At 34.2% G+C, this 72,089-nt stretch overlaps 2 protein-coding genes across 11 annotated transcripts; both read left to right on the plus strand.

The window, feature by feature from the left end:
- The first annotated feature begins 23,664 nt into the window (after positions 1-23,664).
- Positions 23,665-37,899, plus strand: LOC143231732 (uncharacterized). Of its 10 annotated transcripts, XR_013017153.1 has the most exons (4): positions 23,665-24,346; positions 30,661-30,865; positions 36,349-36,400; positions 37,730-37,899. XR_013017153.1 is itself a non-coding variant. In XM_076466356.1 (3 exons), exons 1-3 carry the CDS (start codon positions 24,977-24,979, stop codon positions 37,737-37,739), a joined length of 312 nt encoding a protein of 103 aa, XP_076322471.1. In that variant the 5' UTR covers positions 24,355-24,976; the 3' UTR covers positions 37,740-37,899. The 10 variants fall into 10 exon arrangements, 1 of the variants encoding a protein (XP_076322471.1); XR_013017157.1 differs by lacking the exon at positions 30,661-30,865; XR_013017158.1 differs by lacking the exon at positions 30,661-30,865 and having other exon boundaries at positions 23,665-24,220.
- A 20,587-nt stretch (positions 37,900-58,486) lies between these two features.
- On the plus strand, positions 58,487-66,714 carry LOC143257470 (uncharacterized). The gene is made up of 2 exons (XM_076516210.1): positions 58,487-60,242; positions 66,579-66,714. Exon 1 carries the CDS (start codon positions 58,552-58,554, stop codon positions 59,764-59,766), a length of 1,215 nt encoding a protein of 404 aa, XP_076372325.1. The 5' UTR covers positions 58,487-58,551; the 3' UTR covers positions 59,767-60,242; positions 66,579-66,714.
- Positions 66,715-72,089: the final 5,375 nt, after the last annotated feature.

Here is a 72,089-nt window from a genome sequence, read left to right on the forward strand (position 1 = left end):
ATAAAGAGGAACACTGAGTAGAACATGTTGTCTTCATTTGTTTGATAAACATGTTACCTGCAAAGTAAAACTTACTTTGTATGTAATGCTATTAAGTAACATAACAAATTAACAATGACAGAATGAACAGACAAATATTACGACTGTGGTTTTGAAGCGTGTGTCGCGGACACCTGTGAATATCGATCAAGCAAGCTCCTTGATCTGCTGCTCTGTCCAGCAGTGTCTTGTAAGCACAAGCAATACATTCCCGATGCTTAGTCACAGGGTTGAGTGCCCCAAGTAAAAATTTCAGGCTGCCCGCAAGGACAGTTCAGGGTGTAAATTAGGCTTTTCTGCCAGCTATAGGTTAACTAAAACTGGGGGAAGACCTTATCGTGGTTTATGTTGTTTCTATACACGACACTGCAGATAGCAGTTTGCCCTTGTGTTGACAGTAAAATAACAATGTTTTATTTCATCAATGGTTGAAAAACTTTCCGTATCTGTTTATACACTCGTCACTAAGAGATGTGTCCGGCAACGGCCACTTGGAAACTCTCTCTTCCTTAACCTGAAGATGACCTAGGAAGGTCGAAACGTTTTTCTCTCCTTCTCAATACAAGTGTTCGTACCAATACCAGGCATTCTAATATACAATAAAAGTGTTACTACCAATACCAGTTATTCTGATATACAATACAAGTGTTAGTACTCATACCAGCCATTCTGATATACAATACAAATATTAGTATCCATACCAGCCATTCTGATATACAATACAAGTGTTAGTACCCGTACCAGCCATTCTGATAAACAATAGAAATGTTAGTACCCATACCAGCTATTCTGATATACAATACAACTGTTAGTACCCATACCAACCATTCTGATATACAATACAAGTGTTAGTAACTATACTAGACATTCTGATAAACAATACAAGTGTTAGTACCCATACCAGCCATTCTGATATACAATACAAGTGTTAGTACCCATACCAGCTATTCTGATATACAATACAACTGTTAGTACCCATACCAACCATTCTGATACACAATACAAGTGTTAATACCCATACCAGCCATTCTGATACACAATACAAGTGTTAATACCCATACGAGCCATTCTGACACACAACACAAGTGTTAGTACCCATACCAGTTATTCTGATATACAATTAAAGTGTTAGTGCCCATACCAGCCATTCTGATATACAATACAAGTGTTGGTACCCATACCAGCTATTCTGATGTACAATACAAGTTTTAGTACCCATTCCAGCCATTCTGATATACAATACAACTGTTAGGACCCATACTAACCATTCTGATATACAATATAAGTGTTAGTACTCATACCAGACATTCTGATATACAATAGAAGTGTTAGTACCCATACCAGCTATTCTGATACACAATACAAGTGTTAGTACCCATACCAGCTATTCTGATACACAATATAAGTGTTAGTACCCATACCAGACATTCTGATACACAATACAAGTGTTAGTACCCATACCAGCTATTCTAATACACAATAGAAGTGTTGGTACCCATACCAGCTATTCTGATATACAATGTAAGTGTCAGTAACCATACCAGCCATTCTGATATACAATAAATGTGTTACAACCCATACCAGACATTCTGATATACATTTTTATCTGAAGTGGGTTTCTCGTCATCAAGATTTTTTTACTTTAAATACTGAATATGTAAAATATTGAAAACTTTATCTCTGTTCCCTTCTCTTGTATGAATCTATTTCTTCATCTTCAATATAGTTGTACTATTAATCATCAACCTTGAAATTTGCTTTCTTTCAGAAACATTCTTCAAAACGTGAATCCAAAGTTTCTACACTTTAAAGAACCAAACCAAAATGTTCAAAAGTTGTTAGATTATCAGATTTGTCTGAAGATACTATTGCTTTGATTTACATTGGGCTGAAGCTACACGAGGGCTATCAACGCTAGTCGTATGTAATTTAGCAGTGAAAGAATAGAGGTACCTAGTCATCACCATCCACTAACCACTCTTTCACAAACGAATAGTGAGACTGACCCTAACAATGTTCTCCCTCCCCCACACACACATCATAAACGGTGAGCATGTTTGTTGGAGTTGGATCAAGAATTTCGTACAAAACATCAACAGAACATAAATTTTACTGGAAAAGTTCAAAGTGTATTGTACTAACCTCAGAATGATTGTTGACAGTGTTGATTACACCGATGAACTAAACAAGTGGAACCAATGGAACGAAGACAAATTGTGCAGTGTGAACATGTCCAAAATTTGAGGCTTAATTGATTGATTAACAGCATTCATTCCTAGTTTCATCCTGGCGACCAGATTGTTAACCTATGTAATCATAACATAAATAATCAGTGTAAATCAGTGCTAGCTAAAGGTCTTCAGTTCTCTCTTTCACCACGTAAACTCTATGTACCTAACATAGTTTACACTTTCAAATCACAATACAGAAACCTAAAAAACCTTCTTACGAAAAGTAAAATAACTCTTTATTATCTCAGTAACTTTTTCATGACAAAAATAAAGAAATCTGCGTTTTCTACTAATGATTTTATCCCTAATGTTCGTCCTCAGCGTTTAAGCCTTGAAGAAATATTTTAAAAGAACTATCGTTAAATAAAAATATTTATGTTTTTTGGTCCGACAATAAGATTGTTATTCTTAACTAAAATAATTACTTGATCAAAATGGTGGTTATTCTTTTCAACAAAAGAACATTAAAATCCTTATTAATACCAATTAATTCATTATCGTCGAACGTGAAGAAACATTCCAAAGATACCTGAGAGAACTTAGAAAGAAAAATATTGTAGACATTTGATTGATAATGATACGACACCAAGTAAAACATCACGGTATATTGAGTCGCTATTGTGGATTACATAGATATAATTATCCTAAATTTACTAAAATCACGAACTAAAAGCACAGTTAATTAATAATACAGCAACATGGTATAGGCTATCTATTAACCATTGCAGCATTATCTTATACTGAAAAAATATATTTTAGTAAATCCAATACAAAGTATTAATTACGTTATATTTTCTAATCTAACTTATCTGAAGGTCATGGCCTGGCATGGCCAAGCGCATAAGGCGTGCGACTCGTAATTCGAGGGTCGCGGGTTCGCGCCCGCGTCGCGCTAAACATGCTCGCCCGTGGGGTGTATAATGTTACGGTCAATCCCACTATTCGTTGGTAAAGAGTAGCCCAAGAGTTGGCGGTGGGTGGTGATGACTAGCTGCCTTCCCTCTAGTCTTACACTGCTAAATTAGGGACGGCTAGCACAGATAGCCCTCGAGTAGCTTTGTGCGAAATTCCAAAAAAAAAAAAAAAACAAACAAACTGAAGGACATGGCGTGCATATTTGTATCTATGTAACCGAAATAACAAATACATTGTGTCACTATCTATAAAATGGCAACACACAAAAAAATCTATAAAAATTCCCACTTTGGTATTCTAAATTTAGACAATTATAAAATAACTACTTTACGTACGACAAACCTATATTTATCAAAGAACAGAATTTTAAAGTACTGTCCTTGTAACAAGAACCCGACTTTCACTAGGACTAAATCTGAAGGTTTGGTTATATCTTTATTGATGTAATTTATTTTGTTTTAAGGAAAGGAGTTAAAACTGTTAATTTTTAAATAAAAGATAACACACTTAACAGACCAAAAATAACGTTTGCTTAGCTCAATGAGAACAGTTTTCCACTGTATTAATTACTGCAAAAAATATTATTTTTTGTCTTGGAAAATTGTCTCATTTTCGAAATTTTCAGTGCGACGCTATGTAAAACAGCCCAGTATTTGCTAACCGTAATTGCTATGCCTCTCACAGGTTGCAGAGTAAAGTGAATGTTAGTAGTTGTCCGAATTTTGTTTCTCATTTCAAGAATTTAATTCAGATTTATTGAATGATCTTATGTAAATATACAATAAAAATATTCATACAAAACTTTAACCCTACAAATTCCACTGGTCCAAATACCCGTGAAATGTAAGGTGGGTAATATTTTGCAATAAAATTTTTCTTTCTTCTCAAAGTTCGGCTTTTATTTTAATATCTGGTCTCCATAGTTACTATATGCAAATATTTAGTAATATTGTGGTTCCATTTTATTGTTGTCTTTCTTCACAGTTTGTATTGGTTTCAAAGGTAACTATACTCTTGAATCAATTGTTGTAATGAAATGACGTAAGCCAAAGAGAAGGAAAATGACAGAAAAATAAAACTGATAAGTGAGGAGGTAGCAATGGGAAAATTTAGATATTGAAAGCTGAGTTATGAAAACGAAATTGTATCATTTAAATGTAATAAAGAAATTGTACCTATATTATAAATAAAGGGTTGTTTTCGCGATCACGTGTATGACGATTTGTCTGTGTAGATCTCAGAACAACAAGATTTAAATGTGACAAGTTTTATTTGTCGTCTGTAGATTTATTCTGTACATACGACTTTAACCTTATATATATATATTTATATACACTATATGTATGTATTATATAAAATATAAAAATAGGAGAACCACAAATATTTTAAGATTATATTAAAGTAAACAAATAGATGCTACTAAGAAACAAATATTTAAATTTGAAAGGTATATACAGTTTACTAACAGTGATAAAACAAACTGTAAGATTGTGTGATACTCGTGGTTTCTTAAACTATACTTCATGAAGTCCTTGAAATCAATGTATTTCTCATTTACTTTTTATGTTTTAAGAAATACAACTAAAATGTAAACATTAATAAATAAATAGTAATATGCATGTGTATATGATACAGTAACGTACGGTAGCCGAAATAGCATAGTTTTGTAGGCCAATAACGTAGTTAGGCCTACTGCATTTGTGTTATTGTCTCAACAAAGGTAAATTTAACACCACATTATACCACATTCAACACTTGACAACTTTAAAACAAGAGAACAGTAAATTTTATGACCAAGTGCACATATAACACCTTCATACACATATGCTGCGAAATTCGACATACATAAAATGGATGAGCAGTAGCACTGAAACCTGCGACATCAGATCCTGCACCAGTGGTTCCCAACCTTTTTTATAACCCGCACCTCTAAAAAAAATTTTAATGTTCTCGCACACCTCACAGTAATTATTTATTTAAGAATAAAGGTGAAGATGGCCAAAACAAATTTTTATAATTAGTTTTTAATAGTATGTAAACAAAAACGAAACATTTGGAAAAGAAAAAATATTACAATAAACTAAAAGTTGCATGAACCCTACATGGCCGACAAAAAAATATGTTATCTGGTTGGGAAGCACTGTCCTACAGTGTTTACTGAACCGGCGAAACTTTGAACCATATAATAAATATTTTTACACATTTTAATTACAATTTTATTACCCTTGGAAATTTCGTTTGTAAGTGTTGTGGGAAACATGAGCCGCTTAGTCCAATATTCGACCTTTCACTGGGACTGAACCTGAAAATGTGATTATATCTATAATGGTGTAATTTATATAGTTTTAAGGAATGGAGTTCTTCTTTAAAAAAATATTTTTCAACAAATAATACCACATTTAATTGATAAAAAATACATTGTATATCAGTACAATCCGAACACTTTTCGCCCGTAGCACTTGCTGTAAAATAGAATCTTTTTTCTTATAAAATATTCACTTTCACTGTACTATTCACTATGACGCTTTCTAAATCAGCCCAAAGTTTGCAAACTCTAATTACTTAGCTTCACATAGGTTATATAGTGACGTAAATGTTACTTACGAGTTGTCTAACTTTCGTCTCTTACTACAAGAATTTAATTCAGATTTATACAAAGAACTTATCAGAAAAACAATCAAAATACTTATACAAACTTTATACCGACAAATTATACTGATCGAAGTACCCATTATATACACTATAAAATTTAGTTCTTTCTTCGCACAGTTCGATTCTTACTTTAAGATTTCGTCTCCTTAGTTACTATACGCAAATATTCAATAATATTATGGTTCCATTTTATTGTTGTCTTTCTCAGTTTGTATTAGTTAGAAATCAAGCAATATATCATGCTTGAAGTATCTGACTGCCAGGTGTTCACAATGAAGAAAAACAGGAAAAACTCTGCAAAGCAGGGATCACTTTTGATAAGTACAACTAATTCTGCATTTTTCCCTACCATTGCACCTAATCTAACCTAACCTTAACCTCACCTAACTAACCTAACCTAACCAACCTAACCTAACTCTAACCTACCCTAAACCTAACTAACTAACCTAACCTAACCTAACCTGGCCTAACCTAACCTACCTAAACTAACCCCTATCCTGCCCTAAACCTAACATTGCTAACCTAACCTGGCCTAAACCTGGCACAGAGCCCTGACCTAATCCTGGCCTAACTGACCTGGCCTGGCCTAACTGGCCCATTTTAGCCTGACCTAAGGCTGGCATTGCTGGCCTGGCCTGGCCTGACTGACTGAGCCTGGCCTGGCTAACTGGCCTGCCTGTTCTGGCCTAAGCCTGGCCTGCCCTGTTCTGGCCTGGAGTCTAGGCCTGGCGTTGCTGGCCTGGCCTGGCCTGACCTAAACAGACCTGGCCTGGCCTGGCATGACCCTGGAATCTGGCCTGGCCTGGAAGCTTGGCCTGGCTTGGCGTGGAGCCTGGCATGACGGAGAGGGGCCTGGCATGGCCTGGGCCTCGGCCTGGGCCTGGCCTGGCCTGAGCCTGCCTGGAGGCCTGGCCTGCCTGCCTGGCCTGGCCTGGGCCTGGCCTGGCCCTGACTGGCCTGAGCCTGGCCTGACTGACTGGCCTGGCCTGGCCTGGCCTGGCCTGGCCAGCCTGGCCTGTGCCTGGCGTGACCGGCCTGGCCTGATCTGGCCTGGCCTGGCCTGGCCTGGCCCTGGCCTGGCCTGTGCCTCGCTCTCCTGGCCTGGGCCTGGGCCTGTCCTGGCCTGGCCTGCAGCCCAGGCCTGGCCTGGCCTGGCCTGGCCTGGCCTGGCCACTGGCCTGGCATGGCCTGATCTGGCCTGGCCTGGCTGGCCTGGGCCTAAGGCCCTGGCCTGGTTGGGGAGCCTGGCATGGCCTGGGCCTCGGCCTGGGCCTGGCCTGGCCTGCCTGTTCTGGCCTGGGCCTGGCATGACTGGCCTGGCCTGGCCCTGCCTGGGCCTAGGCCTGGCCTGGCCTGACTGACTGAGCTGGCCTGGCCTGATTGACTGGCTGGCCTGGCCTGAGGCCTGGCCTGACTGACTGACTGACTGACTGACTGCCTGGCCTGGCCTGGCCTGGCCTGGCTGGCCTGTGCCTGAGCCTGGCCTGGCCTGGCTCTGGCCTGGCCTGATCTGGCCTGGCCTGGCCCTGGCCTGGCCTGCCTGTGCCTGGCCTGGCCTGGCCTGGCCTGGCTAGGCTGGCCTGTCCTGGCTCTGAGGCTGACCTGGCGTGATGTGACCTGGCCTGGCCCTGCCTGACCAGGCTGGCCTGGCCTGGCCTAGGCCTGGCCTGACCTGATCTTGCGTGGAGCCTGGCATGACCTGGGCCTCGGCCTAGGCCTGGCCTGGCCTGCCTGTTCTGGCCTGGGCCTGGCCTGACTGGCCTGGCCTGGCCCTGGCCTGGGCCTGGCCTGGCCTGAGCCTGGCCTGGCCCTGGCTGGCCTGAGCCTGACCTGGCCCTGGGCCTGGCCTGGCCTGAGCCTGGCCTGGCCTGGCCTGGCCTGGCCTGGCCTGGCCTGGCCTGGCCTGGCCTGGCCTGAGCCTGGCCTGAGCCTGGCCTGGCTCTGGGCCTGGCCTGGCCCTGGCCTGGCCCTGGCCCTGGCCTGGAGCCTGGCATGGCCTGAGCCTGGCCTGGCCTGGCCTGGCCTGCCTGGCCTGGCCTGGCCAGCCTGCCTGGCCTGGACCTGGCCTGGCCTGGTTGAGCCTGGCATGGCCTGGGCCTGGCCTGAGCCTGGCCTGGCCTGCCTGTTCTGGCCTGGGCCTGGCATGGCTGGCCTGGCCTGGCCTGGCCTGGCCCTGGCCTGGCCTGGCCTGGCCTGATTGCCTGGCCTGCCCTGGCCTGGCCTGGCCTGGCCTGGCCTGGCCTGGCCTGGCCTGGCCTGGCCTGGCCTGGCCTGGCCTGGCCTGGCCTGGCCTGGCCTGGCTGCCTGCTGCCCTGGCCTGGCCTGGCCTGGCCTGGCCTGGCCTGGCCTGGCCTGGCCTGAGTCTGCCTGGCCTGCCTGGCCTGGCCTGGCCTGACCAGCCTGGCCTGGCCTGGCCTGGCCTAGCCTGGCCTGGCCTGGCCTGGCCTGGCCTGGCCTGGCCTGACCTGGCCTGGCCTGGCCCTGGCCTGGCCTGGCCTGCCCTGAGCCTGGCCTGGCCTGGCCTGGCCTGGCCTGGCCTGGCCATGGCCTGGGCTATCCTGGCCTGGCCTGATTGACTGACTGGCTGGACCTGGCCTGGCCTGGGCCTCGGCCTGGCCTCGCTGGCCTGCCTGCTGTGCGGCCTGGCCTGGCCTGGCCTGGCATGACCTGGCCTGGCCTGGCCCTGGCCTGGCCTGGCCCTGCCTGACTGACTGGCCGGACCTGATTGACTGGCCTGGCCTGGCAGCAATCCTGGGCCTGGCCTGGCCTGGCATGGGGCCTGGCCTGGCCTGGCCTGCCTGGCCTGGCATGGCCTGGCCTGGCCTGGCCTGGCCTGGCCTGGCCTGGGCCTGGCCTGGCCTGGCCTGTAATCGGCCCTGGCCCTGGCCTGGGTTTGGCCTGCCCTGTCCTGGCCTGGGCCTGATCTGCCCTGTCCTGGCCTGGCCCTGGCCTGCCTGTCCTGGCCTGGGCCTGGCATGGCAAGCCTGGCCTGGCCTGGCTGAGCTGACTGGCTGGCCTTGCCTGATTAGCTGGCCTGGCCTGGCCTGGCCTGACCAGGCCCTAACCAGCCAGAGTCTGGCCTGGCCTGACCTGATCTAGGCTGGCAGCCAGCCTGGCCTGGAGCCTGGCATGACCCTGGCCTGGCCTAGGCCTGGCATGGCGTGAGAGCCTGGCATGAACCAAGGCATCAGCCTAGGCCTGCCTGGCCTGGCCTTAACCTGACCCTAGCCTGACCCTAGCCTGACCCTAAGGCCCTGGCTCTTACCTAACCCAAGGCCTGGCCTAACCAAACCTAACTCTAAACCTAAACCAACCCTAACCTTACCTGCTGAAATATAAGCAAACCTGGCTACAGTGGAATCTGAATCCACTGAGCAATTTCCAGAATTGGAGACGTAATAAAATGTTTTTTATCTATTTAGCGTAATCTAAAACTTATATTTTATTTACCTTTATAATAATAAATAATACACATGAAAACCAGAAATATAGTACTTAAATGGGTATCTTTTATCAACTCTCAATTAAAACTAACTATTATTATAATGGTATTACTTCACGAAATGATTGTTCGTTAATCAAAATATAACAAAGAATACAAAATAACATGCTAAAAGCACACATTGCCCTAGGACTATACAAATTTTCAGGCTTTCTTACTATTTAATAAACCTAATAAAAATTTAGGTAAACTTGCCAATGTGTTTCCTGTTGGAATAAAATTTACACTGGAAGCAAAATAGACAAACTGCTATACAGAAAACAATGTAACATAATATGCAGTGTGTTAGATTAAATATTTGGATTTCTATTGGTTATAAGTAATATAGTTTTAAAAATCAATAAGAATAAATATTGGAAGCTTGTGAAAGAGAAAATGTAATGTGTGGGTGTGGCTAAAGGGACTTGATTTTCTAGTTTATCACTCTGTAATCAAATAAGATTGTAGGCTATGAAAATTATACTTTGTCTGAGTAATAACAATATTATAATGAGCAACTTATGTTAAATTTTGTACTTCTTGTAGATGTGGTAAATAAATAACAAAAGGGAAATACTAAAAGGTAAAACATCACAATTCTGAAACAATGGAAAATTGAAGACATTTTTAAATCTTGTCTCATAAAACTAGCAAATTAAAACTATATAGTTTCCAAATTTGTATTACAAGCTAAGTTTTGTTACCAAGTTTATATTCCATGATAATAAAAGTAATTTAATTAAATTTTGAATATAACTCAGTAAACTCTCATGACATGCCTCTATCAATATAATTAATGTAAATATGAAAGAACGAAAGCCCAAACACTGACTCTCAGGAACTCCACAAATAACAAGGATGCAGTTTAAATAAGGCACTCAAGTGATCAATGTTTCTCTGAAAGTTTAAATAGTCTGAAACCAGGTACTATACATGTAAACAATAAATATGTAAAAGCCACTTATCACATAAGTATTTAATCTATATACTGAACTTTCAGAAAAACATGCCATTCATATACTGGTTGACTTGCCAACCCTTTATCTTTATTTATTATTACTTTCACTTTCATTTCTTTTGTATATTATCTAATATTTCCAGCTGTTATTTCATTCAGTTGATCAAAAATAACAGTTCTTTTCAATGTATGATACAACTGATATAATATGGATGTTCACATAATGTAGGAATTACCTTTTTTTCCCCAACATTTTAGTTGTTTTTTTTTTCATTCTAAATTTTAAGTTTCTTTCAGTTTGATCTATGTATACAACAAACTAAGCTAAAACTATGGCTTGTCAAAATTCCATCAGTTTTTATTTACTAGTATGCTACAGCTTTCCTCACTACCAAAGTTAGAATAAGTTGACTAAATTTCATTAAACAATGCTTATATGTCATCTTTTTTTTTAACTATACATGTTCAGACATTTTGTATTAGCCAAGAAAGATTACATACAGATATCTTGTTCCTAAAGCAAATAAAGGATCAGCATGATTGGTAGCAGGGATTCAAACCTGCAACCTGTATATTACAAATTGAGTTCCCATGCCTGAACCACTAGTTAACATGTTAATTCTACTATTATGTGACAAATACACTGTTAGTATGTAAAATTATCCAAGGGATTAGTAGGATAAAAGCTTGTAATATCTTTGCTATATTGTGAACACAAGAAGGCATAATGTTAGAAATTTAAAAGAAAAATGTCAAGATACCAGCAAAACTTGTTTTTATAATTGTGATTGGTTTATGAAATGAGTTATTGTTATCACTAGTAGAGGGCAGCACTTTCTCAGATAAGGATATTTAACTACAGCCTTCTAGGAACAAATGGCACCTTGTTGGGATTTTATGTTTTTAATAAACTATTTTGATAAATTACTTTTTAACCTATTTCATAGCTTTAAGCCACCCTAAATGTTACTTTAAACTATATAACTATTCAATGTATTATATTTATTTCTAAATTCCATCTCTTTTCTCTGTATTAAGTCATCTGCATCTATTCTTCACAAATGTTAAACTGAAGATAAAAAAGTGAAAAACAACATTCACTTATTAATAAGACAGGAATATGAAATGTACTACAAATTAAAATATACATATGGAAAGAAATCTCATTTCCTATTCAGCCTTATTCAAAACTTAGATAATTTAAACTGAAGCAAATTACTTTCACCTGCTTTACTTAATTATTAATAAAGACAACTTAAACTTCCAAGACTCAATAAATCCAACAAATGTTGGATTAAACCAACCAACCAATGATAAATTACTCAATATTCAGCTTCTAAATGTCATAATGATATTTCTGAGTTATTTTTTAATCCTAGGATTAACCGTATTATCATTCTTAGCTATTTTTTAACTCTGTACATTTATTAATGTAATGTTTTACTAGTTAGGTTACGTTGACGAAATTAATTACTTTCAATTATAACTAGCTGAGCAGTTTGTTGTTCTGGTCAACTGAGTAGGAATGAGGTCAAAGCAGCTGTCCGATTATAAATACTTGACACTGATGCTCGGACAAATAAATCAGGGTAGTTCTATGACACTTTTGTTAATTTAGAAGGTGGAACAGTGAATAGAGAAAAAATATCTTTTTTTTTTATTTTATATACATAAAATGTAAAGCGACATGACATTTCGGTGAGAATACGAGTTATCATTTCCATATTAAATGATAGACATTTAGAAAGGTAGTTACTGTTTGACAGACTTGTAATAATCATCTCTGACAGAAATATGACCTTCAATGTTGTTCAATAGTTTGTGTATTTCAATCCATCTCATTCAGAAATGTCACTTACCGCTGTCCCAACTGGACACAGCAGATAGCCCGAGGTGGTTTTGCTATAAGAACACACACAGAGAAATGTTATTTACATTTAATAAGGTTAAAATACTGTTATACAATCTTTTTATCCATCAAACCCCCCCAAAGACCGAATAAGAATGTAGTGTTACAAAATACAATAGATCTAATACTAACGTCTTATAACAAGTGTAATTAATTATAATTGTGCTTTGCCAGCTTAAAAACAAAGTTAATGTAAAGAATTTTGTTCTTAGCAAGTTAAAACAAGATAAAGTAAACACTAAATGAAGTTTTAAGTTTCAACAGGCTTCTTGGTTTATCACATGTTTTTCAACTTGTATAAAAACTAACTTGCACTTAAATAATATATATATATATATACACATATATATTAAGTTATAATATTGCTACTTCATAATCAAATTTTTGTTAATTGTACATTATTAAAATTGTCCATTTTTACTAACCTTTTTTTTCTCAAAAAACAATTTTTATTTACAAAGTCTATATTCATTGTTAAAAAATAAGTTAACTTTGTTCATTAATACAATAATTTATTTTTTTTGTCACTTTCGGTTTGTGTTTACAACGCATCTTTTAAGAAAGCCGAAATTTTATAGAAGTGAGTCGGACTTAGACGCTTCTGTTCGCGTCGAGAAAGAGACAATAAAGTTGAATCATGGAACACAGAAGGTATAAAATAATTATAATAACCTAATTTTATAAGGTTACTATTAAAAGTTTCTGTATTAACTTTGTTTAAAAATACGTTTCAAAATATACATGTGACTTTGTTTTCTTCCGCTGAATTATGTTTTCAAAACAGCATGTGTACTGTGTGATGTTAAACCTAAAGTATTTCATATTATCAGTAGTTTGTTCATCTATATGCATATGATATTTCATTTTTTGTTTTATATTATAAGTTGCATATCAAATGAAACTATGATCACATCGAAACAGACACACGTAAAATAATTCTCTGATTTTTGTTTATAAATTGATGAATTGTCTCACCAGATAAAACTTATAATAAAATGTTCAGATCGAAATTACAGATACTTTTAGACCACTATTAATCTTTTAGCTCTAAATATCTGAATATTCACATGTTACTCGTACAGTCGTACTTAGTCCTGCATAAGATCGAGCCGGGTGCGACCTAGAGATTAGCTTGTGCATTGGAAGATCCAAGATTCATGTTGCGATATACTACTGATTACTGAAAACTCCAATTGTGATACGTTTTGATAGAAACATACAATCCCAATATTCGGTTAAGAGTAACTGAATAGACAGCGGTTACTACTGTCTGGCTGTCCTTCATCTAGTAATCATTTACAAGCCAGTGATAGCTATGGCTAAAGTTTTGGGGATCTGTCCCAGTTCTTTCGCCCATGTATTACAAAAGATGTCATCAAAATTAAAAATATCAAATACTTACATAAGTACTTTTATTACCACTTCTTAACTTAACCATAAATTGATGTTTAACCCTACAAAAGTACACATGTATTTACTTATTAACTACATACTAAGACATAATCTTACAACAAAAGTACTTTAATACTTTTCTTTCAAACTTCATATGTGGACTTGATTTTTATATAAACATGATAACATTCTTTGTAACATATCACATTGAATCATCGTTCCATTTAAATTCTGAAAATTGATTAACCAACTTAATAAGATATGGTTTAATCACACAGTTTGTTTGTTGTTGAACAGTTGATGGTTGTCTTCTTTACTCCGAATGACAACATCTACATATATGTACACAGCTTGTTTCAATATTCTGATCAAGTACGGCGCTACAGTCCTTCAGATCAACCTTTACTTTATCAATTTCTTGTTGAACAGTTGATGGTTGTCTTCTTTACTCCGAATGACAACATCTACATGTATGTACACAGCTTGTTTCAATATTCTGATCAAGTATGGCGCTACAGTCCTTCAGATCAACCTTTACTTTACTGCCTCACGTGTTACCATTTAATTACACCTATTATTTAGCTGCGTTACAGCAGCCAATAAGGGTTTGTAAATGTGACAATATCTGAAATACATTTGATCTAATTCGATGTAAAATCCAGAGAACTTGCTTCTTTGTTCTATTTACTTGGTTATGTGGTTGAATTCTGTTTTCCGAGGACAGGGGCATTACCAGGATCAGTTAAAACCTGGTAGATTGAGATATGTAGTACAGGATGAACAACAAGTAAGGATCAGTTAGAACCTGGTAGATTGAGATATGTAGTACAGGATGAACAACAACTAAGGATCAGTTAGAACCTGGTAGATTGAGATATGTAGTACAAGATGAACAACAACTAAGGATTAGTTAGAACATTGAGATATGTAGTACAGGATGAACAACAAGTAAGGATCAGTTAGGACCTGGTAGATTGAGATATGTAGTACAGGATGAACAACAACTAAGGATCAGTTAGAACCTGGTAGATTGAGATATGTAGTACAAGATGAACAACAACTAAGGATTAGTTAGAACATTGAGATATGTAGTACAGGATGAACAACAAGTAAGGATCAGTTAGGACCTGGTAGATTGAGATATGTAGTACAGGATGAACAAAAAGTAAGGATCAGTTAGAACCTGGTAGATTGTGATGTGTAATATAGGATGAACAACAAGTAAGGATCAGTTAGAACCTGGTAGATTGAGATATGTAGTACAGGATGAACAACAACTAAGGATTAGTTAGAACATTGAGATATGTAGTACAGGATGAACAACAAGTAAGGATCAGTTAGGACCTGGTAGATTGAGATATGTAGTACAGGATGAACAAAAAGTAAGGATCAGTTAGAACCTGGTAGATTGTGATGTGTAATATAGGATGAACAACAAGTAAGGATCAGTTAGAATCTGGTAGATTGAGATATGTAGTACAGGATGAACAACAACTAAGGATCAGTTAGAACCTGGTAGATTGAGATATGTAGTACAGGATGAACAACAAGTAAGGATCAGTTAGAACCTGACACATTGAGATATGACCTTCAGAATGAACAACAACTGATCTATCGTACATTATTTGCGTAGTCATTATTACGTGCGATGGTAACCAGAAAACATTACTAAAATGTTCAAACTATTGAATCCACATTATATATAAAGTACAGGATGAGCAACAACTGAAGTATTACGAGTGCCTTAACCATTTGGCCATGCTGAGCTGTCATAGAAGGAAACTGCTTAACCTGAAGAATATTGTTATATTCTATTTATCAGACAGTGAAGATGGAATAAACATTTTTTACAAATAATAAAATAATTTTCCATACCTTCAACCAAGCCTCCTAAAATTATTCGTTTTCTATTCTGACTGTTTTGACACCAATACCATAACAGCACATCTTCAGTGACAATGGTCAATATACAGTTTCTTTTTTACCATTTTCTACTCCCTTACTTCGCTCTCAATTCTTCTTTTACTTCTCAGTATTTTCCCTTTTTCATTTTTTCTGTCTCACAAGTTTCCCAAATTTCTAAAGTACAAAATTATTTCCATATACTTTAGAAATTATTTCCATACCTTTGCACACTTATTAGGAAGAATACTGCTCACTGATTGTGAACCTAAAGAATTTTGTTACATATTGTAAATTGTATTTATTTTCTGTGCCTTTATGGTGTTAAAAATGTCTAGTTCAGCATGTAATTTACCTATTTTGTATTCATGTGAATTAAAACGTTTCAAGTCAACCATTGACACAGCAGTATGCCTGCAGTATTAATACTCAAGAAACGTGGTTTCGAAACGTATAGTGGGCATTTACAGCTAGATGGGTAGTTATGTGCTTAACAACAAACAAACAAAAGTTTGAGTTTTGTTGGCATCTTGTTCGTGCGTAAGCCAAGAATAGTGTTAACCTATCTTTTCTTACTTCTAATCCATCTATACTTACTCTATTTTTTAACGCTTTGAGAAGCCCTTAATGGATTAAACAGTGCCACTTTTTCCTTCCCCAAAGCATTCCATGGCTTACTTTCAACGTTCAATGCTTTCTTCTAGGTGTAAATTATGGTATTATTTTAAACACTCACTACACTTTCCTTTCACCTTTGATTGATTAAGGTTGTTTTGGTAATGATAAAGACTGACACTTTTTAATGTCTTTTGTTGTTCTTGTTTCCTTCAAATTTTGAACTTTTTTCTATTGAAAATTGGTAAAATAATACTGTGGTTTAACACGCCCAGACACTTTTTCAATATTTGTTAGGCCTTTTAAAATTTTAAGGAATTATATAGTTTACACATTTATTTAGGGTGATAGTATGAGGTTCACAAGGAGGCAAACAAAGAAGGTTCAGGAAAAGACAGGGTAATTGTGTACTGGGTAGTTGAACTGAATAAATGGGTCAGCTTTCCAAAAATTCAAAATTTATACCACAGTTTGTGAATCTAGATAGTGCATGTAAAATTAACTATAATTCTTAATCAGTAAATCAGCAAGACTACGAGGACCAAACATATAGTCCTGGAAATGTAGTTGGTGTAAAAAGAGATCAGTATGTATGCAGATGTAAGTAACTGATGCAAAACAAATAATACATCAGGATTAGATTTATACAAACGGGATTGTGAAAGAGGGAAAAAGACCTGGAATAGAATATACATGAGAAATTAAGCCCACATAAAGAGAGGATGGTCGAATACTGTCCTCAGTGGGGGTTTCACATAGCCTTAGAAGTAGATGAACGTAAACAAACAAGCTGACCTTCTGCTGAAATTCCTATTGACATCGAAGGGATGAAAGAGTGTCAAATATATGTGAATGAAGTTGCAGGCTACAGAATGGTGTTCACTAATATATGAAAAGTGGGTGTCACGTCATCAACACGTAACTTTCATCTCCTCGCCACTGTTGAAATTTCACTTATGTGTAAACATTCTTCTCTCACAAAGGATAGAGAAATAGTGATATGGACTTCTACGTTAATAAATTGAAGAAAAAGTAATTCGAGAAACAAAGCAAATCTCTGTTATTAAAAACTAGTAAATCTACAAAACAATTTTTAAATACCACAGAGAGAACGAGAAAATAGGAAGTTAGTGTTTCTAAGATTGTTGGAAGACACATGCTGAACTATGAGAAATCTTATGAGCCAAGATGGCAATTGTCTAAAGAGAAAAATCTCTAAGGCAAATGAACAGAGAAGACATCTCAACTGTGTTAAAAGGTTTATCTTGTTTCAGAAGGAGCTGTAGCAGCCAATGAATATACCAGTCGGCCGAGAAACTCCATTCCTACCATCTCCTGCAGGCTGGTTCTTTGGAGATCTGGTATGGAAAAGAGGTGGATCAGTTTAGATGTATTGTGTTGGCTAGGATGCCCCCAACCCAATCATGGGAAAGAGGGTGGACTACTTTAGATGTGATGTTTTAGTTCGGATGTTTCCCACCCTATCATAGGGAAAGAGGTGGACCCGTTTAGATGTATCGCGTTGAGAAAAATGCTCCCCACCCAATTATGGGAAAGAAGGTGGACTAATTTATATATATTGTGTTTACTAAGATGCTCCCCACTCTATCATTGGAAAGAAGGTGGACTAATTTATATGTATTGTGTTTACTAAGATGCTCCACACTCTACCATGGAAAAGAAGGTGGACTAATTTATATGTATTGTGTTTACTAAGATGCTCCCCACTCTACCATGGGAAAGAAGGTGGACTAATTTATATGTATTGTGTTAACTAAGATACTCCCCACTCTACATGGGAAATAAGGAGGACTAATTTATATGTATTGTGTTTACTAAGATGCTCCACACTCTACCATGGAAAAGAAGGTGGACTAATTTATATGTATTGTGTTTACTAAGATGCTCCCCACTCTACCATGGGAAAGAAGGTGGACTAATTTATATGTATTGTGTTTACTAAGCTGCTCCCCACTCTACCATGGGAAAGAAGGTGGACTAATTTATATGTATTGTGTTAACTAAGATACTCCCCACTCTACATGGGAAATAAGGAGAACTAATTTATATGTATTGTGTTTACTAAGATGCTCCACACTCTACCATGGAAATGGGAAAGAAGGTGGACTAATTTATATGTATTGTGTTTACTAAGATGCTGGACCCACTCTACCATGTGTTTACTAAAGAAGGTGGACTAATTTATATGTATTGTGTTTACTAAGATGCTCCCCACTCTACCATGGAAAGAAGGTGGACTAATTTATATGTATTGTGTTTACTAAGATGCTCCACACTCTACCATGAGAAAGAAGGTGGACTAATTTATATGTATTGTGTTTACTAAGATGCTCCCCACTCTACCATGGGAAAGAAGGTGGACTAATTTATATGTATTGTGTTTGCTGAGATGATCCCCACTCTACCATGGGAAAGAAGGTGGACTAATTTATATGTATTGTGTTTACTAAGATGCTCCCCACTCTACCATGGGAAAGAAGGTAGTCTAATTTATATGTATTGTAATATATATGCAAAAACGGCTCGTTTGGGTTAAGAAAATATTTTACACAGAAGAGCGAACAACGTTTCGATCTTCTTCGGTCATCGTCAGGTTCACGAAGAAAGAGGTAACTGACCGGAAGCTGACCACATCTTTGAAAGTAGTTGTGTAACTGGGTGTCGGAATGTAAAGGGCGGTGTTAGATGTTTGAATATATAATATAATTTTATTTTATTACATTTAATATAGGTATAAAGGCGTTCCTTTATATTGGTTTATTTTGGGTTTACGTTGTTGTATAAGTAAGGCTTCTTTAATTTTGCGTTTGTTTATGTTTGTTTCTTTATTTAGTATTTGTGTGTTTTCTATGGTTATGTTGTAATTATTTGACTTGCAGTGTTCGAAAACGTGTGAAGGTGACTTTTTATGTTCTTTGAATCTCGTTTCCATTTTTCTGCTTGCTTCTCCAATATAGAAGTCGTGACAGTTATCACAATGTATATTATAAATAACGTTGGTTTGGTGTTTGTCAGTGTAGGTTTTACATAGTATAGAGAGGAAGAACGCAATGAGCAGGAAGAAAGCAATCAAGTATCATTTCTTAACCTCAAAATTACAAGAACCGAAACACAATTCAAAACAGAAATCCACCGAAAAATCACCCATACTGGACTATACATTCCTTGGGACTCAGCACATGAAACAAAATGAAAACTCAACATACCAAGAAACCAAATAAACACAGCCAAAAACCAATGCTCACCAGATAAAATTAACGATGAATCAGACAAAATTAAACAATACTTTATCAACATCAATAAGTTTCTTCCACAAACCGTAGAAAACATTATACGCAAACATCTAGACAGAAAGCAAAATCAACCAACTAAAGTAAATGCATCTCACAAATCAAAAAATCACGAAACCATATACTGCTGTATACCATATATTCCTGACATCAGCAAACAAATAACCAACATTTGGCAAAAAGTAGTAACAAAATACGACATTCCAGTTAATACCAAATTTATTCAAAAATCAGGCACAAAACTGATTCTATACTATGTAAAAACTACACTGACAAACACCACACCAACATTATTTATAAAATACAATGTGATAACTGCCACGAATTCTATATTGGAGAAACAAGTAAAAAAATGGAAACCAGATTGAAAGAACATAAAAAGTCACTTTCACAGGTTTTCGAACACTGCAAGTCAAATAAACACAACATAACCATAGAAAACACTCAAATACTAAATAAAGAAACAAACATAAACGCAAAATTAAAGAAGCCTTATTTATACAACAACTAAAACCCAAAATAAACCAATATAAGGGAACGCCTTTATACCTATATTAATATAACAAAATAAATAAAATTATATATTCAAACATCTAACAACGCCCTCTACATTTCATCTTTCAGTTACACAACCCCTTTCAAACATGTTGTCAGGTTCCGGTCAGTTACCTCTTTCTTTGTGAACCTGACGATGACCGAAGAAGGTTGAAACGTTGTTCGCTCTTCTATGTAAAATATGTTCTCAACCTAAGCGAGCCGTTTTTGCATATATATTTCTCTACAAGTGGGTTTCTCGACATCACTGATTATATTTATTGTGTTTACTAAGATGCTCCTCACTCTACCATGGGAAAGAAGGTGGACTAATTTATATCTATTGTGCTTACTAAGATACTCCCCACTCTACCATGGGAAAGAAGGTGGACTAATTTATATATATTGTGTTTACTAAGATGCTCCTCACTCTACCATGGGAAAGAAGGTGGACTAATTTATATGTATTGTGTTTACTAAGATACTCCCCACTCTACCATGGGAAAGAAGGTGGACTAATTTATATGTATTGTGTTTACTAAGATACTCCCCACTCTACCATGGGAAAGAAGATGGACTAATTTACATGTATTGTGTTTACTATGATGCTCCCCACTCTATCATGAGAAAGAAGGTGGACTAATTTATATGTATTGTGTTTACTAAGATGCTCCCCACTCTACCATGAGAAAGAAGGTGGACTAATTTATATGTATTGTGTTTACTATGATGTTCCCCACTCTACCATGAGAAGGAAGGTGGACTAATTTATATGTATTGTGTTTGCTAAGATGCTCCCCACTCTACCATGGGAAAGAAGGTGGACTAATTTATATGTATTGTGTCACTAAGATACTCCCCACTTTACCATGAGGAAGAAGGTGGACTAATTTATATGTATTGTGTTTGCTAAGATGCTCCCCACTCTACCATGGGAAAGAAGGTGGACTAATTTATATGTATTGTGTCACTAAGATACTCCCCACTTTACCATGAGGAAGAAGGTGGACTAATTTATATGTATTGTGTTTACTAAGATACTCCCCACTCTACCATGGGAAAGAAGGTGGACTAATTTATATCTATTGTGTTTACTAAATTGCTCCTCACTCTACCATGGGAAAGAAGGTGGACTAAGTTATATGTATTGTGTTTACTAAGATGCACCTTACTTTACCATGAGAAAGAAGGTGGACTAATTTATATGTATTGTGTTTACTAAGATACTCCCCACTCTACCATGGGAAAAAAAAAGTGGACAACTTTATATGTACTGTATCTGCTACGATGTCCCTCCCCCCAACATGGGAAAGAAGGTGGACCAGCCAGGATATCTACAATTAAAAATGTCATTTTACACCCAACGTCGTGACCCGTACTTTCAAGATAGGAAAAAGAGTGTACCTAGTTACTTACACGTTATCCCACAAGTGCGTTCCTCCAAGAAGAGAAGTCACACTCCGAGGGCATCTTGTGGACACTTTCCGAGGACTGCTCATCTAGGTTCCCCCACCAAGTCAATATGAGCTTCTCAATGTGATTCCTGTTATTTTTAGGTAAGATATCGTGTCAAAGTTGATGTTTCCTTACACTGAAAATATATTTCCCATTGATACTTTACTCTCCTCACACTTCTGGTACTTCTTTTCTGTCAACTTTGAAGATTGTGTTCTACAGTAAATAGGAAGCCAGCTTCCAGCTTTGATAGTAGAGTATGTTTCAGTGAAGCGTTGTGCTTGTTTATTTACATGCTACAACGCAGATGAACCATTGTTGAAACGTGCGGTAGATGAGAATTTCAAGGCTAGTGGAACCAAAAATATTTTCGCATATTGAAGGCTGCACTGAACAATAATAGTTGTTATGTGAGAACAAAAGATATTCTATCGAAAATAGTATGAAACTAGATATTTTAGACTATGTACAATAATCTGGTATAATCTTCTATGAGTATATAGTTTTAAATATTTTTCAAAACGATGCCTAAAAAAACATTTTGCGAATCTTATTACATTGTCCTACCAAAATAAAGTTTGTGTCTGCCAATGAAACATTTCTAATACTCTGAATTCAACCAATTAATGTGGCAGACAAACAGAAATATCTTTTCTCCTTCGTTTCTTCTTATAGTTTCCATTAACACTTGAACCAGTAATTTCAAGTTATCTCAGATAATTATGCTGCAGTATATTTGGTAGAATTCTGTAAATCAAAACAAACCATTAACTATGAATACAAATATGTAAAAAAACTCAACATTTTACATGACAAATAATAATGTAATAATATCTGAAATCAATATTTAAATAAAATCACGACTATTAACTTTATATCGAGTACAAAAAATCTGAATAAAAATATTAGTAAATAATTTGTTGAAAAATATATTGTGAAATAAACATTTTTCCAAGTATAACATTAAATAAAATTAAATTATATTATGTGTGTGTTATTTCTGTAGTAAAGCCATATCTGGCTATCTGTTAACTGAGAATAATTTAAACCATGATTTTAACGTTGTAACTCTGTACAATAAGTGCTGTACCATATGGGGAATGAATTATATTAAAATATATATGAAGCATAGTATTTGTTATATAATGGTAACGAAATGCTCGGATTAAATGTGTTCAAATTATCTGTATGTAACTGGAACCTAAAGTTGGTAAACATCTCAGATAGAATACGAAACAGAATGTTTCAAACAATCCGTTTTAAAGGTCTCTTTATCTCTTTGTGTGTAGTGTTTCAACAAATGACTTTAATGTCCTTAAACATAAAATTAATTGTTCATTAGACAAAATTCTATATTAATTTGAATGATTGGTATATTTTGGTGTTATTAATCAAACTTTCTGAACCTATATTCCTTATACCAACAACTACAAGAAGTAATGATTGAGTATTTCAGTCATGTTAAGAACCACTCAACAATAACATACCGTTACGTCACATGTTGATGTATGAATCAGTGTTATTAATTCATAACACGTTGGTGTAGCTTTTCATTCTCAACATAAACAGGAGACAGATGAACGGACACCACGGTTCACAGTATGTTGTATAAAACGTAGTAGATAACGTTCTCTGTCCAATCTGGATTGGATTTCCTTTTTTCTTTGTGACTTAACACTCAATGGATGCCACAAAATTATAAATTACAAAGTATTTCTGAGTAAAACTGTTCATATAAACTTAGAATTATTTCTTGCTTACAGTTTAATATTTAATATAAACGTGTGCACTCTACATCTGAAAGTTACTCACAAGCCGTGGTCGTTGTTCAGGTCAAATTCTGTAATATCATAAAAAGGTAAGATAAAAAGATTGCAGTAAGTAAACCACTAAGAAAATTGTACGAAAAACAAGACATTAATATTTAGTATGTGAATAAATGATAATTAGTTAACAACTACGATCATAGGATTTGGGATTTGGAGTCAAAAATCAATAGGTAGGTTGTCTACTGGAGAAACTCGTTCACATTTAAAGAAACATGAATGTCTGGATTGGTTTTAATTCTTGACATATACTGAATGAATGATTCACAATTATAAGGTCTAAAGTATTTATGAATAAAACTGTTAGTATACATTTGTCATTATGTTTTACTTAAAGTTTAAAATATAATATGTGGTGGGCACTCAACATGTGAAAGGTGCTTACAAGTTGGTGTTGGATAAGAAAAACAGTTAAGATAAAAATAGGATAAAAATGCAGATCAATATGGTGATAGGTAACCGCTTTTTATAACTCACAAATTATGTTTTAGTTCCAGATTAAGTTTAACCCCATATCATACAGAAGGGAATTCTTTTGACTAAAGACATCCAAATTTATCTTTGTTCAAGGCTTGTCGATATTTTCACCCAAGAAAACTGCATGGCCTGATGTACTGAGAAAGCCGAACGCCATCTAGTAGTAAGAACTAATAACATACGGGATTGTTCATGAAAACACAGAGAAATGTTCGGTGACACATGGTTTTCGTTTATACGCTAACATAGTGAAGAAACAGGACACGAAAGATAAAATATAAATATTCTTTGTAGGGATGACACTGATCTGTTATATTTACATTCTGATAAATAGTGTTATTAATTCGTAACAAGTTAGTGTAGAATATCCTGTTTATCAACATTATTCATACCTGTTCTACTGTTGTTTAAAAAGTTAATGTTGAACTTTGACTTCATCCGTATCTTTTCACACTCAACATGAGAAGTGAAGCCGTCATAAACAGACGACAGATGAACTGATGGACAGACACCACTGTTCACAGTATGTATAAAACAAGTAGTAAATAATGTTCTCTGTACAATCACATTCAAATATTGTCTACAGCTGCTTTCAAAGTCGGTCTTCATTGACTGTTGTTGAGATCGAATTCTGTAACATCATAAAAGGGTAAGATAAGAAGTCTGTAAAAAGTAAACCACTAAGAGAATTGCACGAAAAACAAGGCTTGAGTATTTAGTATTTCAAGAAGTGAGAATTACTTAACAAATACAATAATAGGATTTGGAATTAGAAGCTCAGAATAATAGGTAAATTTTGTATTGTTAAAAATACGTCCATAGGGTGTGGGATTAAGGGTTAAAAACAACAGGTAAATTGTATAGTGGGGAATCTCGTCAGACTTCACATATAAACAAACATGAAGGTCTCGATTGGTTTCTCACATCTTTGTGACTTACACTCAATAAATATTACAAAATTATAAAGTCTAAAGTATATCTGAGTAAAACTGTTCGTACAGATTTATAATTATTATTTTTATTTAATGTTGTATGTTGTTCAGAGGTATCAGTAAAATAGTCAACCAGGCATGTATGTTGTACAGATGAACAAGTAAAGTTGTCAACCAGGAATGTACGTTGTTCAGATGTATAGGTAGATTAGTGAACCAGGCATGTATGTTGTTCAAAAGTATCAGTAGTCAACCAGGCATGTATGTTGTACAGATAAACAAGTAAAGGTGTCAACCAGGAATGTACGTTGTTCAGATGTATAGGTAAATTAGTGAACCAGGCATGTATGTTGTTCAGAGGTGTCTGTGAAGCAGCCATCATGGCACGTATTGTCTTCAGAGGTATCAGTAAAGTAGTGAACCAGGCATGCATATTGTTCAGAGGTATTAGTAAAATACACAACCAGGAATGTACGTTGTTCAGATGTATAGGTAAATTAGTGAACCAGGCATGTATGTTGTCCAGAGGTGTCTGTGAAACAGCCATCATGGCACGTATGGTCTTCAGAGGTATCAGTAAAGTAGCCAACCAGACATGTACGTTTTTCAGATGTATCATAAAAGTAGTATACTAGTCATTACGTTGTACAGATGTACCAATAAAATTGTCAACCAGGCATGTATGTTGTACAGATGTACCAATAAAATTGTCAACCAGGCATGTATGTTGTATAGATGTATCAGTAAGAGTAGTGAACCAGGCATCTATGTTGTTCAGATGTATAAGTAAATTAGTGAACCAGGCATGTATGTTGCTCAGATGTTCAGGTAAAGTAGTGAACCAGACATGTACGTTTTTCAGATGTATCATAAAAGTAGTATACTAGTCATTATGTTGTACAGATGTACCAATAAAATTGTCAACCAGGCATGTATGTTGTACAGATGTACCAATAAAATTGTCAACCAGGCATGTATGTTGTATAGATGTATCAGTAAGAGTAGTGAACCAGGCATCTATGTTGTTCAGATGTATAAGTAAATTAGTGAACCAGGCATGTATGTTACTCAGATGTTCAGGTAAAGTAGTGAACCAGGTATGTATGCTGTTCAGATGTTCATTATGTGTTTGTTCGTGTGGTTCTCGTGTTCTTACCAATCGACTTATATAATTAGGCCTAGATGTAAGCTTTTTCAGTAGCCAAAATGTACATCTTTAATATGGGTTTGCTTCTAAGCTTTTCGATCTAAGCGATAGTTCGTAAGTATCAGTCAGCAGGCCTAAGTATACATGCAAGTATCGTGGCAACAAGATTACTCTGTGACTGCATGTTTACAGCTTTCAGGTTCACGTAATCAAAGATTACCAATTTGTAAATTGAACAGTCCTCATAAGTGATTGCAAAAATCATTCCCCCCATTGGGTGTAAAAAAATCTACGCCCCTGTGTATATGTGTTCTATAGATGTACCAGTAGTCTACCAGGCATTTATGTTGTTTAGCTGTATGAGTAAACTGGAAGACCAGGCATGTACATTCTCCAGATGTGTCAGTAACGTAGGTAACCAGGTATGTATGTTGTTCAGACGTGTCAGTAAAGTAGGTAACCAGGTATGTGTGTTGTTCAGACGTGTCAGTAAAGTAGGTAACCAGGTATGTATGTTGTTCAGACGTGTCAGTAAAGTAGCAAACCTGGAATGTATGTTGTTCAGACGTGTCAGTAACGTAGGTAACCAGGTATGTATGTTGTTCAGACATGTCAGTAAAGTAGCAAACCTGGCATGTATGTTGTTCAGATGTTCAGATAAATTAGTGAACCAGGTATGTATGATGTTCAGATGTTCAGGTAAATTAGTGAACCAGGTATGTATGTGGTTCAGATGTTAAGGTAAATTAGTGAACCAGGTATGTATGTTGTTCAGATGTTCAGGTAAATTAGTTAACCAGGCATGTATGTTGTTCAGATGTTCAGGTAAAGTAGTTAACCAGGTATGTATGTTGTTCAGATGTTCAGGTAAAGTAGTTAACCAGGCATGTATGTTGTTCAGATGTTCAGGTAAATTAGTGAACCAGGCATGTATGTTGTTCATATGTTCAGGTAAAGTAGTTAACCAGGCATGTATGTTGTTCAGATGTTCAGGTAAATTAGTGAACCAGGAATGTATGTTGTTCAAAAGTATCAATAGTCAACCAGACTATTTGCAGAAATTACCAGATTTTAAAAAATATATGGTAGTAGTTTTTATAGTAATGCCATGGAATTTAGATTAACAGTTTCTTATCATTACCCCCATGCAGTAGGTAAAGCCCTGTCAAGCATCATTATGTGTGTTAATTGATTAAGCTAATATCTTGTTGTGTTAAAAGGTCTTTAATTAGGATAATTTCAAAATATTTTGTAAATTTGTGCTGAAAATTTGGTAATGAATAATCAAGAAAAATCATTCACCTGTATGACTTTTGACTCCAGTGTAGCACATGTACCAAAAATATTTGATAGTGTGGATTGCCACAGTCAAAATACAGAGGGTGAAAATTGCTAAACTATCATACATTAATAACGCACAATGTGCCATGTAGTAGTTTGTTTTGGTCACCCAACAAACTACCATGCATTTTGATAAAGGAATACATACTTGAGAAATACTACACAGTTTTGTAGTTTGTGATAAACTGTTTAGAACTAATAAGGAATTTAAACAATTTTCAGGTAACATACACCTGGGATATAAAACATACTGTTATTGTTTATGTTAAGAATTTGCAGTGACTGTTACAAAATGTTGTAGTTGCTTAAAAGTTGTTGATGCACAAGAAACAGGACCAAAATATATCGATCTTTGATGTATTTATGATGTTTGTAATTGTGAATTATTCTTTGTGTTTGACATAATAGAGTGACAAAAGAAAATTAAAAGATGTTAAAATTAAATTTGAGTGGAAATTGGTGGAAGTAACTTATTTTCTGATAACGGTGTTTTACCTCTTCCCACATAAATAGCTATTGTAATATAGTGCAGTGCTATATATGGAAAATAATTTTTAACTGCCTTGAGCTCCCACATACTTCATGATTAATATGGGTCAACCAAGTTGATCATGTAAATCAACTTAATGATTTTTTTACATTTTCTTTTCATCTTGATTCTGCTGTTTAGTTATTGCTTCTGAAGTGGAATTATTATTCTAATTTTTCATGAATATAAGATAACCTTTTTTTCTTAGTTTTCTTTTATTGTGTATTATGCGTGGTTATTAATTTTCAACAATGATTTCTGAAGTCCAAGTTACTACTATGAAGATAATACCACCTACCAGCACACTTACTCAGGCTGCACATGTATTCAAGGTGTCTCTGTTTCTTCACTCAGTTGGACTCATTCACTGCTACCATGCTGTGATTGTTGGGGATAAACATGCAAGTTACTGTGGTTCTTCATCTTGTGCTATCCCTTGAGGATATTCATATACCAAGGATGTGCTGCAATATTTCCTATTTGATTGATTTTGAGTAGGATATTTCACCATACAATGACATCTTTCTTCTTATTGTTTGGATGGTGGGTTCCTGGATCAATAGTTTTATCACTTTACTGTTATCACAGATTGGCAGGTGTGATATATTCCTCCAGTCTGTTGTACCCTTCCTACTTGCACCAGATGGCTTTGTGTTGGATTGCAGTTGACTTGATACTAGTACTGGCTCAGGAGAAGTCACCAAAGACAGGTCAATATATAATGACCAGTTTTAATCTCTTGGATATGATAACATGAGTGTATATGTGGTGTATCATTGCAACTTCTGTATTAATAGTTAGGCACAGTTGAAAGGTCAATAACATGAAAATAATAAATCTGTTAGATGTATAACATTAAGATTTAAGCTATTTAGAATAAACATTTATGTTTTCATCCTAGAATGTAGTCATTCTAGAATGAAGAAACATAATTTATATATATTTCCAAACTTTTCATGTTGGTTATGAGGTTGGTTATCATCTGTCCAGAGATACAATAGTGACAATAAAATATAAAGTTTTTTCTAAAAAATTTGATAATTACCTGATGATTACAAAGACTTGTGAAATATGAACATTTTCTCATGCATTAAAGTTTTTTTAATCTTAAAATCAAAATGGCTCTGCATGTTGGATAGTCAACATTAGAATAAAAAGTGCATGAGAAAAGCATTGCTTAAAAATCTTATATTTTGCATATGAAAATCTTGTAATGTTTGCTGATGATCAACAAAATTTCATGGAGAAACACATACTGTATTAGACTTTATAGCATGAAAATCATAAGTTCAAAATGGTTATGAGGTCAGTCTTTGGGAGCAAGCTTGTTGTGTAAGAGTTAATGTATTTCATGTGTCTATCTTCACAAAATTTGGCAAGCTTTCGGCAAGTCTTTTGTTTTTAAAAAATAATATTTTTTATTTAAGTAATTTTATTAAAGATTTCTCAGTGAATATATGGAATCACTGTATTGACTGCTCTGACTTTAAAGTGATTTTGTGTTCAGATTAGAAATACATTTCATTTGAAAATATTCAAATATCTTTTGCATAACCTCTAAAACATCCTAAATAGTTCTCAAACATTGTTTTCCATTAATACTGTATATTTTATATCATTTTCTTCACCCTAACTATACAGATTTGATCAATTTGACCAACCCTGTAACTACCATGAAAAAAAACATAAATTACCTTTTTATCTTTCTAAAATGATTACTGTTTGTAACAGGAAACTACAGTTCTTCATCTCAAATAAATTAAAAGCTTGTCACAGCTACTTTCATCTATATTTAATTTTATTATAATTTTTACTTTTGAATTATATATAACTAATAATCCCGCCACACAATCCCATAGCTTGGTAAACATGAAGCTTATGTTACCTTATTGAATGATTTAATGTACAAATTACTCATGAGTATACCTCATGAAGATTTTTGTTTTCATAATCTTAACTGATATAAACTTGTCTAAACTAAAGTTTCTAATTTTTTCATTTGATTTACTTTTGTAACACATAAATGAAAAATATTTATGGAAAACAATGAATATAATACCTTTTACAATTAATATAATACCTTTTATAATGAATACAATATATTTTACCTCATTTCTTTTGTTTTTGGTTGCTGGTGAAAGTTAATACCTACTTTTTTATATTGATGGTAACTAAATTATTATTTTGTTTATTTACATAATGCACCTAAGATAGAATAATAGCATACAATGCAAACAGTGTCCTGTAACTATTTTAATTTAACTGGTTTTTCTAACTAATACAAGAGAGGCTTAAATCAGTTCCTTTAACTGCTCAACCTAAATATGATGAGATAATTTCAAATTGAAGACAGTTCACAGAATTCTGTACTGATACAAATGTAGCATTATACATCATTGCAGGGATTAAAACGTGGCTTCTCTGTTGGTTATAACTGATATAGTATAAAAAAATGAGAGAACTGTTGGAAGTTTGTGAGGATATAACAGGTGAGCATGGGAAGAGGGTTAGATTTTCTAGCTTGGTTCCATTAGCAAATAAGATTAAAACTATAAAAATTGGACTTTCCCTGAGTAATATTTACATCACAATGATTAATTTAGATTGAATTCTGTACTTCAGAGAAGGGTTGTAAATAAATGAAAGAAGAGGAAAGACCTAGAAAAAAAATATTGTAATTCTCATACTAGGGGATATTAAGAGTGGTTTTAAATGTTTTCTTATAAAAGTAAAATCTTAAGACTTGATGTTTAACTATGTTTTGATGCCAAGTTTATTCATATACATTGATACTAAAGTTTAATTAAATTTTAAATGTAACTGTTGGAGGTTGTGAAATTTAGTTTTGATCTGTTTGTACATCAGTTATGAGTATATGAACCTGTATCACATAGCTACTGACATTTATTTCCATCATATGTGAAGGATGACATCCAGAAACCATTCAATATACCATGTTAGAGCAGCTTGAAAATTCTGGTAATATGCTGTGGACTATATTAACTATTCTTTAGATGACTGGGGAACAATAGCAGCAGTGTGCTACCTCAAGTAGGGAGCTTTTCTCCAGTACCTTTTAATCTCTCTGAATCCTTTGAAGGTGCAGTGGACTGATTATCCAGAAATCTGACCTTGTACTTCAGACCTATGTGTAGTACAACTGTGTGTGTGGAAAGCTGGACTTATGCCTGTGACTGTTGATCTTGAAGTACAGTTTGGGTAATATGTGGTTCAGAATGTTACATTTGTTATTGTTTACATCTTTGTAATAGACATTTTAGACCTTGAACGACCTCAATGATATTTTATGAAGGTTGGCTCACAACACCTTATTTTATATCACTATTAGAAACAATTATTTTCCTCTATTTATGTATTATTTACCTGTGAATGTTCTTCAAAATCTCTATGTTCCTGACAATAAACATTTAATATAAAGATTGGGCTGGTACTGTTATGCTTTGTGTAATAAAGTAATTGCTGTGTACTTGAAACAGAACTGTATAAAAAGGTTTTTAGCTTTTTAATTGGTGTTTGATTTATACAGTATTGGAAGTCATTATTAAATTAATGAATAACGTGTGTATAAAATGCAATTATTATTGATTGTTTCCTCCTTTTGCATGAAAATAACCAACACCTCAGGACAGTTATGCTTCCTAATACATTGCCAGCTTTCAGTATTTAAATGGTAACTTGTGTACTACATGAATAAATAGCATTACATAGAATCTCTTGTGTCTCATCCATTCCAGCTGATGAGTTCTGATATTAAACAAAATGCTTATTATGTTGTAAGTTGAGGAAGACAGAAGTTAAATCTGAACTGCTGTTCATTGCATCTATCTGATTTCAAACCACAATGTATAAAGTAAGTAGAATATGAAAACAAAATATTGAAGTTAACTTGTTTTTGTATATAAACAATAGTTTTTTCAGTGATACAGAGGAAAACATTTTTTATTGACAATGTTCCCTGTAATTTTTCAATTCATCTGCAGAATGATTTCTTTTAATGTACACCAGCATCAGAGTAGTGTGTGGATGTGCACTATCAGCTGGTTATTTAAGTTTTAAGCCTATCAACTGCCAGGGTTGTTGAGATTTTTCACTATTACTGAGGATGTGCATGGCTGGAATTACTAAATGTGCATCATTTGACTGGTTGTTGTTTGTTCATGCATCATAGAAGGAATTCTGATTATAATCAACATAAAATAGCTATAACAGTGGGCTATGTATCATCCAGTAGTGTTGGAAATCGATACAAAATTGATGACACCCATATTACTTACAGATGAAGGTCAATTCTAACCTATCATCATTTCATGCAGGGATTATTCTTCCTCTAGTAAGACAATATCCCAAACTTTCACCAAATGTTATATAGGGTAATATGTGAAAATAAAAGATGTTGATGAATTGTAAGTTAGCTTTGTTAAAGTTGTGATATGATTGTTATTAAAATATGTCAGTTTTCATAGAAACTGAGATCAAACACTAAACAAAAATTAGGCTAAACTGTTGAGAGTAATATATGACATTTTGAACAGTATTCATTGTCATATATTAATAAACTTATAGTGGCATAAAAACAAAATGCAATGCTCTGTTTAATGTAAATTCAAAATGCTAAAATATTGACTTATTTGCTTTCACCAAGTATTTTTTTTAGAATGATACGATAAATTTCATTCAGTTGTAATAACTCATTGTATGGAAATCACCTGTATTCTTACACAATGCATGAATATTTTGTCTAAAATGTTTCTTTAAAGCTATGCTAAATAACCTGTTTATTTTATCTTCATGATAATTTTTATGTGCTGTAGTTATATATTCTCAATTTCCTCCTTGCTGTTTTAAGTAGGCATCATGGTAATTTAATACTAAACATAAAGTAACATTTAATACCATCTACAAAACAATAAAAAAATTCTTTAATTACCAAATAACATTGATAAATTCTATTTAATTTCATATCATGCATTTGTTTTTTAGTTTAACTTAACCTTTTCTCCTGGAGGTACAAAGGTGGCTTTTCAATACATACTTCTGTCTTATCTTTTCTTCACACTGTTTGGTAATGTGTTAGGTACCATCTTCTAACTAAATTAATGTTACATTATACATTTTTTGGTTCAAGGGAATTCTTGTAATTGTTGGAACAAAACTTCCAAGTTCATGTTACTGGACAAGAAAACAAATTTAATTGCTTGATTTTTGTACCTGTGGAGTAATAAGATGTATAATCACTAGACTTTGCAAGGTGATTTCCTGTCCCTAAGATTTTGTTTTTAAGTTGTTACTTTTGAAACTTGAAGCAATACACTTTGTATCAAAATAGTATTGCCTTTATGATGCCTGTTTGATTTACAGATTCTATTCACTTGAAATTGATATAAAATTTCATTATCTGTGTTGTCTCTTACAACATTAGTTTGACTAATATAATCAAGGTTTCCCAAACAATTTACAAAAATTAGTTTGGAAAAAAAACCTTTCTGTACCATTTAAAATTGTAAAAAAATAATGTTTGTAAATTTTTGAAATATAATTGTGTAAAATTAAACAATGTGCTGTAGTTGAACTAACTAAAATAATATCTTTGTTTTATTTTATAAACATGAAGTACTTCCAAGAACTGTTGAATTGTAAATAGTGATATGAAAACATATTTGGTCATATTAAGTCAATGATTGACAACGTGACCCAAGAAGACTTTAGATAGTTTAATTGTGGAAGTTATCATGGTGTTTATGTATACACTATATATTATTTTAAGAAATTTATTAAATATAAGTATGGCTATGTGGGAATCAAACAAGCTCTCTCTGAAGGTCTAAACTAATAGAGCCCAGTAATTAACTGATTACATTCATGTGTAGGTATTTGCATGCTTTTGAGTTTCTTTATAACATGCAAGTTATTTACATGTAAAATGTGTATGCTGACCTTACATTCTTATGTTGCAAAACAGATTTGAAACAATACATCCACATTAACATTTTGGTTTTGTTTAAGTTGCAGTGATCTATGGTGTTATATAAAAATGTATCTCATACAGTGTATATGTTGGTTATAAGATGTTTTTTTCTCTACAAGTGGGTTTCTCGTCATCACTGTTCATAAGATGACCTGTTATGTAAATGTGTATCTTATACAGTGTACAAGTTGGTTATAAGATGACCAGCTGAGAACTTGAGCTTTATCAACTTGCTCATCATCCTTCCTATGTCTATGTAGAATAGTGTATGCTGGGTGCTATGAAGCTAAAGTCCATCAACCACCTTTCCTCACTTTAAAAAAAAAAAATGTAAATGCTAGATGTATTCATGAAAAATGTACTTTTGTTATCAAACTTTCATGATTAAGTTAAAAGAATATAACTCAAACATGATATAGATTTTGCAAAGTGTAAAGTGTTAAAACTTCAGTTTTTCTTACTAAAGTATATTATGCTTCTTCACATGAACAGTTATCCAACCTTAGAATTGCAATATTTTTTTCTTCTAAGAATTAATCATTAGTCCACACTGTTCATGGGAAATTATTCAGATTTTTAGTGTAACAGAGTTTAATTATTTAATAAACAAAAATCTGTTAATCTTGCATATTTCTTTGCATGGTTATGATCTCCATGTACTTTTACTTTGTGGCAAGTAGGTTGTAATTTACTGTAGTATTGAATCATTTTAATTGTGCTGCCATAATAAAATGTAGTCTAGAAACACGTATCAAGAATGAAAGCAGAAATATATTTCAAGTAGCATTTAAGTTAGTAGAGACTTATGCACTTATTTACAGTTTATATAATTATTTACCCGAGAATTGTAATTGGAGTATTTGGTATTCAACACCTTTTTGAAAATATTTATACACCAAATAGTTTTAGATCCAGGATCTTGTGTATATAGGTCTCTCAAAAATATATCACCCAAAATCATGAAAACAAAAACATAGTAATGCTTCAAATAATCACACTAACCACTGTTATTTTACAGATAAAATGAGTGATTTAACCCAATTTTGTTTGATGCTTTCTTTACATTGAGTTTTGTAACAACCAAAAACAAGTTATTAAGTTGAGGAAGAAATTTATTCAATCCTAAAAGAACAAAATAGTCTTTAATGCAACACCAAACTGATATATTTGAATTAGAAAACTTTGGTCCTTGAAATTAATACTTATGGGTGTAAATATCCCATGCACTAGGTATATACATGTCCCTAACATTAGAAAGAGCCATGTCATGAGTGAAAATATTTTGGGAATTAACCATATTTTCATCATGTCAGATAACTAAATATTGTCCATTTTAACAAAAGATCATTAAGTCAGTTGTAATAATGCTAGCTACTGTGAATAAGATCACATTCCAGTCATGTCAGAAAGCAAGAAGTTCTGGGCAGCCACAACTAACAGAATGAACTCTTAATGCTGTGAAAATAAGCATGGAAAGTAGTGGAGCTCAGATGGCCACTAGTGTTGCAGTACCAGGTATAAACATGCCTCAGTACCATCAAAAGTTACTTTTTTAGCATGGGTTACAATGACAGGGCAACTGGACAGAAGCTACTCTTCACTTCAGACAGTATTGTACATTGACAGCAGAAGACATAACAGATGTTATCACACACTCCTTTATTTTTGGACAATGTAATTTTTTTCTCTGAGTCCCAATTTCTATAGTTTTATGACAGTGGACAAAGGACACACCTAGGATTAGTGAATATTTTTCTTGAAACTTTTGTTGAATCATCTGCAAGTTATGACAACAGAATTCTCTCAGTTAGGGCATAAGGTGTTGTTTAAATATTATGACAGTGACAGCTCAGTATGTGTAGGCCCAGTTACTGTTGCTTAATACATTGGAGTTCTAGAGCAGAACCTTATATTTGCCTATATCAGTAACCACCTTACTACACAAGACAGTGTTTTTCATACAAGGTAAAACTTGTGCTCAGTTCAACTCATAAAATAATTCCTTGAATGTATCACCACTGTTTTGTGGACAAGCCACTCATCAAATGTGAGCTTTTTTAAACACATGTAACCTGTTCTTTATTATTTTCTGTGAACAATGAACTTCTTGGGTCATCTTCATCAGATTCTTTGTTGAGACTGGGTTGTATTCTCAGGTTTCAGATTTTGTGCATAAAATGTGTAACCACGTTTGTCTTGAATATTGCAAAGGACAGATTTATTAGATGTTAATGGTAACTTCATATACCTAGTTTCATATTGGTTTATTTAATGAAATGTTTTTATTTTCAGAGTGGCTCTCTACTTGTAGGTAAGATGTAAATCTGTAAGTAAAGGAACAGTATGATCGATTTTACACAAAAGTTAATAACAGATCTGGAATGCTGTTAAGAGAATACCACAGAAAACAATATTTACAAATACGTGCTTTCAATGAGCTTTTCTACTGAAGGAACGAGTGAACTCTAAAACTTGTCATATATTACTTTGGTTAAGAAAGGTTACTCACAATACGTTCTTATATCAACAAAATGTTTTGTCAAAAACATTGAAACTATTTACAATATATTTTATGTAATTTTTAGAAAAAAAAGTTTTCAGTGCTTGCTTTTTATTCCTTGTTTCATAAAACCAAAATTATAACAGCTGAATTATTTTGAAAGGGCTGAACACCCTTAAAGAAATATTTAAGTATAAATTTCTTTTCTCATTGCAGATTTTACAGACTTGTCAGATAACTGCCCAGGAGATACAAGTGAAGATCATCTGTAACCAGAAATTCTTTTATCTATGTTTATTGATATATTTATTTGTACAGCAGGCATGACAATGTATCATACATTTAATGCACTGCACTAAGAAGCACTGTATTATATGCATTTTACTTTAAGTAATGTGTTTTTGATCACAACTGCAAATTATTAATTTCTATTTGGTTTATAGTTGTTATGAGTATTTCATTTACTTAAGATAAAGTACATTGAATGCTTTTCTGAATTTACAAAAAGAAATGCATAAACTCTGCACATGTAAAAACAATATTTAGTGTTTGTGGAATCATATTTTGCTGGAAATTTATAAAATAATATTAACCAATGAAAGGGCAGAATATTGTGTTGCTATTTCAAAGAAATTATGTAGAAGTAAATTTCTTTTTTGTAAAACTGTTTCAGAGTTCTCTATGATAAATATTCAGAGCTATGTAATCTACAACACTGTGAAGCATGAATGAACACAATTAATAGTTTACCTAGCATCTGTTTGAAGAATGCCTTGAACTTTGTGTAAATCTTGTATCCACAGTGTACATTATTTTAATATACACGTGTTACAGGGGAATTCTTGTATATCTCATAAACTTTACCTAAAATAAGTTACTGTTCTAAAGCAAATGTTTTATTGAGTTATATTTGTTGACAAAAAATATAGTACTATCTGTTTTATATCCATGTAACTACTTTGTAAGGTGTGAATGGATTTTCACACAAATTGGTAGGGAGGTTCATTATGTCTGTGCATTGGGTACAAACAGATTTTCAGCTTTGTACTTTTATTGGGTGTTTTTGTATTCTTTTAGCACTACTTCACCCGTCTATATATATCTTTGCCAAATTTGGTATGGAGGTTTATTGGGTACATGGAGAAGATACAAATTTTAACTTTTGTTGTCAAATGAGCATTTTTGCATTTTTTATGACAACTTCAACCTCTGTTGATGGATCTTCACCAAATTTGACGCTACTATTTTACCAACGAATAGTGGATTAACCGTCACATTATAATGCCCCCACAGCTGAAAGGGGGAGCATGTTTGGTGCGACGGGGATTCAAACCCGCGACCCTTGGATTACGAGTCGAACGCCTTAACCCACCTGGCCATGCCGGGCCTGTGTATAGATAAACATATTATACTGTAAGTGTTAATGACATAAACACTCTTGAGGTGTACTTAGTGATTAACTAGGGTTTTTTCATTACTTATATTAATTTGCTAAACTGTTAAATTGCATTTCTATATTAATTAGTTTTTTTTTTTTTTTTTTTTTTTGAAAATTTCATGATTGCCTACATTTAACTTGATGTAATTTCACTTGCAGAAATGTTTAAGAAACATGGCGTCTTTCGCGTGTGCAAGCATTAATGAAAGAATTTGTGGACGACTTTTGCCCAAAAATAACTACACAACATCATCGGTTTACATTGGCAGGAACAAGTTATCATACCTGCAACAAGAATAAAGGATAAAGACTGGAAAGGAAAATTTTAAATAAAGTATGAGAAAAAAGAGATTAAAAATATTATAGTAACATTTAAAACATATTTTCATTTCTTAAACTTAATCATTTGTACTTTGTTAATAATACATAGACTTAACGATATAATAGAGAAAATGGGAAATAAAATATAAATATTCACTTCAAAAGTCATTTGATATTCATTTAGGAAGTTCTACAGATTATGCAAATGAAATGTGAAGACTATAATAAAATGAAAATCACTTTGCATGTAAACTATTCAAAGTCTGAGCATACATAAATACATTAAATAACGAATGTTTATTATAAATAGTGGAAAAACCAAATTAAATGTCATATTTTTCTAGAACTACATAATCTTAGGATCGTTTAACACAAAACTATTTCATCCACCAGTTTCATTTTTATTAAGAACTATCATGAGTTACATACCTACTCACAGTGTAAATAGGTCGTAATATTTATTATATTTAGCTGTGTTCTATGAACAATTAATCTTAATTCTCCTCAGGTTCAGAAGGGAGAACACTGACTATATTTCTTATGGATTTTCGTCAGTTAAATTACATTCACTGATTAAAACCACGAGTTCATCTCGTTTTTCACTGGTCGTGTTGTTTTTAGAGTGTGATTTTACCGGTTTCAGTTTACTAAAGTTATGCTTGGTTTTGGATACACTTGATGCAACTATTAATAAACTCCTATGGGCTTTAGCAACCTCTGAGAAAACCTTACGTCTATTATTCTTATGTGTGAAATAAGCTGCCTTCTTGAATGCTATTGTTTTAGCTGATGAGCCTGTTGATGTATTTACTTTACTTTCAACTGATGCCGAAGGGATTGGGATTTATTAGAATAATGATTAAATAACTGTGATGTAATATCCTTTCAATGATTATTTATTTGGAGTCGGTGTATTTAGGAATGTTGGGAACACGTACTGAATACTAGACATCTCGTCATTCATCTCAAATACCATATAATCAAATACTTTTGTAAATTAATATCTGTAATATTCTTCCATTAGTAAAACTGTATGTATATCCAATGTCATGAATTTGCCGAATCAGTTTAAGTTGTCTCTGAAAATGTTTATTTTTGTATTCTGCATCAATATCATTTTTAACGTACAAAGCTGTTGTTTCAATTAGCCCGTTCATTGTTACGTAAAGGGGCATTTCTATGACATGACTGTAATACTTACTTTCAACTTTCCTTGTTCTGTAAGTTACATCAACATTTTGGTCTCAATGAAAATGTTCTTCCTGAAATTTAATGTTACATAGAAGTTGGATCCTTAAATCCTATTTAGAAGCTCTGATGTCTTGGTTCATATTTCTTTGTTAACAACATTTGTTTCAATAAAGTTCGATTACCTAAACTGTAAGAAAATGCTGAGAAGCAGTTTGTTGTTCAAAGATAGTTTAGTCATTGTTTGGTATGCATTAAATGAATTTGATATGGTCCCAACTCTCAGTATGTTCAAAGTAATTGGTAAAACCAAAAATAAGACTAGGATATGGGTAAGGTAGATGCCTAGATTATTAATAACCCTTTCGCTATTGTTTCGTTATAATATACCCGAGTTCGTCTACACATTTGCACTCGTTAAGTATTTGTACTATAACTGTTGATATAAAATGTGCATCTTCACATACTTTGGTATGCTTTTAGTAAATAGTACAAGTTTCTGTACACAAAAAATCTTATTTTTTAATGAAGTATATTTACTAAAGATTGGTTTATGAAAATAGAATGTTTCGTTACTACTGAGTGCAAAGTAATTTCATGTTATGATTAAGAAAACTATTTTTGTCCCAAACATCAGTGCAGTCGATATAATGGACACAAAATTTAGATTCGGCTTGACAAAGGTGCTACTAAAGACACGAGGGAGGGTATGGTAAATATCGTATTACTTGAGATTGATTTAAGTTTTCATTAGCATTGTAAATGATGGAGACTGCTGTAAACCAGGACAGAAGTTAAAAAAGGATAGAAGGCTTGGATGATAGTCAGTGGTAACTAAATGTTCCAAGGAAGGCATAGGAGACCATGGCTGTGGCGAAGTAATGCGTTCTTGGATTATGTGGCTATAGCTTACGAGATAACAAACTGTGATTTGTCATAACAGTAACTTCATGGCGATAATTTTGGTGGGGAAGAGTATCCAGAAATAATCCACTTTCACGGCCAAAATAGAATACTCTGACGATGCTTGAAAGTAACTGAAAAAGAAATTAAAGTTGATAAATCTTAAGAAGTATTTTATACATCTGATGGGATAAAAATAAAAATATTAAAACATGATCGGATGAATCACTTGGGAAGGAAGAAGGCATCATGGTCATTGTCAGAGTTGTTATCGTAAGACACAGACTGTTTCAGGAGCGTGCTGGAACGGTGGAACAGCTGGGTGAAGAATGACTGGATATATTATTGACCATGTACTGAAATCAGGAATCTGTGGTCAACATCATCTTGTTGATCCACGGTCTGAAGATTTTTGTCTTTCTTAACGGATTTGCATCTGTTGACAGAATGTTGGCTGATTGTTCATTGAGGACGTCACGTTGGCTGTCGTCATACGTATGGTGTGGGCCTGGGCCGTGGTAGTTGTTAACTTAAGGACTGGTTGTGTTTGAGTGAATTCGGTACTGGTTGTTTTTGTCGGTAGACTGACGCATGTGATACTCTGCGTGGAGTTGTTTTTTGGGAGAATTAAAGTTGTATTAATTAAAGGTGAGACTGTGCACTGCGTGGGTCTCCTTGATAGATGTGGTTGTAAGTTGCTGGATTTGTAGAAATGTAGCGATGATCGATGATAGGGGGTATCGGCTCCAAAGTGAAAGAAATGTTGTCAGCCATTGGTTTGTATGTGGTTACTACTTTCATGAACTGGGCAAAGAGGCCTGTAATTCTGGACTGGATCCGGTGATATAGAGATTAGATTCGGTGGCTGCTTCGATGGAGTGCTGGATATCTGATGGGTAGATGGAAGAGTGGAAGCTCCTAAGAAAAACATGAAAGAAATTAATTTGGCTTTTATGGGTGGAACACCTGACATTTGCATCGGCATTTCAGGTCCACGGAGATAAGTTAAGTCGGTCACAGCTCGAAGAAAACTCCGCCTCGACGAAGGATTCTGATTTTTGGCTGGCGACAGACACCCTGGTTTTGCAATGATCGATAAAGGATGTAATATGGCGTGGGGTGAAATCCAGCGATAGTCCATCAAAAAATACCATAGAAATCGACGAATAACTTGTTGACTACGGAGACTTCTTGGCAGCAATAATGTCACACATCTGGATAGTTCAGTTGAAGAAATGTCCACATAATGGAATCATTAACATCTTAAAACCAATTTCTTGAAGATACAAAACGAATATCACAGTTTAGTGTAAAAGTTTAATTACTTAAACTGCAAATGTAACTTCAACAGCTGTTTGCTGATTTTTCAATTAATTAATTAATTAACATAAGTGAATGAAGGATCCATAATATCATGTCACCTAGTGTAAAGAAAGTGCACGATAATGTAGACAAAAACATCTAAAGAAATTGAAAGTGTAGGAATAGATGCATTACAAAGTGAGGAATCAAGGAGTGAATGGGTATTGTGTAATAAAACTTCCAATGTACAACCTCACAAGTGGATATGTCAAACACTACCTATGTACAACCTCACAAGTGGATGTGTCAAACACCTTCTTTGTACAACCTCACAAGTGGATATGTCAAACATCCGCTCTGTGCCTTCTTCGTTTCTACTATGTTCATGATTTTATGCATCTTATGGGTACATACTCTGATTCTTCCAATTTTGTATGGATAGTAACATACTACTTTTGGCTTCACACGAATATCTGATTCTTCAAGTGTCGTATAAAGAGACGTTATAGTATAGGTATTGTATTGCCTCCAAAAACGACCTTCAGAAGTCTCTAATCATTATACTATAATAACAACAAAGTTTGGTTATTTTACTTCACCTGGCTTATTGTACACAAGATTGATGAAGTAAACGAAATAGGCAAAGACAAGATGTTGGACACACTCCATCATGAGGTTGCACACTATCAGATCTTTTTCCACCTTTGATAAATTTAACTTACCCTATACGTAAATTGGAGCCCAACAACGATATTAAAGGTATTCCTAAAAATTAATAAAATGATATAATTTTGCTATATTCATTCGAACAGAAAGTGAAGATCAAAGCTGTAAGAAATTCGTGATGACGAGAAATCCACTTGAAGTGAAAATGTACCTCAGGTTAACCTGAAGATGACCTAAGAAGGTCGAAACGTTGTTCATTGCTTTATTTTGGTGAAAGTGTAAATACCCATACCTGACATCCTGAGACACAACGCTGTAAGAAGTGTAACTAAGTATATCATACGGCCAAACCAACCTTCTGGACACACAGTGTGTTAGTAACAGGAGTGATAGATTAGCTATTTTTCACCTTTTGTTTTTCAAACTACGTTAATAAAATCTATCACATATTTGCTGTGGAATTACGCCATGGTAGCCTCAGTTCACGAATCAAATTTCACGACAACGTATTAAGAAATAACTGATATATAACATCTCCAATTTTATTACTGTTTTTACCTATTTTTTTCTCTCCGTACTAGAAGTACGGAAGCTTTGAGAGAAAAATATACCTAACTTTTTATTTTTTTATCTTTTTCTAATTCATTACGCTTATAGTTTGTTTTTTTCAATAAAGAGCCTCAATTTGTGTATACATAAGCCACGAGTGCAAAGTTAGTCTGGGAAAACAAACACATTCCACGAAAATATTTGCAAACGCCTATGCAAAAATTAATTATCGATCTTAAATTTTTATTACGACTTGACCTTGGAGTAAACGCAGCCATTTTAAGATTTTCCTCATTCTGATTAAAGACAATTGATTTAAAGTGACAAAACTATTAATGAAAGACTTGCAGATACATCAGTGTTGGTTAGGCTAAGCAATTTCTAGCAGATGTTTCCAAACAATTATAAGAGTGGACTGTTTTTCATTGCAAACTTTTCAAGAAATATTTAAAAAATTTCATGAAAATATCCTAACTGAAGAGCGTTTAACGTCACGTCATATGAACATAAGCAACTAGCATAAATAACGATTCTTGATGCCGGGATGATGATACGAAAAATCTGAATTTCGTGACGGTATTAGAAAGCAAGTAGTAAGCACTGTATGAGAAAGAAATATCTACCATCATACATTTTAAAGAATCTTGTTAGTATTGTAAAGGCAGGTGTGTTCGGTATAATATCGTTGCGAATTTAAAGCTAACGTGTGTTGCTAGCGAGTATCACTCTCTTATTTTTTATTGTGATTTGTTGGTGATAACTGACAAAAAAAGTCGAGATATATAATCGAAAACACCTTATGTGTGAAATAAGTACCGATCAAGAAACACCCAAAAGCGATTTAATGCAGGACGTACAGTTATGAACTCAAAATTTCGGCAAAACTGTAACCAACATTTAAATCACTGATAAGAAAATTTCGTCACACATTCAGTCCTTCGGTAGAGAGGCCGCGTATTTAGTGTTTACAAACGGAGCCTGATAAATGTATTCAAGAAATATTTAATAAATTTTATGAAAATATCCTAACTGAAGAGCGTTTAACGTCACGTCATACGAACTTAATCTACTAACATAAATAACGATTCTTGATGTCGGGGTAGTGATACGAAAAATCTGAATTTCATGACGGTATTAGAGAGCAAGTAGTTAGCACTGTTTCAGAAAGAATTATCCACCATCACATATTTTAAAGAATCTTGTTTAAAGTAAAACCCTGTAAAATAAAGGTCTGTTCCGCATAAAATACCGTTGCGATTTTAAGGCTAATGTGTGTTACTATCGAGTATAACTTTCTTATTTGCTGTGATTTGTTGATTTTAGTGACAAAAAATTTTGTGATATGTAATCCAAAACACCTCGGGTACGAAAGAAGATGTGGTTAAAAAAATAGCCTCCGAATGTTTATTTATATTAACTTACCAGCATCTGTTTAGGAATGCAATATATGAAATAATCATTAATAGGATGTGTCAAGCTTGTCTTTTGTCTCTCACTAAGCTAAAGTGAAAACTACATTCACCCTTTTAGCTCTTAATTTGTCTTTTGTAGCCTTACTTGCGTTTTAGCTGTTGGTGTTGAAGCTGGTTTCTCATCAGGAAGTATAAACATGCTAACACTTCTGAACTTTTTACAAATCTTCCATCTTGAAAGAGCAAAAAAAAATGAATATACATAAAACTATTAGTTTGATCTTCACCTGTAAAAAGCCGGTTACTTTGATCTTCACCCTGTGTGGTTGGGGTAAAAAGCCGGTTATTTTGATCTTCACCCTGTGTGGTTGGGGTAAAAATCCGGTTACGTTGATTTTCATCTGTGTGTGGTTGGGGTAAAAAGTTTGTTACTTTGATTTTCACCCTGTGTGGTTGTGGTAAAAAGCCGATTACTTTGATTTTCACCCTGTGTGGTTGTGGTAAAAAGCCGGTTACATAAACAACAACAGCATAACAAGATCGTCTTTCTTTAATTTTATTTCGATTTTATAACTCCTGCCCTGTCTGATAAAGTGGCGCTTTTGAATATCCCCAGATTGTATTCGTTTAGCAACCGTAATGCTCTTATAATTTAAGAGCTCATGAGTGAGTTTGTTTATTTTTGGAATTTCGCACAAAGCTACTCGAGGGCTATTTGTGCTAGCCGTCCCTAATTTAGTAGTGTAAGACTAGAGGGAAGGCAGCTAGTCATCACCACCCACCGCCAACTCTTGGGCTACTCTTTTACCAACGAATAGTGGGATTGACAGTCAAATTATAACGCCCTCACGGCTGGGAGGGCGAGCATGTTTGGCGCGACTCGGGCGCGAACCCGCGTTCTCAGATTACGAAGCGCACGCCTTAACGCGCTAGGCCATGCCAGGCCCTCATGAATGAGAGGGAAGATTTTTAAAAGAATAACAATGTTATAGTTTGGACAAAACTTGGACGGGCAGGCAAAGCATTTTCTGTAGATCATCATATGGAGGAATTAAAACCCACAGCAGGATAACTTGATTATATCAGACGACCAGATGATAAATTTTAAGTTCTACTCGTTTTACGTAAAGACGAATAACTCACGAAGTGTTGAGAAGCTGCGTTATCTGAACAGATAAGAGATTGTTGTTATCAACCGCCCAGAGTGTGTTAGAGATATGCTATTCAGCTCTCTATGTGAAGATAACAAAAGTAGCTACCAAAACGACTGGACGCTCTGGTAAACTCTGATGTAACCATTGTGTTATCAATTCACATTGGTACACCATTTGCGAAATTAACGAACCGATAATGTATGATTATTTCCAAATACTCTCCCTCTCATACATACAGTCCTTCCGTTTAACACCAACCGTGTATTTATTTGTCTCACACATGTTAAATGTGAAATGTTGTTCAGCTCCAGCCGTGTGTCTATCACAAATTTTATTGTCCTTCACACACTAGACATGAAATTTTGTTAAGTGCCAATTTTAGGTTTGGAGACGCAACGACGGGACTGCTGTTAATCACGAAGACATTCAGCCAGTAGGAACCGTCGCTGAAAGAGTATAATTTATAAAACGACATTACTAGTCGAACCCTAGAGACATTCATCTGCTTCTTGACAAGCTAAAACCTAGAACGCTCTCTGCTCAACTGATGAGATAGATATTTTACATCAATAATTGTTTTTTTATCAAAAATTATTCTAGAAATAACTTTTGAAACATTACAAATAAACGAATGATTCTATCACAAAAATGTGATATTTTATTAGCAAATAAACTCAAAGAAATTAAGTGCCCTTAACCATCTGCTTTCCCTCTAATCTATCGGTTGAAAATGACGAACGGTTAGCGTAGAAATCTTTATATAGCTTTGCAAGAATATCCGAAACATGTAAAATTAGCATTTCAAAATGCTGTGGAAAAAAGTAGCTTTAGCTACTATTGTTAATCTGCGCTACTGCGCCATTCTTTTAACTTTACTCCTCATTTATTTACATGACTATATAAATATTGTGTACAGTTACAGGTAACTATATATATGTTCTAATCAACTTTATGTTTTATAATCTTTCAACTGAAAGAGTTTTATCTTTGTTAATATGTGCTTGTTAATCGGAAAACAGTGTAGGCAACAGAAATAAATAAAACTTCCCTGTGGTGATTTATAACCAGAACCATTACTAAATAAATCACCAACAATAAAGGCTACATTTGCCTTTTGTTCCCGGTAGGTCAGGGGTAAGTTTACTGACTTACAATACTAAAATTTGACCTAGACAGAGTGCGGAAAGCCCATGGAGTATTTTGTACTTGAACAAAATAATACTCATAATTATTTATCTTTTACTTAGTGTATTCCCAGAATGTTTTGAGTCCCTTGTTCTTTAATGAAAACACAAATTGACTAGAAGAGCACGCAGCGTTGATCATATCCTGCTGTTAAAAAATACAAAAATGTGTCCGTATATCTGTCGTCATCAATAGCCATGGACTTTTTTTTCTCTTTTGACAAAACAATGAGCCCCTCGTTAGTACAGCGGTAAGTCTCCGGATTTACAACGTCAGGGGTTCGATTCTCTTCCGTGGGCTCAGCAGATACCCCGATGTGGCTTTGCTATACGCAAAACAATGTGGAACAGTATTTTACATATCTCTACAAAGATTCATGAAAATCCAATTATTTTTGACTGAGTTACAGGGCACAAATAGTGTGCGAAATTGGTTCCCAGATAAGGATATGTTTACCATGCTGTGACATTGATCTTTGACTTTGACCATCCAAAAGCAAATCACATCTAAGTTGGATCATAGTTCAAGTGTTTACCAACTTTCGTCCAAATACATTTAGTCGTTTTCAAGAAATCCTGCTGACAAACACACACAGGGTCAAAACATAACCTCCGTGTCATTTAATGGGGAGAAAACAAAGATATAACAGATGTATTAGTATGTGAATACACTGCACAATATTACTATTTTATTTCTACGCTCGGAAAAAATAGTGCATCAGTGTAGCAGGTTCAGTGAAAGCATCCTTACCGTTTGAACAAATGACTCAGTACATTTTGTGCTATTTTTCTTTGACAGAATCCATCTTAACATAAAATAAAGGTTACTACTTATAAAATTCATAAAGCAATACCACTATATCAAGTTAACTAAACCTTTGATTGATTTTAAACTAAGTCAATGAATCCAAATTAAAGAAATTAAAATTGGTGTATTAAGATTAATATAACAGTTGAAATTGATTTCCAATTCTAGACTACTGTGAATACAAGTTGATTAGAGATGAGCAAAATAATTAACTTGAAGGCATTAGCTCATAAAACATTTTGCTGACATAATATAGACATTTTCTACGCATATTTATGGGTTTTGAAATCTGTCTTGCGTATTAAGAGCACCGTGAGTTTGTTTATATGTTATCTATCATCATTCTTGTAACGTTTGATTTATTGTGAATTTCGCACAAACCAACTCAAGGGCTATCTGAGCTTGCAGTCCCAAATTTAACAGAGGGAAGGCGGCTAGGCTCAACACCGTCCATCGACAGCTCTTAGGCTACTCTTTTCCCAACGAATAGTCGGATTGATAGCACATTAAAATTCCTCCATGGCTGAAAGGAAGAGCATGCTCAGCGAGTTGGATTCCACCTGTAGATTGAAGTCTAAACTACTTTGCCACTCTGTTAGAACCTAAAGTATTTATGTTTCGCTGGTATCTTTATTACTTATATTTATATTAAAATTCGTTAATGAATAAACATTTTACTTTATAAGAAGCATCTTCCAAATGTTTCTCTGTTTAATCAGTTTCAACTTGATTGCAGTTTATTCTAAAAAGAAAAGAAATATCTAGTCTGTATAGTATCAGAAATACTGATAAACAGAACTTAAGTACAAAGCTTATAAGTAAATATTATTATTTTTATACAACTGTCCCGCCCTATCAAACAAATGAAGGGATACAACAAACTGAAACGTTGTTTTGCGTAACTCGCAACAGTGGCTAAAAGCATTATAAACCAACAGCTCACTTTTTAAAGTATTTCTTACATCACAAGATTGCATTTAATACATGTCATTACTTACTATAAGAATGATGTATTTTTTATAATTAACAAGCGCCAGGCCTTATTTTTTTTATAAGATTTGAACATTTTATACACACTGTATCAATATTTAATTGTATATCTAAGTTTTATAACATTTGTATTAACAGTGATTCAGTTGACAATGTTTTGTTCATTTGAACTATATAAAATAACATGAAGTTGGTAAACAAATTCTTATTTTCTACATTTAGATATAACGTTCCAATACACCTTAACTTACATGATTTTATGAAATCCAACCTTAATCTTATTACACATACTTGCAGGTCTAAGATTCAGCTGTGTTGGATCTTAACACATTTGGAAGTCTGAAGAGTTTGCTCTTATTTATCAGTATTGTACTTTGCTCTTATCCATCAGTATTGTACTTTGCTCCTATCCATCAGTATTGTACTTTGCTCCTATCCATCAGTATTGTACTTTGCTCCTATCCATCAGTATTGTACTTTGCTCTTATCCATCAGTATTGTACTTCCTTCTACCCCTATTTCTTCATGTGTCTTTACTTACTTACAGGTGTCAAAGTTTGGCTCATGTCTTAGTGACGTCTTCAATGGACTGTTTTCATACCTTACTGTCACCTTGTCAATGGAGTCCTTTTCACTTTGTAGTATCTTACCCTCTGCTCCCATTTTCAACTATGCCCGCTACGTTTTGTAAGTATAACTCAGGAAAAGAGAGTCAGTTGGAAGGAACAAGACATGCACTAATCCTCGTGCCTCGCAAATAGAAATGCACCTGCATTCTGCGGGAAAAGTTTCGTGCCTAAATGAAGAGCTACATTGTTGAAAGTGTACTTACTATTCAGCCTTAATGCACGTTTTTATAAAGATTTAGGGTTTCAGCACAGAAAATCTCCGAATGGAAATTATAGTGAGGAATTTTTCTAAAACTTAAGAGAAACTTGGTTAAAAGTGTAAACGTCACCTGTTACAGAACTTTACATTTGTAAGAAGCAAAAGTATAGGAATGCAATGATTCTGATATGAATAGTTCCTTGTATTAGAATTTAACAAATGAAATTGTGATTATATATAATAAACCTTTACACGTGAGTAAACTTTATATGTTTGAGTTTCTTAGCGTATTAATGAAACAGGAATTATACGTACATTGAAAATGCCTTCCACATTTACTGAAGCGAACAATGAACACGCAGATGTTAAAATATACTAATGAACTCCTCAAACATTTACAATAATACAACTTCTGTATAACGTTGAATCATGTAACATATTTTTAGACAGATGTTATAAGTGTACAACTCCGAATGTGACATATGCTATGTCTGACACAGGATTTGGAATCAGTGCTTATGAGTCAGTCATGAATTCTAATCACGTACTAAAAACTGTGAAAGGCTCATAATAATTTCATTTTGTTACTATTGCGTGAAGGATCTTCATTTCGTAAGACGTATTTAAACTTAAATATAATGAAGAAACGTGCAATAATATTATATACGTTTTGAACTATTATATTCTGATATTCAGTGCTGGAATCATTTCACATTCACATGAATTTTATTATGTGTTTTACCTTCTAACAATAGAATCTGTTATTAGAAATAAACATCACGATTGCACATGCCCTTATGTATAAATATAAGAGACAAGACGTAACAGTAATCCTTGTAAGCTACATTTACCCCATATATCATATTTCTTTAGAACCAACCTGTAACGCAGTGTTAAACAGTATCAAAATGTGAAGGAAATGGTATAAATGTAAATAATTAATTCGATTTTAAACAGTTCGCGTGTTTAAAATTTAATACTGTTTTAAAAGTGGAAAAATAGTGTGTTTTTACACGATTTTTATCTGCAAGTTAACCAACTATAGCGTATATGGCATTAATGAATTTTACAGACGTATTAGAAACATCTTTGTATAAGAACTAACTTAACAAGTATCGCGGCTCTACGCGATCTGCGGCTCACGAGCTCGAATTCCCAGCACTGAACGTGGTGCTCACCCTTTCAGCCGTGAAGGTGGGGAAGGATGGGGAAGGGGGGGAGGTCAAATGGGACGGTAAATCCAACTCTTCATAGGTAAGAGAGTAGCTCAAGAGTTGATGCTGACTTGTTGTCTTCTTCCCAATATATCACTGTAAACTTAGGGAAAACTATCAAAGATATCCCCCGTGTAGCTTTGTGCGAAACTCAAAGGCATACTAACCAAATACGTGGTTCCGGATTAAAATATAGTCAGTATTATAATAATGACACATATTTGTTCTTTACGATTATTAGAGTTATCCTGAACATAGTTATTTAAATATAAATACAAAGTATTTTTATTGTATTTCTAAAGCTGATTTTCTGAATCTAACGAAGTGAGCCTGGATAGGATAACGCTATTTCATTTTTAAAGCTCCTGTGGATATGTGTGTGATTTTGTGTAATACCATCACACATATCGTGGTTAACTGCATTACCACGTATTCCTCCAACTTAATTCGAAACCTGATGATTACTTTCCTGCTTAAGATCTGTAAAATGCCCCTGATTTTTCTATGGAGGATTAAGCAAATGAAGCTCTGAGGAAACTTTCAGAACATTCAACAGGAAGACAGGTACTTTCAAGGAAGTATAGAGTAACATCTAAGAAAACTGTCCTCAATTCAGTGGGAAGGTTCGCTTTGGCCCCTGATTTTGTGTTTCAGTCTGAGATATTTTACTTTACAACATCTGGTACAAATAGCAAAGTTGTTTGGGTTTACAACTTGTTCAGAAATGTTCATAAAATATTTTGCAGAGAACACTTTCACATTGCTTCATAAGAAAAGAACAACAACAAATGGATATTATTCTTGCATCAATACTCACAGAAAATGCTTTAAAGGCATCATGAAAAACTGAATAAGAAAAATACTAGGGATTATTGTAAGGTGTACAAACAGTTTTATTACAGAACGTTGTTGATTGATGGTATTCACAATGAATTTCCTAAAATGAAAACAAAACCTTCAGAATGAGTAGCTTAAAAAGTTATTTTCGTATTTATTAGTTACAGATAAGAAGACAAAACTTAATAATTATTCATTGAGTAAATTAGTTCATATTTAGTTGAAATAATGTGAATATCTACATTCGTTATCATAGCTAATTTGCTATAATTCATTACACATTCAAAATAAAATAATGTTATTGTAAATTTAAATTTTTAATGTTATTATGGATTTAAATAGAATAGCTAATGAAATAGTTCGTAAGACTTTTCATTTTATATATAAATATAAATTAATAATTATTTTGCTAAAATAAATTTATTCGCGAAAATGAATAAATCATATTTAAAGTGTATTTTGAATTTATATATATTTAAAATTACATTTATTGCTTATGTTTTGTAGGTACAAAAAAGCAAAAGTACTTTTAACAGTATCTAACCGGAAAATATATAATAAAGAGAACGATCAGACCTTAAATCATACTAAATACTGCGACTCACATAAATTATACAGAAAATATATAATAAAGAGAACGATCAGACCGTAAATCATACTAAATACTGCGACTCACATAAGGCCAGAAAATATATAATAAAGAGAAAGATGAGACCGTAAATCATACTAAATACTGCGACTCACATAAATTATACAGAAAATATATAATAAAGAGAAATATGAGACCGTAAATCATACTAAATACTGCGACTCACATAAGGCCAGAAAATATATAATAAAGAGAAAGATGAGACCGTAAATCATACTAAATACTGCGACTCACATAAGTTATACATAAAAAGTTACTTAACAATACAGCTGTGTCATGTGTTCAGTATAAGAACTTTGTTAGCCGATATGGACACTAAGATGCACTCATAAGTTAGATATGGTAAGTAAAATGTGAAGGTATTATACCATAGAACATGATGTAGACATAGTAATAATAATACGTGTGTCAAATATCAAACCATTGTTAGAACACATACTATGCAACAAAAATAGAATAATATATTGTTGTTGAAATTCTAAGATCATGCAAGATATTGTGACAATAGCATTCAAATAAATAAACGGAAGACTTTGTACCAATTACGTAAGTAGACATTGTTAAACCTTTGCAGTAATGCCAACAGTTACATTTGAGAACATTCATAAACTATATTAGAAACTGCTACAGTAACATTTTTAAAGTAAAAAACAGGTTATAGTTTCAATTAATAATAAACTTTCTAACATAACCTTCATACTTCGCTGAAGATGGAATGTGTGTGTTTCGAAACGTTCGAACGTTGTAAATATGTTTTGTTTTATTGACCTTTTTCATCTTTGTTATTAAAAACTTTCTATCATAACATACGATATACACAACAAAACAGCATACAATGAGTTTAAGACAACAACCTTTGTTAATACTACATTCAACGAAGATTTTATAAGCTATAGCTGTGAAGATTTTATAAGCTATAGATGTGAAGATTTTATAAGCTATAGATGTGAAGATTTTATAAGCTATAGATGTGAAGATTTTAAGTTTATAGAAACTTTAACATGTACTAAGTATAAATAGAAAATTCAAAAATACATTTAAACAGAAACACAGTGGTATACGGGAACATGTTTAGGCTGTAACGTTACAAGAATAATGTAGTTACTTGAATATTTTTAGATCGTATCACGCACTGCAACAGTAATATACGCCAAATATAATAACAACATTTTGACAACACCATGCAGTGAAACAATAAATAATTGCGCACAAGAACATTCTTCGATTATTATATAGACGAAACGACAGTAACATCAGTCAGAACTGTAGGGGCACTCAGTAGAATGCATACCTCCTCCACGAGGTTCGGTTCTCAAAAGATACTAAAATATGTCCGTATATCCATTTTTATGAACGGACGTAGGCCTTTTTGGTACGATAGTGAGGAATAATGCTCTACATCAAGTTTCATCAAAATTTGATCATTTTTTGACAGAGTTATAGAGTAAAAATAGTGTGAAAAAATTTGTACTCATGTCAACAGATATGGATTTTTTTGGATTTTGTGACATTGGCCTTCCAAAAACTAATCATGTCTAAGCTGGGTCATAGTCTAAGTGTATATACCAACTTTCGTCCATTCAACCGTTTTCGAGAAATCTTGCGGATAAACACACACAGAGGAATGAAAACATAACCTCCGACAGTCTTCAGTGGTGGAGCAAATGAAATAAAGAAATTCTTAAACATACAAATCTCATCTATAACGTGAGATTTCTGCATCAATAACAGAGTTTTTCACCCTTTGAACCTTACAAAGACCACTGTCAAAGATTGATAATTTTGTATTTATAATCTGAATGACTTAACAGTAATCACATGAAATTTCTTGATAACATATTTTTTATTATCTGTACAGTAATTATATTTGTAAAATATAATTCAATCTAAATGAAGAAAAATCAGCACTCTCATCATGTCTTTAGCAACGAAGAAGAAATTAATATGGCGTTTATATCAGAAATGTGCTTCCTTTTGCTCAAACAAACTGACATGATCGTATACATTAGAAATGCTAGAATATATTTGTTTGTAATTAAACACCAAGCTAAAAACTTTGGGATATCTATGCTTTACCAACTACGGGTATCGAAACTTGGTTTCTAGCATTGTGTTTGTTTTTTGAATTTCGCGCAAAGCTACTCAAGGGCTATCTGCACTAGCCATCCCTAATTTAGCAGCGTAAGACTAGAGGGAAGGCAGTTAGTCATCACCAGTCACCGCTAACTCTTGGGCTAATCTTTTACCAACGAATAGTGGGATTGGCTGAAACATTATAACGCCCCACGGCTAAAGGGCAAGCATGTTTGGTGCGACAGGGATTCGAACCCGCGATCCTCAAATTACGAGTCGAACACCTTAACCCACCTGGCCATGCCGGGCCTCTAGCATTGTGAGTCTGTAAACATACTGCAGTGCCATTAGTGGCATTTTAAAAGATTAGATTGTCTTTGACTTAAAAAAATCATCACTTCTTGATATATGTAAACCTATACTTTATTTACATTATAGACCCAATGTGTGTGTCGGTAAATATTAAGTCACGCACGTACGTAGGGGGTTTCGTCCCGAATCCCCTATATTTGTATTGTAAAATAATGTTCTTGTGTAGTTATAATGCAGCTTCTTATTATATTTAACTTTTTCCACATAGTCAAAATTTTTGTGGATTAGAAAAGCATTAACGTGTTAGGTTTTGTAGGTTAGGTTATTTGTAGTAGGCGTCTGTGATTTGTTGGCGATAAATTTCAACAATAAACAAACAGCAACACAATTTGCTTGTTTTAAAATAACATATTGAAACAAGTCAAATGTTACACTGTTGATTATCACAGTTGTATTCAGAGCTTTAAATAATTGTCTCTGTTTGATCAAATTCCACGCATTAATCACTACTCTGCATGTAGATAGTACAGTACTTCACTGTAATAAAACATACATATTTATACTAATTTAAGTCTAGCTTCCCATGAAGTGTTACAACAAAATGATGATTTGCTGACTTTTTGTTGGATGTTTGTAGATTTTATGAAAACAACCGTACAATTATTTCAGTTATAGTTCATGCAAAATTGCTTCCACATTTAATCTCATAGCACTTATTTTTCAGAAATTTTCTGGGGGGTGTACCCGACCTTTTATCATTCTTTGGACAATATATGTTGGGTTTTGATTTCACAAATTAGAACTCCAATTCCAAACATTCTGCGTACAGATCTGTAAGCACGACACATTAAGAGTAAGGTAAGAAACATTTTGAACTGTTATAAATTTGATTTCTCAACACTCATAATGTCAACAACAAATATTTACGTTTGAAGAGGAAAAAAACCTCTTTGCCAAAGACTGATCCACAGAAATGTATGTTATAATTACAAATTTCAATCAACAAATAGATTAAATACTCAGTATTCACAAGCTTCACTTACTCCGTATGTAAAATACACCAGTTAGACAAATCTAATATATTCCACTTAAGAAGTACCATATATCTATAATAAAAACCATCCTTAAATATCCTAGATTTATCTCTTTAAAGAGAATAATGTTAAATCTATTCATCTCAATGAAACATCATTTCAAATTAGTTTTTTTTTGTATAAAAACACATTCAAAAGACTACATGCACGTTATAAGAATAAGGAAAGATGAAAAGCATAAGATAAGACAAAATTTTCGAAAAGTTAGTTGACAAACAGTTATATCTCTCCTATCTGAATAACGTTTAATTTGCAGTCCCAACACGATAGTTCGTTGCAAGTGTTTGTCATGCTTATGTACTCTTCACATAAACTTGGGTACTACTCTAAGATATATGACAACTAAACCGTATTAGCACACGGCTCTGGAGTAATTAGCTTTGGAGCGATACCATAGAGTTGCCTCAAACATGAAGTCAAAGTTCTTTAATGTTTAGATAGTTCGTTGACGGTTATTTTGCTCATAATGAATTTGTAGTTATTTCAATGGCAGTGATATTAACAAGTTTAAATCCATCCAGAAATAAACGTCACCCATATTGAAGCTCATGTAATTCCAAATAATGTAATGACAAGCTAAATCAAAGTGATTTCATTTCTCAAATATATTTGTCAAATCATAGGACAAGTCGTTGAAAAGCTTTGCATTCGTAGTAGGTTTTGAAAAAGGTAAAGATGTAGGCACAAAGTAGTCCAACAAAGATGCAATAAAGCCTTTAATTGTATCACCAGCTTCAAACGACATATATCTACTGAAATCAAATAACACTGTGCCATAAATATTTATATCATCTACAAAGACCTATTTTACTTATTCAACGGCTCCAAAATACAGTTGTTTTATTTAAAATATCAAAATTGCCTACATAAGTGTGTAACATATATAGTTACAGCGTGTTTATACAATTTTAAACAGATACGTTAGTGTAATGTTTTAAAATTACTATGTAAAACGGTGTTTTGTGGGTTCTATAACGGATACGTCCTTCTAGTTTGCTTAACAGGACATCGTGTACAAACTACAGATAGCCGCTTCTCACATTTAACGCGATTCTTGATGCCTTTGCAGAAAATAACGTGATTGAATGGTAGATATACTTCTTTTGAAATCTGCTTAATGGTACGGTGGTTTTTAAGCTTGTAGATGAAGGAGTGCAAGAAGACGTAGGAAACCCAATAATGCAGTAATTCCTACTAAAGGAATAAATTCTACAATATTAATTTTTGCTAACAGTAAATAGTTTTAACGGTGCTAATTATTTTACTGTTTGATAGAGAACTTTAATAAACACTCATCTCGTAGATCTACTGTTTCAAACCAACTAAACTGCTAGATTAGCCTTAGAGAAACGTTTCTAAGTCAGACCACTCTCACCTGATTAACAGTATATTAAAAAATACTATTTCCATGGATTAATAAATGGGTACTGAACGTTCAGTAAGCAAGAACGTTTAGCAGCTGCAATATTAATGACCTACATCATTTGTGACTAATAATAAACAAGTGAATAGGATGGAATTATTTAAAGAAATTCCAAGTTTTCATTTCATATTTCACCAGAGAACTGTTTTCTTATATCATAAATTAAAATACAGGAAATATGAATGGGTTATTTAGTTTTAATATATCGTACCATTAAATATATATACATATATGATTTTTGTACTTTTAAAATATAAGCACACGAAACATTCATCATATAATAAAAATCATATAACCCTACATTTTATGATTCCAGTTTAGCGTGATTTCATAAGAAACCAATTCCACTGTGATTTGTTTCAGAAATTTATTTGTTGAATTTTGAGCGATACATTACTATAGTTTTACAATCGTTTTTATATCATAAATATATCTTGTTACAAGTAGACAGTCTTTCGTGTATTTCAAGTTAGTTCTATCAATATTTACTTGTTTTTAACTAATAGTTCTACAATTAGCTTATTCTTCTCTATCGAAATCTAATAAGAATGTTTAACTACAATTTAAGTACCCACCATAACAGACAGTAAAAATCTTTTTCATTTTTAGATGAGCTCTTTTATTCGCCGTGCCAAACTGTCGTCAAGTTACTGAAAAAAGAAATTGCTCTTATACTACGCTGAGGTCATGAGTGCATTCTAAACGTGACATCCAAATCCTGTTATTCGATTAAAATAACCCAAAAAGTTTGCGATAAGTGATGCTGATTATTTGCCATTTTTCTAACGTATAAATACAAAATTAGGGACTGCTATCTCAAATAGCTTTGCACGAAGCCTAACGAGTTATTTTTGTTTTTCTATTATGAGCTATGAACATTATATTCCTATTTTCATTTTAACAGTAACAGTCAAAAGTCAAATACTACTTCTATTTGACTTCCATTGTGCTGGTTGAACAAAATATGATCACCCTTTATGTGAATTTTTCTATTTTCATGACTACAGACGTAAAAACCTTTCCTCTATGCACGTGATATAAAATGCAGAAGAATCGTAGTAAAATACAGCACATATATTTTCTGTATATCAGCATAGTGGCATAACTCCTACTTGAAGTGTGGTTATGATTGCACTTTTCTCTAACATTGTGCTAACATATATTACAGAAAGATAAAATCTGGTTACAAGACTCACAACTGATTGCGGATATGATGTATGTATTTAGTTATTAATACAGCCGGTCAGTATTCTAAACTGACTTTCACCTCACGATGACGCTAAACTTACCATCGTTATTAATACTCTAGAAGAAAGGGAGTTTGGTAAGAAGGCGGAGTTAGGTGACGTTTCTACATATCATCCAATAAGAATAACAGTGTCGGCGTAATTCGTGATAACAAGGAACCTGCTTGAAGTAAAATGTATTCTCAAGACAGCTGGTATGGGTATTAGAACTGGAGGCGTAACTCAAGGCTAATTTGAAGCTTTCTGTGCCAGATTTGCATTCAAACAAAGAAGAAGGGCGTAGCTTCATGTACACAGTTCGTCGGCAGGCGTATTTTCATAGGATCGGTACCCAAGCGGTGGTAGTCGATTGTCCGCATAACTAACTCTCTTTGGTGGGTTGTTCTCTTCACTCTATCAGGTTTTCGTTGTGACTTGATAAGAGCTAACCAGCAATGTTTGTTTGGATAATATAATTTGTTGAGCTGAGAACTGCGTTCTTATCAGATCTCAGATTAATGTCTGTATCAGCTACCTGTTATCGTCAAGTTTGTGATAAAGTGTAGAGTAGTGATAAAATATTATATTAAAAGAAAGTTAACAGGCATCAACTGAACCTTCATTTACCGAAACCATTAAAAAGTCTAGAGCGATAAGACCATATTCGAATGTGAGTAAGAAAGAAATAAGAGTTATGTTACAATTGACTTTGTGAATTATATTTACAACGAAATTTAATGTTGCTTTTACAAACCTTACACTTCGTTTCAAGGTTAAACAAAACTAAAAATTATGATTACGCGAAAGGTTAAGAGGACGTTCAGATTACAATTAATTCTTTGCAAACTATGAGTATTATGACCAATACGTACAGCACGACCAGTATCAACACAGGTTCAAGTCTCACTCTGAATTATACCACAGAAGGATTTGGTCCCAACATTGATTCTACATCCACTAACATTACTTCTACTGCAACTGTAGATTTCATGGGACCTCCAGTAGGAATGGGGATAAGTGGAGGGCCTTCATGTATGACTCAAGTTCCACAAACTTATCCTATTGGAAGAATGAGTTCTCTATGCTTAGAAATTAATGATACAACTACCCAGTCCTGTATGAATACAGTGACTGGACTTAATTCTATGAATGTATCAACTGTTCCCAGCACGGAGTTTTTTATGTGTGGTCGCCTCGGCCCTTCACCCTCTGGTACCGAAAGTGTAGCTAGTTCATCCAATGTAGCGATGGGGCGTGGACGCCCGGATAAAGTTTACCGACGTAGTTACACACACACATGTATGAATAAGGATTCATACATTTCATTGATCACGATGGCTATTCAGAACTGTCCAAGTAAGATGTTAACCCTCAGCGAGATCTATCAGTTCATCATGGATTTGTTTCAATATTATCAGCAGAACCAGCAGCATTGGCAGAATTCCGTTCGTCACAGTCTGAGCTTTAACGATTGTTTTGTCAAAGTTGCACGAACACAAGAAAAGCCAGGTAAAGGAAGCTTTTGGACACTGCACCCAGACTCTGGAAACATGTTTGAAAATGGTTGCTACCTACGTCGCCAAAAAAGGTTAATATGTCAAAAGAAAGAAGTGTTTCGACAAGCACATAAAGCCATCGAACAACAACAGAAACAGCAAAGTATAGAATCGAAGATCGGTGTTTCTCCACCGCACCTGAAATCGGCGGACACTTCTAGAAAGCCTCCTGACAACCCTTCTCCTTATCCTGACAACCCTTCTCCTTATCCACCACAACATTCGGGACAGATTATCAATTCCAACCAGGGTCAGCAGCATGTTGCCTCCTCTCTGTCTGCCAAATCTCAGCTGCTGACAGTAGCTACTAACACAGACAACTATAACTGTCATGAACGCTCCTTGATAGATGGTAGTGAAAACCATAAACTGGAAACGACGTGTTGTAGTCCGCAGATCAACACGAATTACTCACAGTATAGTGGGCTAGATCCTCACCAGTTCGGACTATTTACTCGTGGTCTGACTTTACCCTACCATACTAGCCTCTGGCCACGTGAGAGTTGACCCCTACTATAATTCTTCTAATCATTTTTATCAATAATATAATATCTGATGACACCAAAGCAGACATGAAAATTTACGAGATAACTCAATACTCAGGTTATGCACCCATGTCACCCCTTAACGCAGGACCTCCGTCCAATGAAACAAACAGTTACTATCATCATTCTCTCTACTACGTTCATCCTTCAGCAGTTTCCAATATATGATCTCTATTTTATTTATTACGTTCACGTTCTATCTGCTACGTTCACCCCCAAAGCAGTTGTAACATACGAACATTGTTCTCTCTACTATATTTAAATCTTTCAGCAGACTCTACGCATTGTTACATCAGGATTTGTTTAGACTCTGGCACGGCAAGAACTTGTTGCGATAATTCACGAACAGGAATTTCTTCAATGATGCCTGAAATATTGTTGCCCAACATTGAATCTCGTTATCGAAGCACTAACATTTAGTGTAATCTAGCCGTGCGGGTGAGCACGCTATATTTTTTCTCTCTATGTCAGTTGCAGTTCGTTCATATCTTAATTCTATGAGCAAGAGCACAATGAATGTAGCTTTCATGTTGTTGTTTTCATGTGTATTGTTATTTAAGTTTTATATATTCAAGTTATTGTTCCTCCTATTCTTATCAATTATATTTTTTAACATTCTTTACAATATTTCGATTTATTTTTGTATAAACATATCGCTATCTGTTAAGTTGTTTTTTAATCCTGAACAACTATTAATTTTGTGATGTACTGTCCCTATAACTGGTATTAGGTGCACTACATGTTTTATGAAAGAATAGCATGTGTAAAACGACAGCTATGTTTTACATACGTAACATCGCTTCTATACAAATTTAAAATATCGCTTTTGGTAATTTTGAAATTAGAGTATAATGGTAAAGGACAACCTTACACTAACTATAATTTAGTGTGTGAAACAAACACTTTGCAACTTAACGTAAATATAAATGTATAGTTTGGATTGTTATAAATATACCTTATTATAAAATAATATATATGCCGATTTTTTTTAGTAAAATTGTTATTAAAAGCCTGAATCGAGAAGGTATTTGATTTATGGTCAATCAAGCTCAGAATCGTTATATTTGCTTGATATAAGTTACAAATATTATTTCGTATAAGCACAACATCAGAACTATTATTCAGTGTACAACGGTTTGATAATGGTTATTTATCACCTATAAACATGACACCAAAATTAACACGTTTTTGTTTTATTTTAGTGTTAGCTCACTTACCAAAATGAAATCACCATGCTTGTGAAAAACTCAGCTATTGTTTTCTACCATACGCAGTATAAAGTATTGAAAACAAATAGAATCAATTTATTCAGTACGGCAAAAAAACGACAAGAACAAAAGAAAAAACGAACAGTTTTTTATTACGGGTTATGTGGTGATAACATAGATGACCTCGCATATGTTAATTCACAAGTATTTTTATTTGAACTGGTTGTAACAACAATACTAATATTACTATTTCATTTGTTTGCCTATAGCTATCTCTTCAGACACATTATAGCTTACATACTTTATTTTTCAGATTTAATTTTAACAATGAAACTATAAAGCGATGTATAGCGAATTAAATTCTTCGTAATTTTGACACGTAATTACAATAATAAACAACAGTATTACATTATAATTACGTTTGGAAGATCATCAGTGAAATATTATAGAGCAGCACGGTTCACTTTATCTTTCTGTTTGACAGAAAGCTGCTGCTTCCTAATGTGACACAAAGGAAGCTCGGATGTCTGTTTCCGTACCTCTGTTTTGTTAAGCCTAGCCAGAGAAGTCTCATTTGTTACTATCTGTAACTTAAAATATAATTGTTGGTTTTATGAAACATTTACCAGAAAATTTCAAGAATTGATATTTATTACTTTATTATAAATTTAACTCTATAAACAGCTAAAAAAAAAGCGTTCAGATACATGACGAGAAATCAGTTTGTGGAATATAAAAGTATTAAAATACGTAAAATTAGCCATAAATGTTAATTTTTTTATCTGCAAGTAGTATTAAGACACATATGAGGAAGTATTAAGTAATATGTTAAGATAGTATTAACCTGTACCTAAACCAAATATAGCTATGACTTCACAATGCAAAAAATAATGTAGTATCAGAAACGTTTCGGGGGCACATTAAATCACATCTGTATGTAGCATAATACAACGTATATCTGGAGACAATATAATGCTCCGCTCTAGAAAGCACTGTTAAGTACGGACAGCATACTTTAAGGTATATCTGGAAAGAATATAATGAGCCAATATAGAAAGCAGTATTAATTATGGATAGTATAATTTAAGTTTCATACTGCCAAACTCCATAAATATAGTATCTTTTACTATCTAGATTCTAGAGGCAGTTTGAATGAATATAGGGGCTATAATACAAATTATATTAGGAGAAAATGTGAGTGGATTTTAACTCAGTGCGAATTCCATTTAGAGACGATATTAAGTTATAACAGGATATGATAGCTAGTCAATCTTTAACTTTCTTTGGTTTACCACCAGGGGATGTAAATAAAATATCATGGTTGGACTAAAAAGTCAGTGAATTTGCTTAATATCAATTCGATGTATTATTATCTGAATTAAATAATAGCGTGAAAGGAGTACCGTAAAACTATGTTCAGATAGAATAATTTTCAAAATTTATATTTCTTGTATGATAGTGAGAGTTTATTTGGAAAGTGCAGAGTTCCTTAGTTTATTAGGGTAAAGTATCAAAAACTATATATATATATATATGTTATTTCAAACTCCAAAATGTCCCACAGTGGCATGTCACAGCGACATGTCTGCGAATTTATAATACCAGAATCCGGGTTTCGATTGTTTGTTGGTTTGTTTTTTGAATTTCGCGCAAAGCTACTTGAGGGCTATCTGCGCTAGCCGTCCCTAATTTAGCAGCGTAAGACCAGAGGGAAGGCAGCTAGTCATCACCACCCACCGCCAACTCTTGGCCTACTCTTTTACCAACGAATAGTGGGATTGACCGGACATTATGACTCCCCTACGACTGAAAGGGCGAGCATGTTTGGTGTGACGGGGATCGAAACCACGCCCCTCAGATTACCAGTCGAACGCCTTAACCCACCTGGCCATGCCGGGCTTCCCAGGTTTCGATACCCGTGATGGGTAGAGCACAGGTATCTTATGATGTTACTTTCTGTAAGTTGAATCCTGTCTTTATCTGTGCTGCACTCTGTTCTTGGATTTGTCTGAATAATTTTGTAAAATGTTCAAAGGAAAGGAAATATTACCTTTCCAGTTAAAGTATTTGTTTACAATCTCTAGCAAGGAAATGAAGGAAAGCGATATCTCGGGATCTAATCGTTTATTATTTCACTTCTTCACAATCAAAGCTTCCGCTCACAGTGTTTTAAATATGTCTTGTATTCTATGATTATACGCGTTCTTCTAAAATCAAGTAACAATATTTCATTTCCTCTATTATATTGATGTTGTAGTTTGTTCTTCCTGCAATTTGATTCAAATAGATTAATTCTTATGATACGTATTGTATGTCATACTGTTATAACAACTGAAATCATTACATATCTATCTTTTATGTACTATAAAGAAAATGGTGTACTATAGAAATGAAAAGAGTAATATTTTTATTGATGTAAGCATTAATAACTCTTCGTGGAGAAATGTGCTGATACGACAATTTATTGTGAATATATTGCAAACAGCTATTCATAATTCATTACAATATACAACATTCTATAGCATGTATCATGAAGCTAAATTTTCTAAATGTACATTTTGAAACATTTTTATAGTATGCGTTATGGTAACGTTTACTGTTTTAATAAGATATATTATAAACAGTTGGGTTATAATATAGTATACAATAAAATATGCTGAGATAGTAGGATACAGAATGGCATAGAACGCTCTATTAGATGTATTATAAACCATTCTGATAGTTATCATGTCAATTATTCTGGTTTATTATATTTTACCATAAAATATGTAATTCTATACTGTGAGTATATAATTAAACCATTCTAGCGCGATAAACTGTAAATTATACTTTTCTAGTATAATATATTATAACAAAACAGTGTATTTTATAATATATTACAACAAATGAGTGCAGTTATAACATATTATACTAGAACAGTGTACTGTTATTTGTATACCTTACTTATGTTTCTAAAAAAATAGTTTTAGATTTGTTTTGATAAAAATTCTATTTCGACAAACAAAAAAGTGCGGACGGAACAAAATGACTAAAACTGAAAATTAATTAATGAAATGGAGTTTGGACATTTAAGGAAGTCCACAATTAATTAGGTAACTTGGCAAAAATCAATTCAATACGTATATAAAAGAAAATGTTCTATTGTAATGCTGTTGCATATGTTCTGAACAATTGTGAATTGTATAAGCGTCCAAATCCGAAGCGTTCTACAGGGTTAGCGGTCAGCTTGAAAGCCTATAACTCCACAATTAATGTTTCACACCCAGGGTGGACACTGTGTGTATAACCTAGTCTGTTGCTTTATACTTAGAAAAATACAAACAACCAATTAAGTTCCAAACTGGTAGTCAATTTCAGGTGTTTTCGCAGCGTTTTGTGCAATATTGTTTTCAGCCATTGAGCGTTTTCGAGGCTCTGAGCGTGGTATGACATTAATTAGATGTCTCACCTTTTTATTTCGTGCTTGTATAAAAGGAAAACAACAATCTGTGCTTTAACAACATTTTTTTCTCTCCAAACCATACTCTAGTCGCCACAATACTGAACAGGGTGAAATGTGTGGTCGTGTAATTGAAATTTAAGAGGATTATTATTATTACAACGAAAGATGACCTGGAGAGATCACCTGTTTTAACAACTTGCACCACTGTATAGTAGTATGATGTCTGTCTTAAACTTAGTTACTAGACACTGAAATGTTGTCACTTAAGGGACGCTTAACATTGCAATTTGTACTGCCGTGACGTTAGTGAATTGTGCACATGCCACGAATCACGAGAATAATTATACAGTCTGTAGGATACAACACAGCATGACGTATGAACTTGAAAAGCAAGAAATAAAAATAGTTGTTACTCTTCATTTTGCTTACCTGCTCTTGATACAAATCACATCAGAGTTCCCTTCACCAAACATCTAAATTACTAATATAATTCGTGAGTGCAAATCTAAACAAAGATGAAAGGACTATGTGTTCAATATATTATTTTCAGGTTAATTAATTATTGGAGAAACAAAATTATCAATGGCATAATCCGGCAGAAAATAAGGTAACGGTTAATTTAAAATTACAATAACAACAATTTTAAACTAATTATGATGATGCCATATTAAAGTTCGATATGATGTAGTTATTAAAGTCAGGATTTACCTACTGTAGAAGTTGTTGTTATTGTATTTTGAATTTAATTATTTAGTCCAGCAGGTTTTGCATCGTAACTGAAACAACTTTAACTTAACGTTTTGAATTTCACTTCAATAGTTTTGGGCCCGACATGGCCCGGTGGTTAACGCACTCGGCTCGTAATCCGAGGGTCGCGAGTTCGAATCCCCGTCACACCAAACATGCTGTGGGGGCGTTATAACTGACGGTCAATCCCACTATTTGTTGTTAAAAGAGCAGCTCAAGAGTTGGCTGTGGGTGGTAATGACCAGCTGCCTTACTTCTTGTCTTACACTGCTAAATTAGGGTCAGCTAGCGTAGATAGCCATCGTGTAGCTTTGCGTGAATTTCAAAAACAAACAAACTTTATTAGTTTTACAATTTGCGCTGAAAAATGTTTGGAAAATAAAATTTATAAAACAGTTAGGGTGAGCATAGTGCAGATAGACCTTTGCTAAGATTAAACGCACACACACACACGGATTTACACAGAAGTGTCATGACAGATTGATTAATTTATGTTTTAACATATTCTTCACTCAAAGCCACCTATGGAATAACTGCGCATAGAAGTTCTAGGTTTTAAACTGATGATCAAGATGGAGGTTAAATAAATACCATTGTCCTTTTCAGTCTACTACAGTATCACACCCTACTCACTTAACAATTTCAAAAAGGAAAAACATAGAAATTATTCAATATGACCTAATATGTTGTCTCCCCACTTGTAGTTAAGAGCCAAGAACAAGTTTATAATTTGAAGGATAAGTCAGGTAATAAATATGCGAATTGAGCACAGTCAATAATGACCTATTTTCTCAGGGTACGTTGTATTACCAACAGTTATATAACAAAGCCTAAAAAAAAATACGTAATCACGCTTACATAGTTGTAAGTTGCTGTTCCGCGTGTTTTCATTGATTTCTTGTTACTTTAAAGTTCATGTATGTTGTGAAAAAAAGAAGAAGAGAAAAACAAGCCGCAATGCGTTGTTATGTTTTGTGCCAAAAATAGTTAAACAACATTCAATATAACTGTTATAATTAATTTGTTAGAATACATTGAACTACCAGTTTGGGAAATACTTTCCTATAAAAAATGATAAAGAGTTATAGGGAATAAAGCAGTTTTACCAACCGAAACTGTGGAATCATCAACAAGAACAAGATAATTTAATGGAAAAAGGATTTTAATTGGTTATCGCGATCAAAATATTCAAGCATTTTTTCCTTATGTGAAAAATACGTTTTCAAACTATTTTGTATTCGTGTCTAACCTCATTAACATCGCTAAACAAAGCACGTTAGCTATTCTTAGATGAATTTATGTTTAGTAAGTAGATGCACTACCAAGTAAAAATGGTAAAAAGTATCTATTGTATATGTATTATTTTAATCGTTCCAGGAGTTTTCGTGATCCTGATGAGAGATTATGAAACACTGATTTCGCTCACTGGGACACTTCATCCTGGTGACGTAATTATAGAATTAAGTAGCGCTCGTGTCAGCGTGGAAAACACCACAGAAATCAGCAACAGAATAATAAAACGAAGAATATATGTTTGACAATTCTGTGTCTTTCAGATCGGAAAGACAACTGAATGTATGCAAAAGTACTTCAAATGGCATTTTCATTGTAAATAGTAATTATCTGTGTAGTTATATATTTTTCATGTTTAGTATTGCAAAATAATAAATTAAGAAAAGTTTAAATTGTATTCCTTATTGTATTAAATGTATTGCAAAATATTTTGTTTTGGATTTTATTCGTAAAAAGATGAAATTACACCAACAGAATTCATGACAGACTTGCTGCAGAGGAATCAATTCAGAAAGAGATATAATTTCTGAACAAAGCTTCACTGAATATAACAGTTTTTAAGAATTAAAATGTAAATAGAAAGAGCTCTCAGTGCATTTGTAATGTACGTTAGCAGCAAATGTAGATCTGGAAATGAAAAGTGTGACTGATTGTCTCTCAGGAAGACAAGAGAACAAACAATGATGGTATTCTACTTACAGTTGATTGTTGGTGTGTGTGTGTGTGTATTGGTCTACATGCCTTATCCACAATCTTGTGGTTACAAATGAGTTATAGAATCTGTCCTGTTGAGGGTGAGAAAGTATATAGTTCAATGTTCTTACATTTATTTATACATGACTAATGATTGAACCTATTGTTCCATTTTTCACACATTCTACTTTAATTCCCAACTTCCAGTGCAAAGAGCATACCTGTTCCAGAAGTACCACATTTATGTACTTTATTCATCTCAGAGTACTTCTGTTCATTCTGGATAGTTAGTTATTCTGCTGTGCTTCTTAACTGACCCTTTTACCTTTATAGAGTGGAGATAATACCACATCAGAAGTTATTTTTTGACATCAAAATATAATTTCCCATTGGTAATTCACACCCGCCCTCCTCATGACTGGTGTTCTTCACTTAGAACAGGTTAATTCTTGAAAGTGAGGAGTAAGAAGGAATAGTAGAGGGAGACAGATGTGCCACTACTGGTGGAGAACAGTCACATGATATGCACATGTTTAGAAAAAGCATAAAGTTGATAGGGTATAAAGACTGATGCACTAATTACAAAAATATTTTTCAGCAAAGCTTAGAGTGCAAAGAGTAATTGAGATAGCTTTGTGTGATAGGAGATAGATACCTATCAAAAATACATTTTAAGTGTAAAAGTGTTAACGTTTGTATCTCAGCACAAGAGATTTGCATGTTTAACTGGTTGGTGAAATAAGTAAGAGCTTCAACTTTTTTACACTGAGAAATAAAAGTATTATATGAATTTTTGTCTTTGCAGAATATTGCTATTGAGATCCTGATAACCTTAAGTAAATCATTTGAAATATTTTATGAAATAATCCTAGAAATAAAGACAAAAATAAGAAAGAAAAAAAAAGAGCTGTTCCAAAACAACAACAACCAACTTAAAGACATTTTATGAGCCATTATGGCGAGGCTAAAATTTAAAATTTTCTTTGAAGTTGGCTTTCCATTTTCCGTAAGAGCTTTATATCTTGTTGAACAACGTGATCTAATTTAAGAAGACAAGGATTATAACTACTGTTATTCCAGGGGGATGGGGGGACTATACAATTTCCAACAAGATAATATACAACTGTCCTCCCATATAGTGAAGACGGTGTTAAAATAGACTCTCAGTGGTGGGAAAGATTTTCAATAACTTCTCGTAATGCCGTCTCACTCGCATGTCTGTGTTACCAAATATTAACGTGGTGAACCCCAAACCACGTGTAAAGTTACCTGCATTTAGAAACTGATTACCTTTACTGTAAAGATTTTTGAACGTATTATATGAATTTTATTCTCTTTCAACATAACTCCAGTTACGACAGAAAGTGTTTGTATCCCTTGCGTCCCGAGTAGTTTTTTGCTCATAACTTAAAAAGTATCACAATAAGACTTATAGAAATATAATATATTACAAATATTATACCAATACACATCTACATAAATTATTTTGTGAATTAAACTATTGAGGTATGCAAGAAAGCATGTAGATAAACCCTTCACCTATTGGAAGAGTATTCTTTGGTCAGACGAAACTAACATCAAGCTTTTCGGCCAAAATTACATTGATCTTAAAAGGGTCGGAGTAAATTCAGCCCACTCTGAACCTAAAGCAGTGACTAACACCAACCAACACTGCATGATCATATAAGTAAAGAAAGGCAGAAGAAGTCAGAGAGCACCTGACACTCCAGAGTACATATGATACCCAAAACCAAAGAGAGAAAAAACAAAATACAGTGCTCTATTTATTGTCGAATTTTGCCTTTTTCATTGACGTTTAACATTAACTTCCGACAGATGAAGATATCTTCCAAGATCAAAATTAAATATTTATTTGAATTTCGCACAAAGCTACACGAGGGCTATCTTCGCCAGCCGTCCCTAATTTAGCAGTGTAAGACTAGAGGGAAGGCAATTAGTCATTGCCACCAACTGCCAACTTTTGGGCTACTGTTTTACCAACGAACAGTGGGATTTACCGTCACGTTATAACGCACCCACGGTTGAAAGGGCGAGCATGTTTGGTGCGACTGGGTTCGAACCTGCAATCATCAGATTACGAGTCGAACTCCATAACCCACTTAGCCATGCTAGGCACAAAGTGAAAGATATATTCAGTAATAGATATTAACTACTTAATAAAATAAGCTGTTCAAAACTGTTCAACTATTATCTTTGTGAGGTTCACGTTTCTCTTGACTAGGCCCTGCATGGCCAGGTGGGTTAAGACGTGCGACTTGTAATCTGAAAATCGTGGGTTTGCATCCCCGTCGCGCTAAAATGCTTGCCCTTTCAGCCGTGGGGGCATTATAATGTACGATCAATCCCACTATTCGTTGATAAAAGAGTAGCCCAAAAGTTTGCTGTGAGTGGTGATGACAAGCTAGCTTCCCTCTTCTTTTACACTGCTAATTTAGGGACAGCTAGTGCAGATATCCCTCGAGTAGCTTTGCGCAAAATTAAAAAAGAAGCATCTTTTAAGTATCAATCATTTTCACCTACCCCATAAGTAATGGCTTGAAAAATATATGAATGATTATAACTTATTTGACTAAATCTTCAAATATAAATTTTAAGTAAAATACATTTCCTCATTACCAAACATTTCTTACATTTTCTAGGACCCAATGAATAACTAAACCTTAACATCCTATTAAAAATATTTCAATTTCATTTAAATTTGTACTCTCATCTTAAATTGCCTTTATATATTTCCATTTTAAGATTTTAGAATGATATTAAATAGGCTTCAACTGCTACTTATAAACAGATGTGCAAAAAATATTAGACATAAATATTCATACACGACAAACAATGCTCAAGATGAATACATATGAAAACTGTTATATAACAAACAACCTTTCTCTGGTCACATTTTATAGTTTTTTCTCAATTAAAATAACTTATAAACCTTTCCATTTACACCTAGTGATACAGTATGACCTTTTTAGTTTGATGTAATAAGTGGCAATGAAGATTTATTAATCTATTAGAGTACTTTGTTTTAAATAAGGCACTATTTTTTATTACTTTAAGATTACTTGTCAACCAGTATGTACAAAGTATACTTTGTTTTGTTTCTATCTGCCATAAAGGATAAAATTAAACACTGCAAATGTTTGGAATTGTTGAATACTTTGTGAAATATACAGACAATGGACACACATTACTAACAATTAATACAAAGTTATTACCGTTGGTTCACTGAACAAAGCAATTGTTAACCTTCTGTTTACACGTAGATAACAGAAAAGTAAAATTGAGTTCATCTTTGTGCTACACCTGTTTCTGTTTGTACAACTATTATTCTAGCAGTTACTGTCAACAGTTACTGTCAACAGATTCATTTATACTCATTATTTTATCATTATGTTTAAAACTGGCAACTGTTAATAACTTCTGAATTCTTATATATTGGAAACATGTTGCATTTGAAGATCTGTTCATTTGGGCAAAGTTTAACATTCACTTTTGAAATGATAGTAAAACAAGTATGAATAATGTTAATACCAAACTTTATTTCACAAGTAGGATATTCTATATTTATCAGACTATCATTAACATTTCAAAATATGACATACTATAAAAAATACAAATGTACATTTACCATGTGTTACTGTTGAGCAGCTCCTAGCACAACTGAAGTGATTAATTATTTTATGGTGTGAAGTATAAAAGGTCAGAGTTTTGGCTCTGATTGAAACCAAGATTGCAAAAAAGTTAACATTTTAAAAGTTTATGAAATAATTTATATTGGTAGATTAACCTAAACAGTAACTGTCACTTGGGACAAGTACTTTTGCAAAACAAACGTAAACAGTAACTGTCACTGGGTACGTGTACTTTTGCTAGATTACTTAAACAGCAACCATCACTATAAATGGGTAATTTTGCTTGTTACATTCTATTTTAAACCTACACATCACCACCAATAATTAATTTTGAACAATTATAATGATTAGAAGTGATAACTGTAACAGTTTTAACAAGACTCAATGTTAGACAAATGTAACATCCTTAATGAGCATGAACCAAAGTGATGACAGTAAAATCAACTACAGTAGTTTCACAACTGCAAATTTACTTTCTTCCAAAGCTCTGAATTCATATTCGTAAAATGACAAATGTGGCACACAAAATATTATACAACATTTTAGTTTATACCTGACAACATGTTCATATTTGATTGTTTCTGCACTAAATGAACAGTGCATATTTCAGCTCTGACTTGTAAAATTAATATTTCCAAGAGAAGATGTAGCAAATACAACAGTAGAGAGTTTGGATTAGTGCAACAATTGAAATATTCACATACTTATATTTGAAGAAAAAAATACTATACACTGTAATAACTTTGAAATACCAAAATTATTCTTAATTCAACATCACAGTAAAGAAAACATCTTGACAACAACAGAAAAGAAAAAAAGCCACAAGGGACATAATTTTAACTTGGCTGGTGTAGCATTAATGGAAACCTTCATTTGTTAAATAAACAGTCTGAGTAACATATGTTACTGTGTTTTGGTAAGATATTTTATATAGTTCTAAAAACAAGTAAAAGAAAAGAAAAACATCTGTAAGTAATCCATAACATGAAAAATCTTCAAACCTGCTATCAAAGTATGCTCTACAGCTAAGGAAAATATGGACCTCATAATTCAATAGTAGTACTTCAGATCCAAGGAAATAATAGACATGATGTATTACAAAATTTTCCTCATATAAATAATTGTTATTATTCTGTATTGAGTTTGGTTAACTTACTGTCTTGCCTAGAAAAAATTATTTTAAACTACGATATATAAATAAAAGAAGCTTTTCTAAGAGATTTTGAATACTTGTTCAAAAAATAATACTTAA

Source organism: Tachypleus tridentatus, chromosome 1 (assembly GCF_004210375.1).
Source record: "Tachypleus tridentatus isolate NWPU-2018 chromosome 1, ASM421037v1, whole genome shotgun sequence".
Classification (NCBI taxonomy): domain Eukaryota; kingdom Metazoa; phylum Arthropoda; class Merostomata; order Xiphosura; family Limulidae; genus Tachypleus; species Tachypleus tridentatus.

Bases quoted from the DNA above. Each gene is read 5' to 3' on its own strand.
- LOC143231732 (XM_076466356.1), top strand. From the start codon at position 24,977: ATGTTGTTCAGAGGTGTCTGTGAAGCAGCCATCATGGCACGTATTGTC. The intron at 25,227-36,348 runs GTACGTTTTTCA...TTCTCATTGCAG, and splicing joins TAAAGTAGCCAACCAGACAT to ATTTTACAGACTTGTCAGAT.
- LOC143257470 (XM_076516210.1), top strand. From the start codon at position 58,552: ATGAGTATTATGACCAATACGTACAGCACGACCAGTATCAACACAGGT.